The sequence below is a fragment of the Poecilia reticulata genome, linkage group LG15 (genome assembly GCF_000633615.1).
Source record: "Poecilia reticulata strain Guanapo linkage group LG15, Guppy_female_1.0+MT, whole genome shotgun sequence".
Taxonomy (NCBI): Eukaryota; Metazoa; Chordata; class Actinopteri; order Cyprinodontiformes; family Poeciliidae; genus Poecilia; species Poecilia reticulata.
Genome location: NC_024345.1, coordinates 14,263,461 through 14,329,641, shown reverse-complemented (window position 1 = coordinate 14,329,641; position 66,181 = coordinate 14,263,461). Strand labels below are relative to the sequence as shown.

General features: G+C 38.0%; 4 protein-coding genes across 4 annotated transcripts in view; 2 read left to right on the top strand and 2 right to left on the bottom strand.

Annotated features, from left to right (window-relative positions):
* Positions 1-6,773: 6,773 nt before the first annotated feature.
* Positions 6,774-33,742, top strand: pcsk2 (proprotein convertase subtilisin/kexin type 2). Its single transcript, XM_008429407.2, has 12 exons — positions 6,774-7,339; positions 8,919-9,023; positions 14,457-14,570; positions 15,014-15,122; positions 15,693-15,730; positions 21,882-21,958; positions 22,894-22,982; positions 23,483-23,658; positions 26,026-26,241; positions 27,913-28,013; positions 29,049-29,276; positions 32,639-33,742. Exons 1-12 carry the CDS (start codon positions 7,154-7,156, stop codon positions 33,126-33,128), a joined length of 1,929 nt encoding a protein of 642 aa, XP_008427629.1. The 5' UTR covers positions 6,774-7,153; the 3' UTR covers positions 33,129-33,742.
* Positions 33,743-35,066: 1,324 nt separating this feature from the next.
* bfsp1 (beaded filament structural protein 1) lies at positions 35,067-43,883 on the bottom strand. The gene is made up of 8 exons (XM_008429406.1): positions 43,342-43,883; positions 42,555-42,615; positions 42,268-42,363; positions 40,197-40,289; positions 39,019-39,132; positions 37,840-38,060; positions 36,714-36,805; positions 35,067-36,487 (listed from the first exon to the last, which is right to left on the bottom strand). Exons 1-8 carry the CDS (start codon positions 43,713-43,715, stop codon positions 35,559-35,561), a joined length of 1,980 nt encoding a protein of 659 aa, XP_008427628.1. The 5' UTR covers positions 43,716-43,883; the 3' UTR covers positions 35,067-35,558.
* A 6,289-nt stretch (positions 43,884-50,172) lies between these two features.
* prokr1b (prokineticin receptor 1b) lies at positions 50,173-52,999 on the top strand. Its single transcript, XM_008429405.2, is given in 5 exon segments — positions 50,173-50,394; positions 50,951-51,388; positions 51,390-51,706; positions 51,709-51,783; positions 51,786-52,999. Coding segments are annotated over 5 exon segments (1,362 nt in total). The 5' UTR covers positions 50,173-50,257; the 3' UTR covers positions 52,181-52,999.
* Positions 53,000-59,085: 6,086 nt separating this feature from the next.
* The window catches only part of plek (pleckstrin), an 8,804-nt gene continuing 1,708 nt past the window's right edge, over positions 59,086-66,181 (bottom strand). The window contains exons 2-9 of the mRNA XM_008429404.2: positions 65,124-65,279; positions 64,713-64,894; positions 62,433-62,524; positions 62,149-62,333; positions 61,434-61,538; positions 61,141-61,224; positions 60,986-61,055; positions 59,086-60,827 (exon numbers count right to left, since the gene is read on the bottom strand). Of these exons, the coding sequence (XP_008427626.1) occupies positions 60,688-60,827; positions 60,986-61,055; positions 61,141-61,224; positions 61,434-61,538; positions 62,149-62,333; positions 62,433-62,524; positions 64,713-64,894; positions 65,124-65,279 (1,014 nt within the window). The 3' untranslated portion in view covers positions 59,086-60,687. The remainder of the gene's footprint in view (positions 60,828-60,985; positions 61,056-61,140; positions 61,225-61,433; positions 61,539-62,148; positions 62,334-62,432; positions 62,525-64,712; positions 64,895-65,123; positions 65,280-66,181) is intronic.

Sequence of the window (66,181 nt, the reverse complement as noted above, 5' to 3'; positions counted from 1 at the left end):
ATTTTTAGTAGCACTAAGATAGTCATCAAAAACACTAAACCCCCCCTCATCCTCATACAGGGTGTCAGTGAATGTCTGCTGGACTACAGACAAGTCAGCAACCTCTCCCAAGGTTGTGTAGGTCATAATATAACATCTGTGTATTAAATGTTGAGAAAGAAAGTTAGGAGAGTAATTGTACAGTAAATACACACACACTCATTTTTTTGTGGAGGCTTAACAGGCACGTTCAAACATGTAAAATTAGCAGACTTGTTTGCATATAGACGGCTTGAAAATATGAACTTAAATAGTCTATAGTCGGCCAGTTCCTATAAACACAAATGTGTTTACAGGGCATAATAAAAAATATGATGCCCTGGATTATGAAAAGGTAAGGCAGGTGTGTCAATATCATGGAACACAAATAAACAAAAGTAATTTAATGAGCTGAAATTTAAGGCTAGATTTGATAAAATTACTCCACAAACCTCCGCCTCAAAGTAAAGTATTAAAAATGTAAGAATTGATAACACGAAACATTAAATACGTTGATGTTTTCTGGCAAACTAAATGCTGCTAATTCCTTTCAACGTCGTGGTGAGTTTGGTAATTAATTAAATCAGTGGGAATTTTTTTTTGTTTTTTTTTTTCGGTTCACTCTCCCCCAATATGATTCATCTCTAAGGCTAATTTACATGTCCTTTTGTTCCCTCCAAGGTGATGCATTAATTAGGAAGTGCTGAATACTCACCTCAAAGCAAGTAATACACAGAGGGGAATAATTATTGTGATTATTCTTAATCTGTGCTCGCTCTGTTGTTTTTCTTTCCCAATTAAACCAAATTTAAATTCAGAATAGGCTTTGAATATCAAAGCAGGTGGCTGTTCTCCCTACACCCTCGCTGCTGTTTCTGCGAGAGACGCACAAGCCTCGCTCTGCTTCAGGCTTCATTGTTTTTCAGTGTCTGGTTAAAAAGAACACCCTGCTCTTATCGTAGTGGACAGTTCCTTTCATACACATGATAAACTTTTGTAGTTTAGCAGTACATTATCGAATATGCAAGCACTTGCGGTTTCTCTAAAGGTGAAACACTTATGTTTCACATTTTTACCGCACGGTAGTGCAAACGTAAAGAACAGACTTTTTTACATCAAACACACCAAACACTCCTTTCATAATGCTGTGCACAAATTTCAACAATATCATCACTGAAAGATAGGTTTTACATGAGATAAATTGCTCAAATTTATTATCAGCACATATAATTAATTTAATCTAGAGTTTGTGACAAAATAAAAGCTTTTCAGTGTCGTTTCACACACAGGACGATCCTTTCTTTGACCTCCATCAGAACTGCAGGAACATGTAACACTTACGTGGACAGATGATAGGATGGAGCTGGAGCCTGAGAAAATGTAAACCAATATGGCAGCTGGAGAGAAGAGAGTGGTACAAAATACTGGGATGAGAGAAAGAGACACAAAGAGATGAGTTAGATTTAATCTTCCTCAGTGCTGCATTGTGCTTTATAACAAATGGAGTCTATATCTCCACAGAAGCCGGTCATGCTCTCTGCTACATCTCACACCACATTAAGCCAAACATGACCTCCCGTTGCCCCCCACCTCTCTTCCAATAACAGTGATAGGTGTACTATATCTGCAGAAATCAGTGTTTCTGAGTTTGTTGCATTTAAATGTATGTCCAGTGCATATAAAAAGTCTATGCATAAAATATGCCCCACTTTAAATTGATACTTTGTTGGTACACCTTTTGGTAGAATTTCAGCATTCAATCTTCTTTTGTTGTAATCTACCCAGGTCAGGTCATCCCACATGTTGACCATGTTGCTCACTCTACCTGGTGAAAGTTTTCTAAACTTAAGTCAACTCTTTGAATCTGACAGATTTGCTGTCAGATTTAGTTCTGAACTCTGGCTACTCCCATCCAAAAATGTCTAGTTTCTTCAGCTTTACATTTCACACACTTGCAGTTAGGCAAGCGTTGTTCCCTGGGCAACTGCCAAAACCAGACTCATCACCAGACAGAGAGGCATGTCTTGGTGTTATAGATAAAAACAGATTCAACCAGGTCGAGTATGAAGGCTTATTGACTCAGCAGGAACTTTGTGACCTCTGGTCATTGTGTGCCTCACCATCTGCCAATCTCACGCTGTCGCTTTCATTCCCAATCATGTCCAATTTGACTGGAATATTTACCAGTATGAAAATTTCAAGAGTGGATTAATCACACAAAGTACCGTCCTGTTGTTGTACCACACCGGAATTAGATGGGCACCACCAACCATTCACCATTCACTTGTGTGTTGGATTTTACAGCTAAGCCCAAAATTATTCACAACACTGGCAAATTTAGCTTCAAACTTATTCTCATTGAATGAACTGAGAAGTTTGCTTCAGCTGGAAAAAATGTGGGTAAAACTAAAAACCTATTTTAACTTCTACTTGGAAGGCACATCAATATTTTAGGCATAGTTTATTGTACAGTTCAAATTAGTGAGTAAAATGTGAGGCTTTTCATTTATGTCACATTTTCTTTATGCAAGTGACAAGTAACACAGAACCTCCAGATCCTAACAGTCTGTTCTTGTGTCTAGATGCCCACAGGGATAATGTAAAGCAAGAGACACTGTGGTAATGATATGTCATTGCATGTCAGCCCTTTGCCGTAATGAACACCGGTGTTATCGCATGGTTTGGAAATCAGACTACCTGTGAAGGTCGGCATCTTATCTCTCAGAGCCAGATGCAGGCAGCAGCTTCCTCACTTACAGGCAGCGAGCAGCACAGTGGCACAAAGAATGAGACACTAAAAAAAAAAGGAGTGAATGAAACCATCAGATGAAAAGCTGGTACATACAAAGCAATCAATATTGCTGTAAGCACAATCCTTGCGCTCAAAGAAATGTCGTCACGCAGCACTAGAGCAGTGGAGTTTAGAACTGCCTCTGAAATGTAGCTTCACTGCAGGGAAAGATGAGGAAAGACTGTCTTTTTGTGTCCTCATCTTTTTGTGACACAAACAGAATGTGTCGGAGTCTCATCTTTTGTTTTGCAGATCTCTATTTGTTATGTGCCTTCTAAGTGCACATGCTCCTGCTAATGCTCTCAAAGACGCATCTTGAAATATGACAAAGTAGGTGCCGACGAGTTATATGTCTGTCTGCAGTCATAAACTATTCATGAAAATGTAATAGTCATAACAGTCCTCTTGGCTGTTTAACTTTTTTTTATTATTATTATTATTATTATTATTATTATTATTATTATTATTATTATTATTATTATTATTATTATTATTATTATTATTATTATTATTATTCTAACAATGGAAACTCACTACAGCGGACTGGATGGGAGATCAATATACTTCTCTCTCTTGTCTAGTGGAAAGGTTCGTGGCAAGGGTTCGAAAGGCTTTGTTGTCTGTATGCTTCGTGTGTGTGTGTGTTTGTCCGTTTATTACTATCTCTTGAGTATCAGGTTGTAGCTGCAGGTGTAATCTCACACTCTGACTAAAACACTGACAAGCAGCCTGCTTCCACTCCTGCCTCAGGCAACTCTGCAAAAAAAATAAAAATAAAAATCAAGCTCTGTGTGTCTGTATTCATCCTTACCTCACAGCAGATGCATGTCCATGTAGCTGAGTAACTTCTCGGAACCTCTGCACCCTGAGACCAAAACAGTCAGGGCATTGTTTTACAATATAATGTGATCCCATACAATTTGAAGGTTTAAAATTAATAGTTGCCTAATTTATACTGATTACGGCAATCTAACTGTGATCTATTTGAAAGAGAAAATCATCAAAACGTGTTTAAACGAAAGTGGGATGCTTGGTAGTCATTTAAACACACTATTTCCCAAATGAATAAGCTAAGGCTGCTAAATATTAATAAGCTAATATGTTTTTTTTGTTTGTTTGTTTGTTTTGCAATAGAGATCCAAAGGGGAATTATTTAACAACATCTGAATAGAACCTTCTGGGCTTTATGCATTTTTAAAAATGCCAGTTTTGGGACTTAGGATATTCTGTCATCATGCTACTGTAAATGTTTATCACGTTTGTCATCACAAAATTTGAGATGTCAAGTTTTCGTTTTGTGTAATTTTTTTATTTAGGCAAAATACAGCTTCTGCAATTTAAAGTCATGTGAAATCAAGACTAATTTAGTCCCAATCGCATATTAATAACCATGTTAGCATCATTATGCAATACCAACTCTGACAAAAGTAAATATTTTCTTCTTAATCTTCCTCTACTAGTTCACCTGGGTAGTTTTCAACCTTCGACATGCACAGTCCCAGGTTTCTAGTGGCTTCTTATCTGCTCTTTGTCCTAGTTATGTTGTGCTCCCTTCATGTCAAGATGAGTTTTGTATCCTTATCCCTCTCAGCATGTCTGTTTGCATATATTTCTTTGGACACTCTGCCTTACAGGCACCTTTGGGCTGGGTTTAAATATAATCTTTTTTTTGTTCTGGCCTGCCGAATCTTGCTTGCATATGGGTACCACACTGCAACCATTCAAGTTCCCTTAATGGTTTAATGTACTTTGTCATACCTGTGAAAGAACACTAACTACTGTGCGAAATATACCCATGTTATAATTCAATAGAAAACACACCTGTCTGTCTAAAGCACAAAGCACTGCTGCTAAAACGTCTGGATCCTTACCATAACATTGGTTTGTGCAGTCCATCTTTGAGCCTGGATTTTATTACGTTTTTGTTTAATAACTAGTTATATTATATTTTCACTTCTAAACAATGATGTATGACTGTAGTTACTTTGCAAACTAAGTGATATTTCACTGCGTCAAACCAGACAGAGTCAGGGTCTCTCTGTGAAAGCGGCAGAGAAATGTGTCTTATCCTTCAGCATTTCTTTACACAGCAGGGGAGCTTTTAATGCTTCCCTGCTTCCCTCTCTGCTAAACAGTTGGTTTATGAAAAGGAAAATCTCACTGGCTCAAAGCTGTAGATATTCTTTGCATACTTTTCATACCTACCTATTCATATCATGAAGATGATGATGAATAAAACACCCAGATGTGAGTGTTGACTTGTGATATTTTTCATAAATGAGTATTGTTCTGGTAGAGAAGAGAAGAGCGCTTTTTTGGCCGGAATAATAAAAACAACAACAAAACAACATAATCCTGGGTCTGCAGAAAGGCAGGCGTGTGGGAGGGACTCTGGACAGAGTGTGGAATCCGTGATTAGAATCCGCTCAGAGAAAAATGGACCTTCTTCAAGACTATTCCATACACTATTGTGAGCACACATTTGACATAATGTTTGTGACCATTACATGATGGTAATATATTAGCATCATTTATGCATGGTCACAAAAACATCGTGGTAATGAAAGCTTTAAATACAAAGAACAAAACTTTAATATGGGGATACTTTATAAAACTTCACTGATATTATATTGTTCTCTCATTGAATATGTGAATATTATGAATTTGTTAATGAAATTTTACATGTGACGTTTGTGTGCTAAATAACTGAAATGCGGATTAATATGATGATAAAGTTGAATTCTGTTAACCTTGGTTTTAACACTGATAAAACGAGAAAAACTGACTTAGTACTCCTATTTAATAAAGATAAATAATATTTTTCTTCCATTTTAATGTCATGGTTTTTATATTCGCTTGTGTTTTTGCTGTCTTTTGTAAAAGCTATGAATAAATTTTTTTTTAAATATATTGAAATGAGATTTTACAATCATTTCTCAAACTTAATCTCATTTACAAGGATCACAATTGCTACAACCAGGGGCAGAGCTATAGGAGTGGGCTGGGGGGGCGGCTGCCCCCCTGAACCGGGCCGGATGGGGGCCCGGGTCTGGAGGTGCCAGGGAATGGTTTCAAATCGCTTAAATGGCAACAACGGCACCTCAGCCTCCAGTCTCAGGAACCTTAACTTACAAATGAAATATTAAAATGTACTTTCAACAAAGGAATATGGTTGATTGAGGAACACTGCACATCATTTTCTCCTAAGCCTAGGTAAAATACTTCTGCTCGCCGCTTTATGAGTGACTTAACACAATTAATGTGACGCCTGTAGACCATGTCCTGCACATGTGGTGCATTTATTTCAGCTCCACCTTGTGAATCTCCCAAAAAGCTAAAAAAAAAAAAAAAGGGTTTTACTAATATGTCTCCTTGAAGTTGCAATAATTTCTTTTTGTACCACTCTTTTCCTTCCATTCAATTTTCCTTTGATATGGCTGAATCTATACTCATGGAACAGTCAGCTTTTGTGCATTACCATCCCTGCATAGGGGTCAGTTATTAGCCTGTTGGACAAACTGAACAATAACATTTTTGAATCGAAAATTGTTTTTTTGTTAGTCTAATGTAATATCACTGTCTCTGATGTTCTTATGTGTTACCTTTTTCAATCAAATGTATTGAATAGATTATTTTTTTAATGTCCTGCTTCCCTTTCGAAGAGTTAAAGTCTCCTATATGTCTGCCTTCTGCTCACTTACAAATTGAGCCGATTCATGTGCATCTGGTTTTTTTAAGAGCCAGAAGAAAATTGTGTCATGATTCGGGAAAGATAATCGATTAGGACACATCAGTTCTCAATACGCCATTATCTGGACATGTTTCAAAACTCTCCCCGGCCTATTAATCAGTGGAATTCCAATTATCCCCGAGGAATTCTCCAAGGTGCCGAAAAGTAAAGGAAACAATGGTGCACACCCGTCAGAGCCCATTGGTACAACGTCACACGCGCGAGACTGCCCGAGCAAAGAAGGTAAATGAATTACTGGGGAGATAAGGAGGAGGAAGAGAGACAGAAAGCTGAGGATGCAGCCTGCCTGGATCCACAGCACACAACGCAAGAGCGGCTAGAGCGTTTCAGTGAAACACAACTTCAGCGGTCTCATCATCAGCTTCACGACGAGGAAGAGATGCGTTGATCCAACAACACTATCCCCCCAAGACTCCCCCCCCACCCCGCTCTACATTCTCGTCCTCCTCCACCTTTTTTTTTTCCTCCTCTCATCTCCAACGAGGAGCATCCCGCGCACTAATATATTTTTTTATTTTTTATTTTTTATTTTTTTTTGTACTCCAACCGACGGCCAGGCAATTTCAAGGGGAACTGACAAAAAGCCAGACACGATGCGTGGATATTCCCGCTATGGGACAGCCGTGGGATTTATGGTACTGCTGGACGCTTTGCTGATATTTGCGACGCAGGCTACAGAAGGAGTCCTGACGGACCACCTTTTGGTTCAGTTGCATGAGGACGCGCAGGATGAGGCGCACCAAGTTGCAACACAACATGGGCTCCAGAGTGCACGGAAGGTATGAGGGATACTCAGGACTAAAAAACAAAACAAACAAAAAAAAAAGTGACGCGCATGCATGTGCATTAGGTTTCGTAAATAAATAAATTATTGTGACCAAAAACGCTCAGAGAAAACATGTACATGTTCGGGACATTTAGATCCTTCCCCGTCCTCGCAATAGTTACGAGCTGTCCATTAGACAACCCACTAGGGAGCATCTTTATTTTTTATTTTTTGGTTTTTACTTCGCTCCACTTTGTAAATGTGATGACGTCATTTCCACTGAAATACAGGCTGAGGTTTGTGGTTTGCCCACTGGCCTATGGACCAAATTTATTTAGCATTAATGTCCTTTGACGGATGAGGCCGTTGAAGTATCTATGTCAATAACACAACAGATAATTCATTCTGTAACCACAAACAACCAGGTATGCTCTAAACAAGCTGAACTTACATTTCTGCTGTTGTCATTTTGCATACTCTGCTGCCTTATTTTTAGGATGGTGTTTTGTAAATGAACACAAAAACACAGTGTTATCACCTTCAATCTCACCAGAAAACTGTACATCTTTATAAATATTATGAAAAAAAAAATTGCAAGGGTTCAGGTGTAACAACAAAGGGCATGCCAAGCCTCCTCCTGCAGACCAGTGGAAATAATTCCCGAAGAGTATGTTCCTTGTCACATGTCAAAATAAACGTTTGTGTGAAATTGGCTGTAGCCTCAGTCAGTGAGGCGTAGCATTGGGCAAAGCCGTGTCTGCATGAAAATCACACTTTCTCCCCCCCGTTGTTTCTGTTCATTTCACTCATTATAATACATCATCTGTCTTGTAACTGTGCAGCATCACCACCTCTGAGCTGTTGCAGGCACTTGTTTATCTCCTGACATGTACTGACACCCAGGTTATGTAATCTGTGGCTTTGTTGGTTCTAATGGGAGTCGCACCATTAAGCAAGGTTTGTGTTTTTTGACTTATCCTCTTTCATTGCCTAATTAACTAGTTCGGGCCACCAAACTGGAAATGATCAACCCAGTCAGATCGTTAAAATTCCTAATTATGAAAAAAAAATAAGTGGAGCGTTTGCTTTGAGGTCAGTTTTTCTTATTACATTTGTTTCAGGCAATTTCCAACTAATGGCCAGTGGGAGACAAGAGTAATATTCATGCAAATGTTCATTGTATTTCAACATTGCATCTGACAGGCACATCGGAAAGCATTTATTTAGCGGATTGACCTGCTCCCTGGCTGTCACCAAAGCATAGGGAGGTCTTTAATTTGTGTACAGTGCTGGAGGGGAAACTCTGGATGATGCATCTCATTTCCCTGCCTATGTGATTTATCATGGTTGATTCCTCTTCTTCAACGCCTTAAAATAGACCCTTTGTTAAACCTAGGGAACCATTGGTCCTGCGACCCCACCGTCTTTCTCCTGCATTTTTAATGCAATGTTTTCTGAGCGTATGCGTTTACTCTTTGGAATTGCTGTACTTGATTGTTCTCATGTCTGTTTCGGTTCATGGCGTGCTTATCTCTTGCTCTCTCTCTCTCTGTATGTGTGTGTGTGTGTGTGTTGCTTTATTTTAAATGCAGCTTCCCTTTGGAGATGGCCTGTTTCACTTCTATCCTCAGGAGACTTCAAAGAGGCGAAGCAAACGCAGCACTCGTATCAAACAGAGCCTCCAAAAAGACAGAAGGGTGAGCGTTAATTATATCTAACAGTGTGACTTCTCACTTAGTCTGCGACGCTGTGTTTTTTTTGAGGGTTGTGTTTGAGATGAAACCCATTACCGAAGTTGAGAAGAAAAATCATTAAAAGTTCACGATATGGGCACAACTTCAGTGATCTCAAGGAGGTGGAGTACAGTGAGGGTAAAGTAGATAAAACTGAAATAAATGTCGAAAGGAAGCAGAAAAGCCTTTTGTTTTCTAGAAAATAAGATGAGTTCTACAATATTCCATCTTTTAAACAAACCACTTCTCAATTATTAGAGCTGCTTAAATGGCAAAATCATCTTTCATTGTCTAGTTGCGTTGCATTGTGTGTGTAATTACAGCAGTTACAGCAGAAGCTGTCACCTTATGATGAAGAAGACAAGAATTGCAATGGGAAAGGTGTACAGTAATACTTTAAGCGCATATCCTTGGTCTTTCCTGTCTTCCTTTTTTTCTGATTTCAGAAAATTTGGTGCATCTCAAAGTGGCTTGGATTGATTCTTAAATCTCTATGAATGATCAAATTTCTTCAGGAAATAAAATACTGTATTTTAGACTTGTTTCTACTACAGAAGCCTTTTTTCCAGGAAGCCTTTCTGTGGCCTTTATGTGTGCCCATATTTCCAGTGTATGCAGCTTTTCCGCTGCAACGGTGCCTGTTAAAAACCAACAACATATACCTTAGCGTTGCAACATTATCAAAACTGTGGTTGTATTGAGAAATTGTGGGAGGCATTTTGACAGAATCAGCTTTTCTGTCTTAGTAACGTGAAAATGAAAAAAATGATTTATTGTAACATCTGTAGTAACATGATGATAAATGTATCATGTACACCATTTCAGGTAAATTATTTTAAAAAGCACACAGTTCAATCAATAAATCTTTTTATTTCAGTTAAAAATATCTGAGGGGAGTTTAACAAATCAGTTTTATTTATATAATCCCACTCGTCCACATGGTGTGTACACACACAAAATGTTTTACAGAAATAAAGATCAACTTTTTAAAAAAATACCTTAGAGTAACTCTTAAAACAAAATTATATATTTATGAGTTTTCTTATGTCGGTATGTCCAATGAAATAAGTCCTCTTACAGACACAGATCCCAGTTGTTATCAAATTCAACCCTTCATAAATAAATAAACCAAAAAAATGCGACAAATGGCCTTAGTAACATCCTAATCAACAAAGATGCATATGGCAGCAGCAGGACACTGAATTCAACAGAGGTTTGACAGAAACACACATTCCTTTTTCTGCTAATTCTTGTCTTTGCAACATTATGTTTTGAACATGGAAAAGTTTAATTATAGACATAAAATATTTGTAAGACTTCTAAATATATGTATTAGATGTAGGGATAAGTTCATATCACTGGTTGCCAGTTTGTATAACTCTGGGAACCAACTTGCTGGTAACGCCTGAAATCACTCTGATGAAAAACTAAATGTGAATATTGTTAACCTCCCCATAAAAACTGAGAAACCACATATTTAACTGAAAAAAATATATAAACAAACAGAAGCCTTGATTTCTTATATTAAGAAAATCAAGAAATCAAGATTTTGGTTTTAGGTTTTTGATATCTTTGCAGCGTTTGCCACGGGTTGTGCTTGACTTCCATCTAAGCATTTTATCGTAGCATGTGTGGTGTGGCGACAGCAGGCTTTGGGTAATAACTAAATACAGTGAGCCAGAAAAGCTTTACCACATTTAGATTTTCACATTGTTCATAGCAAACTAAGTAGTAAATACTGTGCAACAATTATTCACCAGAGTTTAAATTCTGCTTAGCTCACATCTCTGCCCGAGTCTGAGTCTGTTGAAGGCACAGTCGCACAAAGCCTGTTTGAACGATGAAAGGCTGTGAATGAATCTGTTTGTTCCAGCGCAATTTGTCTTGTGTAACTCCACGTGTTTAGCTTGGTCTATTGTCGGAGGCGGTAAGAGCGTAGGTCCCGCTGCAGACAATCAACTGACCTCTCTAATTACGGTTGTGAGAGGTGCTAATGAAAATAAATGTGAGCCGCTTCACCGAGCTAATGCAGCTAATGGAAGTGAGACAACACGGACATGGACAGGTCTACGTTCCAGATGCTGAGGTTTAATCAGATGCTTGATGTGCTCACATGGATTTCTGCGAATCTCTGGACCCTATGAGGACGGACTCATCATTGGTAGTTCCTGTGACCTTATAACATTCACAGTCAGCCACGTGGGTTCAAATTTACAGTCAAAGTTGCCTTTAAATGTTAGCATTTCTGCATGTTCTTTTTTTTTTTTTTTAAATAGTTTGATTTTAAGTTATTTCTGCTGTTATAAAGAATCTACACCACGTCATGACATTTTTAAAGCTATTTGCGCAAGAACAAGTAAGCCTGCTTCCAGGGACAGTTTGATAAAGTAGCCGACATCTCTATTGTTCATGTGTAAGCGGCTAAGTATCCCCAAATGGCACTGTGACATTTTCTACCCTGATTCCAGCTTCAGATACTTGTAAGTGAAATATAACCAGCAATAGTTTCAGTTTCATATACAATCTCTTCTAAGACGCCTCCTTCTACTGTAGACGACCTTTACAGGTAAAAAAAAAATATTGTGACATCAGATAACCCCTAAAGAACAATATTACTAATGTATTTTTTCAAATAACATCTTTGTATTTGGAGAAAATTACAATTGATCACCTTAAAATTAAAATTTTACGTGATCAAAGGTAGGGAAAATTTTTTTCCTACCTTTTTTATGCCATAAGAAAATAAAAAAGTAAAAAAAAAAAAGAGTTGGTCAGGGGCCGAATGCTTTACTCCGAGTTTCAAAGTTAAAGTGCTGGAATCATATTAGTGCTGCTGACGTGTTCAGGCCTTTTAGAGTGGAAGATGGCAGACGCACATTTTATTCATTGCACTCTATATCGACCCAGATGAGACTCACTTTACGCCTCTTGTAATTCTGCAGTGATAGAAGCTTCATGAGTTATAGTGTTCATATGTATCATGCGTGGCTGGCTCGATTTGTGATTTATAGATTCCATCCATCCATCCATCCATTTTCTTACACCCTTGTCTCTTAGTGGGGTCGAGAGGGTTTACTGGTGCCTATTTCCAGCCAATGTTCCGGGCGAGAGGTGGGGTCACCCTGGACAGGTCAACAGTCTGTCGCAGATTTATAGATTCCAAGATTCAACAAAAGAGGAAGAATACAAATTAAATGTAAAAGACAATTTAGCATGAGAATAGTTAAACTATTTCAATTGCTCAAATGAAGTAGATTGGATTAACACATAAATATTCAGTACATACTTCATTTAAAATTAAGCTAGAAAAGGGGTCATATTGTTTAGTTTTCATACATTTACAGGGAATATTAAATGGCAGTCTAGCTTTAAAATATGCTGAGCAGCGACAACAAAGGCATAATATGTACACTGTGACCAGGATTCCTGCTCTTTCATTTATTAGAATATGTTTACCCACCACTTTACTCACAGGAACTTTTTTTATTCATATATCTCCTTTTCATCTTTTCTTGTGATTCCTGTCTTGTCTGCTCAATTATGCAGCTCTGTTTTTTTTTGTTTTTTTTTAAGTCATTGTTATTTTATTTGTAAATATAGAGTTGGAGACATTCACATTTAAAGCATGATCAAGATCTTTCAACACTCTATACAAGCAAAGAAACAAAGCAAAAAAAAGAAATCATGGGGAAACTAGAACAGTAAAGTATCAAAGCGCTGTATTTCAAAGTGAAATGAAGCGTTGTGAGCTGGCAGTTGGCAAGGGCGGACAGTGACAGTGGTGCATGGGCACTGTTTGATGTCGTGAGTGGGAAGTATGACATGCCGTCCAAGGGAAATACCCACTCTTCCGCTCAGTGGAGGAATAAATTGCTGCTGGATGGAGAGACGTGTTGAAAAATAAGGAAGATAGTGGTATATTTTGAAAATGTTACAATTGGCAAAAACGAAGAGAACTGAGGATTGACCTCTTTTAAAGGATTTCCCGTCAGGTTGATTTACAGCACGTATGTTTGTTCCTCCAGATTGATTATAGTGTGACTTAAATGAGACTCGCAGATGAATACGCTTTGGCCATTTGAGAAAGGCGCCTTAAGTGCTGCTCTGCCTTCTTATCTGAGGTGGTAAATACACTTGAAATTGCCTGTTTTCCGAGTCACATTATGGTGAATTTGCAAGAGTAATCATAAAAGGTACACTTATCAGTGACCCATTTTTCAATTGTGGTTTTGAAACTGTGAAAGTTATGAGAATAACTATAAAATTGACATTTCTAACCAAGCATTTATGAAACATCGATTTATGGCGTTGAAAGATTGCAGGAATGTTTCATTTTGTTTTTCAATGCAGCTGTACTCAGAAAGCATTCATAAATTGAGCAACCAACAGAAACCTTTATTATCCATTGTTAAAGACAATTAGCTATTTTTTGTGTTTTTTCTTGGCATGTGGTTGCATATGTCCTGAAATGTCACGTGCCTGAAAGCTGAGTTTGTCAAACACATTGTTCTTTTCTTCAAACTGCTAATAACAGTGTATTCCTTTAAATGTTATATATTTAAACAGTAAATAAACGTGTTCAGAAACTAAAGTTATACAGAGCAGTGGCTGAGAAATAATTAACATAATAAGGAACAAACTGTCGTAACTGCAGGCTAGCAGTTTTATCAACAAATTTGAAATATTCTGCAGACATTTGACCTCTGACTTCTCTAATTGTAATACCAACTCTTATTTTTCCCACCTCATAAATTACAAAAAAGAGCATTTCAGAGTAAAAAAGTAATACAAAGTAAATTGTCTCCTTGAAAGCAGTGATGATGGATAGGAGCTCTGTTTTTCCATTTTGAATTTAGTAACTTTCCTGTAACTTATCCACTCCTTATGTGTTAGATTCCAGTGTTGGTATGGTGATAATGTTTCTAATAATAATAAAAAATAACAATAAAAACAAAAAAAAACTAATGCAGAGCGCAGCTGTTCATCCACCTGGGTTTCTTTGATAACTCAGGAAAGCCCTGGTGTGTTTGTGAACATAACTGCGGTGGTTTCTAAGGTTGTCTGGTAAGAAAAGAAGCAGTGGCTTTGTGGCAGGTGAGTCTGGCAGCCTCGGCTATACCTGCAAAGACTCTTATTAGATGAAAAACAGTTATTTTGATTGACAAGAAGCTCTTCCTTCATGGTGAGAACAGCACAATTGAGTGTTGTGATTCTCTGTGCACAAAACAACACACAATGCAACATCTTTAGAGTTACAGGAAATTCTCTTTTTGTTTCTGCTTCAATTTCCCAGCACATTTATTTCATTCTGCTATTGTTTTGTTTTAATTTCTTTTTTTTTGGTCCCTTTGAGCTCACTGCTTTCTTCTGTGTCATTTCTCTGCTTCTTGTACCCAGGTAAAGAAAGTCTTCGAACAGGAAGGTTTCAGTCGTCAGAAGCGAGGCTACAGAAACATCAATGATATTGAAGTGAACATGAGTGACCCTCTGTTCACCAAGCAGTGGTATCTGGTGAGTAATCGGCCAACTAGCTGTGTCCGTGCTGCCTGACCTTTCTCACCAGCCCACATTCTTCCACGCTAATTACTTGGAATCCAGGCATTCTCCACTTTGCCTTCAGAATCAACATTGGTACTCATTCTTAGATTAGTTTGGCCAAAACAGAGATGTGTAATCTCTGCACTTGTGCATGCTAGTTTCCTCCTTAATGGCAAGCATGACTTTTATGCAGCAGCAAGCTTGCCTTCATTCATTTGAGGCAAAAAGAGGCACATGCTGTATCGCTGACATTAATGCCCTTTCCTGCCTTTAACCTTCATCCTCTCAGCACCGAACCAGCCATATCCAATGTTATTATCCCTTCCGGCGCATGCAAGCATCCTCTACCATAGCTAATATCCTAATGGTGGCTCACCTTGGTGCCATGACTCATGAATGTTCTCCATGTTGTCCAGATTAACACAGGGCAGGCAGATGGGACCCCCGGGTTGGATCTAAATGTGGCTGAAGCTTGGGCACTGGGGTACACAGGCAAAGGAGTCACCATCGCAATCATGGATGATGGTGAGCATTAAGCTGGTCTTTAATGAGCGGTCTGTAGCAGTCGCTAAGCTTGTGCAAATCCCTCCATTGGTTTGATAAATACAATAACTGTTTACGGCTCAGACGATATATTGCTATGATATTTTGTGGAAAATTTTGTGCAGTTGATAGAATATATAAATGAGATTTTTTTTTTTCAGAAGAATAAAACCCTTTCTCTTCAATGAAATTTTACTGTCAAAAACGTAACAATAATGGGTGATTAGTATTTTTATTTAACATTGCAGTTCTTTCAACCTTTACCTCTTCAGCCAAATTGTTTTTACTGTGTAATTAAAACAAAAATTTAAATTTAATATTTATATTTTAGGTGTTTTGTATGGAGAGCTCTTTCATTTGAAATTTATTAAATGAATGCTGTTATTTATAATATTTAAAATTAATTACTTTTGCACATTTAAGTAATAATTGTATTCACAGAACCTAGTTTACAATTTTCGTGTCAATTAAGAACAAATACAAAAAGTACACTATCATCTTTTATTTATTTACTTAGGCTCTATCGCATCACTGATTAATGTCTCATTCCAGGTATCGACTACCTGCATCCAGACCTGGCATCAAATTATGTGAGTAGCTTCGTGTCGTTGAACGTTCTTAATTTTCTTTCATTCCTTTGAAGGGCTGTTAATAAGTGAAGCAAGGGTTGAGGATTTCACGGGCCTTGTGTGACTTCTCACTGGCACTGACAGGTGCTCTCTGAGTTGCCTTCATGGCTGCCGAGTCTCCTTGTATCCCTGGAGGACGCTGAGACAGGCAGACGGCCAGCCAAGCTGTTTAATGTTAATGCATAGCACACTGTGGCAGACACAGTGGCAGGCCGATCTGTCACTGGCTGAGATAATGCCAGGGTAGTTGCTGCTGCATAATGTGATGTTTTATCTCTAGAATACTGATAAAACTTTAAAGGACAAGGATTGTGAAACAGGACACAGTGATGAAGGTTTCATTACAGTGGCTGCAGTTCTGCGCGTCCGGCTGGCGAGTTTTGTTTGTCTTGACTCGTTGTTTTTTCTTCTTTTAGTTTACAGTTCTCTCAGTTTTCTCACATAATGTTGTATTAACAACCCTGGAGGCTCTAGTTTTTCCTTCCACCTATTGGTACTTGCTGAAATACACTCTGTGCTAGATTTACGGTGCCTTGCAAAAGTATTCACACCCCATCGCTTTTTGAATGTCATTATACCAACACACTTTAATGTATATCATATGGGTTTTGTGTGAAAGACCAAGACAAAATAGTGCATAACTCTGAAGGGGAGGCAATATAACACATGGAATTAAATTTATTCACGTCTTTACCCCAATTTAATCTGACACCACAAAATATAATCTGGTGCAACCAAAATTCCTTCAGAAGTTATCAAATACAATGTAGTTTAAATAAATACAGACCAGTAGTTTGTTAAAGAAAACTAGTGAAGAAAAACGTCAAAAAAAACAAAAACCAAATAGTCAGATAGTTGTGGACATGTTTAAAGAAGGACGTAGTTCTCAAACAACATTCCAACTTTGAACATCTCATGGAGCATTTTTCAATTTATTAGTTAAAAACAGAAAGTGCAGGCCACTACTACATTCCTACCAAGACAGGGTCATCTACCAAACTTGACAAGTCTCAAAGAGAGGAGGACTTGCGGTGACTGACTCTCACTATTGACAGGACCGTGATTTGGTATGCCTTCACAAATCTGACCTTGATGGAAGAGATTCATGAAGGAAGCGTTGTTGACATGAAGCCATTAGAAATCCTGAGTGCAGCCGCAAGACATGTGGTGACACAGCAAGGTGCTTCATTCAGAATGAAATGAAACACCTTGAAATCGTATTTTTAGCCTTCATGCAAACTGCTACGTATGGCAGAACACTGAGTAAAACATTTTATATCAGCCGTAAATCTACACTGAGATATAGCAATACTTTTCTTCAGCAAGAGTAAAGAAGCTGCTATAGAGAGGCGATGGCAACATGGGTGAGACTAAATGACAGGGAAATCCTTAAAAAGAAAACTGTCAAAAAATCTGCAGAACACTTCAGATCGGAGTGGAGGTTCACCTTTCAGATTTTAGAAATATACCGTAAAACAATTTTTTTGTGTGAGGTTGTTTTCTCTGTGTGTGCATGTATCACTCATCACCGTGTTTGCCTGGCTTTGCATGCACCCGCCTGTGAACAAAGATGAGCTGTGGCCCAAAAATAACACGCAGACTCAGCCGTGGAGATGCAGGAGCATGCTTCACTAGATTGATGCATCACGCTGCTCCGTAGATGTTTTTTGTATGTGTGCGTGTGGGGGTGTGTGTGTGCGTGTGTGTGTGTGTGTGTGTGTGTGTGTGTGTTTCTTTGAGTTAGATGTTGCCCAGAAAAAAAAAAAAGAAAAGAAAAAAAAATGACACAGCATGACAGATCCGGTTTTGTTAACGTTGTCATGGTGTTTTTTAAACCTCCTACTATCAGCTGAATGAGAATTTTCATAAAATATCATTTGAGCTCATTACATCTCTTAGTTCAGTTTTAATCGAACGCATTTGGATATTTCTACATTACATTTTGCGCCTTGGTGTAACAATCATTCAGGAAATGCTCATAGGATGTATTTTGTTATGGTGAATTAAGATTGAAACTGCGCTGCTTGCAATAAGCAATTCCTAACGTGGTGGTTTTAATTTCATGGCACATTTACCAGTAGATGCCAAACAGGCAAAACACTGTGATGAGTTTTGAATAAAATAGATCTTCATGGAAATTTAGAACAAATTGATACAACTTCCAGTATGCTCATTTTCTGCTTTTGCTTGTTTTCTACTTTTATTAAGTTCAATTATTTGAATGGTGCTAAAGTTAGATATGTTTTCTGAATGTGGTTCGGTTATTTATTTATTTATTTTTTTCATTTCTCCACTTCCCACATATGATCGATACAGCTACTGGCTACAGAGGGGGATTCTCAGTACCAGTAGGATTGATAGGTGACCTTTTTCTCCCTCTGCCTGCTAAATAAAACATGTGCAAGAGGAGAAAAGGAGAAATGCGGAGTGTTGTGTCACCTAGTGGGACTCCTACTGTGCAGATGGGAAGTTACCGTTTGAACGTACAGATCAATGAAGATGACTGAATGTTAGAGGAAGTTAAAACGAGCAATGTTACTTATCCAACTCGTCAGCTTTCTCAGCTTCAAGATTAAGCTATCAATCGAATTGAATTTTTAATTGCAGTGATATAATTAAGATATTAAGGCCATTCCTGATAGGGAAATCAATCTATTAAATAGACAGATTACCATATTACCCAATTACCCTGAGTACCAGTAGATGTTCCTGTATTATAAACCCAGAATGTTATGTATAAAACCTATAGTAAGGGGTATAACTGTACACATTTAAAGAAGTTGTGTAATGCTATATGTAGATTAGATGAATATGAATCAAAAACTGAAGAAAGATAAAAACATGTATTATACTAATTGTAATAGCATTACAATTGTGTCATTACATTTCACCAGAAAAAAATAATTAATGATTTTTACCCTTTAAAAAATTATCAATTGTCAACATGGCTTTCAGTCTTTTTTTGTACATCTATTCTGTGACCCTTAATTTAATCTTACTTAACTTTTGACCCTTTTTTAATCATAATAGCTAAGGTGACCCTGAAGAGAAAAAGCTGAAAGAGAATAAGAAGAACACCACTAATCTTAGCTGTGTTATTTAGTAAAACACAGATCATTCAGAATAGGTTTTAATCATTTACAGATGACAACCTATGTGCGTTCTTTAGCTACAAGAGATGCAAACTGTCGCAGATAAAAGCATCAAGCTTAACGTAATTTGAACCAGTGTGCAAAAAGAGAGAAATCAGTTCTGCCATGTTCAGAAATAACTCTGAATGGTTTGGAGAAGTCAAATCAAAAATCCCAAATTATCTCATATGATTGGTATTAGGATTATTCTCTAACAAAAATGAAGATTACCCACTAAAGTTTAGGATTAGTCTCAATCTAAAGCCAACTCACTGGTTTCTTAGTGGTTTTGTTTATTCTTTATCCTTGCAGAGAGGTTAGGCATTACTGTCACACTCAAGATGGGTTTTGTTAGACATATGGACCACAAATCTAAATGTTTTTTTTTTATATAATTAAGTTCAGACATCCCTGGTAATATGCTGAAAGATGACAATGCATTAGTCTGCTTCAATTTGTAGTCATTAGAAACAGCTGAAACAGAAGCTTGATGACAAGACCAAGATAATCAAGATGGTTGGAGGAAAACTGTGCTCCCTTTCTTCTCTTTCAGTAATATCTATGAATTACCTTGTCGTGCCTTCTGAAGCAATGAAGAACTTTTTATGTATTTTTCTTAGATTACCATGCCTTAACCTTGAAGATGAATCTTAGTGGCAGTACCCTTGGTGTACTTATAACTGCATTTAGACATAAAAGAAGAAAATAGCAGCCTTACTATGGTGTGTCTGTGATTTTTCTTTTAGCAGCCAGGGGTTGCCAGGAACAGATGAGGTGACTCAGGCTTTAGTAGTTCAGTACCTGGCTGCACTCAAGACAGCAAGGAAAGAGAGTCTGATTGATAGCAAAAGATATGAGTTTGAGGTTTAGTAAGTGATTCATGATCCCATGTTATTTATTGCCGTGGCTCGAGACTTTTTACCCGGTTTATAGTGTGTTTTTTTTTTCCTCTTCAAAAATGTTGTTCTCCACACAATGGTAATGTTTTAAGCATTTTTCTAAGTCTTTTGTAGTTGAGCTTCTTAAATATTTTTAGTCTGCTTTTTTGTCTTAGAAAGGAAATGAATCAAAGAAAGAAAATGTTAAACAATTTAAAAAAATCAATTTAGTTGACATTTAGCTCTAATAGAAGCAACTATTGACAGAGGCTTTTTACCGTGTCCTTGTTATCCTCCTCACATTTTCATAATATGGCAATAATAAAAAAAATCACATACAAAACTAAACACAAACATTAAAAAGCATTACAAACTCCTCACAATTACACAAACACAAAAAAAATAAGAATGTATGTCAAAATAAATGTAGCAATCTAGCTATAAACATGTCAGTATAAAAATAATTAATATGTGATTCCCATTGGTTCAAACCAGAAGATTCTGCTCTCTTCCCGTTTTGCTACTGGCTGACTTGTCTTCTCTAATTATCAGCCAGTTGTCTGGCAGAAGCAGCAGTGGCAAACCAGTCTCCTAAAACGGATCTGATATGGTTAAATCTGATGCCGATGGACCGAGCTGCAGATTCTCTGTTCTCATGTAGCACTAGTACAGAACCAAACACCAAACACGGGTATGTGAGTGACAGTCTGAATGAGATTTCAAAATGTCTGATAGTTACATTCACTGGATAAATGAGCATTTAACAGATGTGCATATGTTCTGTCAAATTGTTCTTTCTGCTCCTTTGACTATCTATTGGTCATGTAAAATTAAATCCCGAGCATGTACTTCATCTCAGCTTGAAGTACATGCTGTAGCCACACATCAATGTTGCCCAGTGAAGATTTTCTTAATAAAATGTGGAATCAAGGAAGTTAATTTCTATGTTTATTAGGAAAAAAATGTTAAAACAAATGTGATCTGACAAGCAAATTGTCCTCCAATAACTCATAGTTATAATACTGGGAGCAACATGAATCAATTACAACACTTAATTTATGTTTTGGCATAAAAAAAAATCAGTGGTTAGCCTCAGGTTTCATCTAAAATCTGACATCAAAGGCACTCAATGAGGAGATGTAAAAAGAACATCAACAGTAGAAAAGAGACAATATTATAAGAGGTAATGGTTTCGCAATTTGATGCCACCTATAATAGTATTACGCTTTGTTGTATAATATTTCAGAGGGTGTAGATTAAAAATTACCTGGACCGAAAAAGAAGTGACCCAAAGAAGTTTCTTTGATCTTTAGCACAACATTAAAACATAACGCAAAATGACCATAATTGTTGATAAAATATCTGCAGAAAACACAAAATGGCCTCAAAGAATATGAAAATGAATGTTCACAGCATTTACATTATAGCTCTGTAACTGAATAAAGAACAAACTTTATTAAAAGTAAGTTCAGTATTTGTTTCTGAAGGGCAAATTCAAGGGATTCATTCTTATATTTGGTCTGACCAAAGAATAAGGAAGGATTGGAATAATAGAGGAATAAAGGAACAATCTCCAAGTAGGAAACCCAGGGACTGACCACTTCTAACCACCATAATAAATCTGTTTCCTTCAATGTCTTTCCTTCAGTCTTGTCTTAACGCTGGTGTCGGTATTGTCCGATCTTGGTCTTGAGTCAGCTTTGGGTTAATTGGACATATGGCACTAATTAAAATAAGTGTTTTGTGCATATGTTGGGACAAAACTTACAGAAGGAGATTTTGTTTTTCATGCTCTATGTGATTTACTTTGAGCTCATTTGTCTTAGTGACCTGGGTTATGGCAACTTGCTGTGCAGTTTTTACTCTGAGAGAAAACTGTTGCTTATAAAGAACTTAATATTGAAAATGACTGCCAAAAAAGAGTAACAGTTCACATTAAACAGTACTAACAACAATAATACTTTAAAAAAAATTAACTTGTACCTGTTGTTACTTCACAGTGTAATGTTTCTCGCTGCCCATCTCCTGTTCACTTATTGCTTTCTTGTTTGTTTTTGCCTCAGCATTTCTATTTTCATAAATGCATCAATTTGGTCCTTTCAGAATGCCGATGCCAGCTACGATTTTAGCAGCAACGACCCGTTCCCATTTCCACGATACACAGATGACTGGTTCAACAGGTAATGCCCGTCCAGACAGCCCTCCTGTTTATATACACATACCGAGTGTGTTTTTGCGTGCAAACGTGTACGCTCAGTCTAGAGTCTGCTCGCTCTGTCCTATTGATTTTCTCTCCACATAGTTCTGTTAAGACATAATGCAGCAAAATAAACAGCGACATTGTCCAGCAGCAAGACAAAAGAAAGCCACATTGCTTATTTTTAGTCGCACAAATGGCTGCATAGAGTATGTGAAAAAGAAAGCTCCTACATCAATTTACTCCTCAAAAGAAATTGTGTATACTAGTGACCTTCTGTTATTAAAGCCTGATCAGGCTCCTATCTTCTAGCATAAATACTTTATATATTAAAAAAACAAACATGTAGATAACATATAACAAATATTGTTTTATTTGCATATCTGCTTCCATTTCCCTTGATGTATGTGTGTCTGTACCTCTGTGTCAAATTTAGCAGGCGGTGCTTTGGTTTAATAGCAGTTGCTGACTGCAATTCTCGCTGGCTAGTCAGCTGGTTGTTATAAATAGCTGCCTGTCTGGTGCAAAGCATGCTGGGAAAGAGGGGTTGACTCTGCAGTGTCCCTGTGGGGGTGCAAAGAGATGGCAACATTACACGGTGAACACAAAACACAGATGTGCACCGGCTCTTCTGTTAGACATCAAATATTGTCGCTTGTTGCAGGACCAATGTGAGTTAAATTTCAGGATTGGAGTGTTTACGGCAACAAGATTCTTTATCTTGATCATTTAGCTATGAACAATCTTGTTAAAGTCCGACATGGAGTCTGCAGCAACCAAGGTTACAGCTGATCTGCGAAATCTTAGCTCAGACTTTTCCAAGAAGATATCATTTGCAAATGTATGCAAATTCATGCAAATCCTTACAAGTCATTTCTTTCCTCGTTTTTTTTTTCTTTTTTCTTTTCCTGTCACCAGTCATGGCACACGATGTGCTGGGGAGGTTTCTGCGGCAGCCAACAACAACATCTGTGGTGTGGGAGTCGCCTACAACTCCAAGGTGGCAGGTGTGTGTCACGTAGAAACCTGCACTTTGAAGAGAGAGGAGGGTGACCATGAAAAGATTACAACGTTAAATAATAGCTCTGATAACAGTTTGATGACAGCCTCACAGGTCTGATGCAGGTGATTTACAGAGAGAGGGAAAGCACAAAATATAGGCTGCTGTGGGGAAAATTGTGCTGAGAGGTGTTTATATGGTTCACCTCTATGCACAGAGGTGGAAATTATTCAGACTGCCATGGTGGAAAACAAAATTGATACATAAAATTGAGATATGAAATAAGCAGGTTGAAATTTGATTTGCATGTTGCCGTGATGGTGACTATGTTCTTATCTTCTGTTATTAAGGTATGCACATATCATGTTTTTTTTTTTTTTGTGTGCAAATCAAATGGTCAAAACAGAACCGGCTGTTTTCCTTAAGTCCTTATTTTATATTTCACTTCTGTCTTCTTCCGCCAGCAAAAATGACAAACTAATAAAAACAAGATTCTTGTCCTCTTAGGCATCAGGATGCTGGACCAACCTTTTATGACTGATATCATTGAAGCATCATCCATCAGCCATATGCCTCAGGATATTGACATATACAGTGCCAGCTGGGGACCGACCGATGATGGCAAGACTGTGGATGGACCGCGAGAACTTACATTGCAGGCCATGGCTGATGGTGTCAATAAGGTATAAAGGAATCAACCAGATGCTGAGTAGCAGCTTTCTTCAGGGCATGTTATTGAATATATTGAAAATATGTTGATCGGGTCTTTTTATAATACATCTGGGACCTATGGATATTGACCTGTTGGGCAATATATCAAGAAGATTTGTCTTTATTAATCCTATCTCCTGTTTGAAACACTCATACCACAGAAGTTTTCAAACTGTCTCAAAAGCTGTGGCTGCCAGGTTTTGCTGACAATCAATTAGTGTATGCCACAATATCAGGTGCAATGAAGGTGATGCTGCAACACTGAGATAAACCTTGTGTCTTTGTGCACTAATGAAACTTAATGCACCAATGCAGCTAGTAGGGCAGGTGCATATGTTTTCAGAAACTCAAAAAATAGACGGATAACCATTCTTGCAGAAGACATTTAGCGTATTATGGTACGAAATTTGAATTGAAAGATGAAGAAAATGTCACTTATTCAGATCATCTTTTTTATTTTACCGTTGAAGCTGATTTGAAGTATTAATGCACTAGCATGCTGGTGTAGAAACATTTTCACTGAACTCTGTGTTGCTTGTTAAGGCTCGGGACATTATTACAGACATTTTTCATTTAGCTGTGCTCTCATTTGTGCAGAAACACAAATGCATTGCTCTTATGACAGAAAGATTAAAATATGCACACGCTAAATACATTTTCTCTGCACATTCATCATGCTGAGAACATAGAACACCTATTTTAGATAAACGGCAGTAACAACAACAGTATTAGAGGTAGTAGAACTTGATAGTACCTTAATCTGGCCCAGTACTGCAATTTTTATAGAGACTTTACATGGACTTCCATTCATTTCTACATCCTAACCCTATGCCTTACCCTAAACCAGTAACCAGTTACCAGTAACTGCAACCTTAATTCAATTCACACCTTAATCCTAAACCTAAGCCCTAACACAAAAACAGCACCTCTCAGTCAGTCCCCACAATGTAGGATGTGTTAGGAAAATGGTCCCTACCATGTATCAAACACAAGACCGCACACACACACACACACACATGCACACACACAGTTGTAATGCTAACAGCTACACTGCCAATTACTTGCTTGATTAATCTTCATGCACCATGTGCAGGCAGGTGCAAGCTGGTCTGAAACAACTCCATCTCAGGCAGGCAGAGCGACTGAACAGAAGCACAACTCAGTGAAACAAACATCACTTATCGTGTAGGCACTCTGCAATCTGCTGCTTACAGAAGATTCTAATGATCACTTATATAAGTTTCTGTGCTGGTTGTACATGATATGCCCTGTGCAGACGAGGAAAATCAGGAAGAACATTATGTTCTAGAAGCGTCCAAGGGAGACTGTGTGGTTTTAATCAAAATAAAAAAAACTGTCCTGGGCAAAAATTAAAGCACTTTGTCAGAACTGGAGCAGAAAACAGAACAGTAAAATCCTAAAGCACAGCATTTAGCTCAGTGTTGCTCAAACCTCTCTTTTTATGCTAACAGGACACTATGGTAAGGGAGGGGAAAAGCGCTTAATCGTCAGTCTTGTTGCGAAACCATCAGCCTTTTGTAGTCACAGGTGCAGCAGAGAGAAAAAAAAGGGATACTCTCTGCCTGGAGAGACTGTTTGTTGTTTCCTTTTTTTAAGACAATGACATTGAAAAAAATAGTTACAGTTTTTTTCCTACTATAGATTATATACCCTTTTCACCTACTCAAGGACTATTAACAATTACAGTGCTTTGAAAGACGATTCCCCAATAAAGATTTCTTCTGTTTTAGCTTTTTAAAAAAATCACATTTAGAAGTTTCAGATTATCAAACTAACTGTACTGTCAAAGATTACCTGAGGATTTCTTTTGCTAAGGGTTTAAAGCTACCTGATATATATATATATATATATATATATATATATATATATATATTATTATTTGCACAAAACACACAAAATGTTAATCATTGTTTTTTTGTTTTGTTTTGTTTTCTTACTTGTTGAAAGTGAGTCACATTTTACATACAACTCTTTCGTCCTTCGTGGCGCTGCTGTGTTTTGGAGTCACTACATTTGTGACAGATCTCATTAGGTAGCTGTGTGATTAGACAGTTTGTTCCGCAGCGTTGGACCAGAGAGGCGACAAGAGAGTTTTGATTGGATTGTAGTGTATGAGTAATTTAGACACAAATGCACCAAAGAGACCAATTTTAGGCACTTTAATAAACACAAGAAGTTTAAAAATGCTGATACTGGTTGTGTAATTACAGTAAGATTAAACCCCCTTTTTCTTGGTCGTCACCTTAACTTCGAGAACCCCACGAGAAATAAGCAGTAACTCTGATGTATTTCTGCTTCTCTGGGTGATGTCGTTTCAGGGGCGTGGAGGAAAAGGCAGCATCTATGTCTGGGCGTCAGGCGATGGCGGTAGCTATGACGACTGCAACTGTGACGGCTACGCCTCCAGCATGTGGACCATCTCCATCAACTCTGCGATCAACGATGGCCGCACCGCTCTGTATGATGAAAGCTGCTCCTCCACGCTGGCGTCCACATTCAGTAACGGGCGAAAACGCAACCCGGAGGCTGGTGTTGTGAGTGCGCTCAGATTTAATTGTGGACATTTCACAAGAGTGACAATAGACAAGCCAGATTAATCAGCAGGAATTCCCGATAATACTTCTAACATTTAAAGATGATTCAGCTTTATTTCTCCGAACATCTTCACACGTCTGTCTCTAAAGATCCTCTCACATTCTCTAAAAGATGTTATTGCATTCATGGACTGAAGAGTTATTTGCACATTTTCTATGAGCACAGCATATCTGTATTCCAGACCCTTCGGGAGATTGAATGAGTCCAGGAAATTGCTAGATGACTGAGAAAAATAGTGGCGGCTTAGCTGGAGGTATGGCTCTTTCCAAGAAATAAGCCTGATATTCAGATTTCTATTTTTGTTTTGATGCTCAAAATGATGCTGGTACACAAACCTTTCGGCATTAAAACTCTCTGCTGTCCATCCTATTATTTTTTTCTCTGTTATTTTTAAGGGACACTTTTTAATGAAATTGTCTTTTTGCTTGTGTATTTTGGACATACATACCTAACAGTTTGTGAATTTTCCAAACATTGGACATTTCAAAATTGGTGCTTCTTTTTGGGTTGAAATTTATACATTTTTTTTTTGTTTTTGTTTTTTTTTCAGGCACAGAAAATAAATGTTAACTTTAATACTTCATAACATTTTTCACTCACAATGTCTACCTACCGTCTTTTACAGCTGTATTATTCGGTGAGCTCCATCGGCAAAGCACAACAACATAAGGATCTGTTCCCAATACCAGTGGAAATAAGTAGTTTGCAAAATGGTCCTTAGAAGTATATGTCAGACTTTGATCCTTCCTATTTAGATACTAATTTGTAATAATATGACACCTAAGTCCACACATTACGAAGCATTATAAACCAAAATTTGTTTACAGAGGCTGCAGTGTTTGAATAATTATGTAAATCACCTTTTGCTGCTCACAAAGTGCAATCTTCCCAAGGGGTTTTTCTCATAATTGCAGTTAATCTGTTGTCATTTTTTATTAAGTACCATATTTAGTAAATAAATAATTCTTCAGTCTGATTGTGCAATTTAGTCTACTCTCACTCATCATACTTTGAATTATGCAATTTAGCGGCCACAAACAAAATGGTCTCCAATCAACAGCTGAGGATTAGACTTTACTTCTGGTCAAAATAAAAGCTGAAGCACATAGAAATACTGTCTAATGCGTCTTGCTAATTTATTAAAATCTCTTGAAGTTTTTTTTTTTGTTTGTCCTTCTACAACTACAAACTTCATTGCATTGTAGTGTTAAGGACTGCATTTCTATTCAGCACCCTAGAAACAATCCTTGTAGAATTGTGACCAACATCAGCTTTGTACATATAAAGTGTAACATATTTGCCCAATGTATTTGCAGATTAGGTGAAAATCTGGGGGCAAGATTAATTGTCTGAGCTTCAAAGCATTCATTGATTATTGGTTATCATTTGTTGAGATGCATCTACAAAGAAATTGAGCTCCAATATTTAGAAAATATTAAACTCATAGCCTCAGATTATAACTATGTTAACACAAAAATCCAATTATTCTTTGCACTTTCATAAAGTAAGCTTCTTAAACTTTTAACAAATAGCTTTGCAAGTCACTACCTGCGTAACAGTTTTAAAATTGACTTTCATTTATTTCTGTTACTGCGATTTGATTATTTCAGGCTACTACAGATCTGTATGGAAACTGCACTCTGCGCCACTCTGGAACATCAGCAGCAGCACCGGAGGCAGCAGGCGTCTTTGCTCTGGCTCTTGAAGCTAAGTATGTGCTCCACGCTCCCTTTTCACATGCCTATCATAATTGCGCATATTGATTTAGATGGACTGTCTGCATGAAAGAGCATTAAGTTGCCTCATTGAATGATGCTTAGGTTGAGAAGGTGGCAGCAGGAAGGCACAATCTCTGTATATGACATTCGGTCATGTTTTCCTTTATCAGCATCACCCTTCATCTTCACGTTCTATATCCCTGAGTGACTGAACTCTTTAATGGTTCAAGATATCTCTCCTTTTTTTTTACCAGTTGTACATCACTTTTTACAGAATTTCTTATTTTTCACAATAGCAACCTATATAAACCTTCTGTGATAGAGTACAGACTCAATGGAAACTAATAACCCTTGAATCAGTTAACTGATCACAGTAAAAAAAGGACTTCCATGGTTGAAGAAGAGAGACTTTGTCTCATTATGTCACAGACAATAGCGATTCATCACAATCCGCATATGGTAAAAATGTTATCCAAGAGCTAACAGTGATACCAAACGCAAGGACAATGGAGATTTGTTATTTGATGTCAATTCTATAATCTGCACATTCACAGGATTTTAAATCCTGAGAGAGACCCAGTCATTCTTCCCTCTCTCTTCTCTCTCAGGACTTTGCTTCTCGCATTAAAGGCTGACACGATTCTCTGGGCATTAACTAACACCAGCTGATGGAGCTGTGTAAAGACGCACTGTTTGCTCAGCACACACAATAATGATGTTGCTGTCTGGAGACCGGATGCCCAGCTGCAAATAGCTCACAAGCCTTTTTACTGCCCAAACACACTTGAACCGTAGAACAACACGAGTCTGCCAGAGTAAAGCTGTCACTAAAAACAGCCGCAAAAATTTACAAGAGATACAGACAAAGGCAACCATCCGAGCCCAAAACACAAATACTGACGCTGAATGCTTTTAGCTATTCTATTTTTATGTTCAAAATGTTTTTTTCTTTTTTTTTTGTTCCTGGAGGAATCTCTCTGTAGGAACACGCTGCCCTAAATCGTCCTCCATGTTTGTTTTTGTCTTAGCCCTAACCTGACATGGAGAGACATGCAGCACCTGTCGGTCCTGACGTCGAAGCGAAACCAGCTCCATGACGAAGTCCACCAGTGGAGAAGGAACGGCGTGGGTTTGGAGTTCAACCACCTGTTTGGGTATGGCGTCCTGGACGCTGGGGGGATGGTGAAAATGGCCAACGAATGGAAAACGGTGCCGGAGCGTTTCCACTGTGTAGCTGGATCCATCCAGGAAGCCCAGTAAGTTACTTCTTTTAAATTAATATTTAGATGACAGGTTATCATAAAATGCTATTTCGTTCTGCACATCTGCAGCTTGCAACCAACCTCCCAAGATTTTAGAGAGGAAAACCCCACAGACTGCAGGAGAGACACTCTCATCTAATTACTGGGTAATCCCCAGTATGACCTAATTCAATAAAACATTCATAATCAGAGTATCCACTTAATAACCCTGTAATACTTGTATCAGCTGCTCAGCCTGTTTTGTCCTGTAAACAGAGAAATTTAGAAATTCTACATTTGTTTGTCAAGATAAAGTATTTTAGATCTTGGAAATATTCAATGAAATCTGGTACATTTATTTTTTAATCACACTCAGTCATATTCAGATAACACTGCAGCCCCAAAAACATTCAGTTGTCCAGAATAAATTTTATGTCCTAATTTTAGGAATTTTTTAAAATAAAGGTAATGCCGATCACAAACTGATTCGAATCAAAGCACTTTTATGCTGATTTGATTTATTTTTTCCATCTCCAATGCACATGTACAGTGTGGTCACAATGCATGAATAGAAAGCTGATTTTTAGTGTAGACATGCTGATTGCCAAGGTAGAAAAATTGCCCACTTCCAATCTCTGCCTGATTTACTGGCGAGTCCCCAAATTAAAGGATCTGTATTTTATTAAGGACAATCCAGTCCAGATTTTATAAAGTATCACAGATTGAATGATTCAACATTTTCTGTAAGAGACTGTTAGTTAGCCCTTTAACTCTTTGCTGTTTGGAAGCAAACATCAGCGTTGTAATTGGCAGATCCATTAGATGGGATGTAACATCAAGAGCGGGAATTTTATTTATTTATTTTGGTGTTTCTAACGTCCTTTTTAAAGCACTAACAGTAACCAATGGGTGTAAAATCTGGGCTTTATGGTATGGTTGTTTATGTGCAACATAAACAACAGAAAGATGGGGAAAAAAATCCAATTTTGATTGTTTTTGTCAGCATGCATGAATCTGCTTAAAAATCTGAGCTCTTTTATTTTTCAGTTTGTGCCTCTCCACAATGTGTTTATTAAAAAAAAAAAAAGGCAAATTAATGTTCCGCAATAAACTAGTACACAATATTTCTCCCTGATCAAATTCTGAATTATAAATAAAAGTATCGTTTCAGTTCTACGTTTGACATAGCGCTCAAGAGAATGTTGATCTGAACATTTGAGGTTCCTGTTTCTAAGATACTTACCATCCTTTGATAATGGTGGAGAGGACTTACATTTTTGAACTCAAACATTATTTAAGAGACAAGAATATCTATAAAAAAGTTATTTACACTGCAAAGTTTATTGGAAAGGAATACCAGAAATGACAACTCTCGTTTTAATCCTTTCAATTGTGTCTTAAAAGCTGATTCACTTTCACTGTCATTTTTCTTTTTCTTTTTTTTATCAGTTATGTTTCCACAGCAGCACTGCAGGGCTTCTACTGCCTGTATTGTGGTGGAGCTATAATTACAACAATCCCACCTCTGTTGATAGCATATTATCAGAGAAGAGCAATAAACGCTGGTGTAGCCAGGCTCACAAACGCTGCTCAGCAGTGATCTGATGGCTTCCCTGGCTGTTTATGGCTTACTTAGTTGGAGGAAAACTTCTCATTATCAGCTGAGCTGGCACACGGAGCACCGCAGAGCAGCGTGGCCGTTTTTAATCTGGAAAGATTCAGCCCTTCAGCTGCACCTCTGTCTTCACTCTGTGGCTTTGCAATTACTCTTGCACATTGCCCAATGGTACATGTGAAAATGCTCATCTAAAATGTATTCACACGTAATTTTACTATTAAAGTAAAAGCATATATTTGAATGACATTTTTATGAAAATAAATCACAAGACAGAAAAAGCGATTTTGGCAAATTGAAGGTTAGTAAAACAGATTTACGTCAGGTTCAATTTAAATACAGTTACCTGTTTAAACACCAAAATAAACATCGTCATTTTCACTCTCCACCACAAGAATTGGTTTGAGGGTAATTCAAAAAATATATATCAATAAAATGTTTTCTTAGTCTTTACACTGTGAGCTGTCAATAAAATATGTATTGAGAACAGACTTGTTAGTTTTCATAGATATTCTCTTTTTCTGTCAGCTCAACTCAGTTTTGTGCTCAGTTAATTATTTTTTCTTTGTGGTTTCCAACACTCCTCCTTAACTTTCCTTTTCCTGACACTTTTGTCTGCTTCTCACTACCTGGGATGAGGCCTCAGCCTCTAATAATGGTATTAAGCCTCTTCACAGCCTTTAGCCACCATCTGCCCTGCTGTGCTCTCACCCTGTCTTTCCTTCACCCAAAGAGATGGGAAAGTTTTCTTAATCAAAATCACGGACACAAGGTGAAAGTAGGATCCATTTTATCCTGTGATTGTAGTTTCTGTTCTGAACAGATCTATAATTGAGAAATAAAAACTAGAAATTATTTTGAATTCTGGTTTGTGGCATACAACGTTTCTTGTGTGACTTCTTCTAAAAGCATTACATTTCCTTATTCAATATTTGGAGACATGTCCTTTTGGTTTTGTCTCATTGGATAAATTAATAATTGAAGTAATGGGCCTAGATGACCACTGTTGCATTAAGGAGAAAAAGTAGGAAGCTTGCAGACATGAAAACATAATCCCAAATGTGAAGTATGGAGATGGCGGAAGCATCTTGTGCACTAAGGAAATGTATAAAAACTTAGGAATTTTTAAGAAAAAACCCCTCAAAAATAATCATCCTCTTATTTTTCTGTAATTTTGTTAACCCTAAAGCAACAAATGTTAGAGAAAAATTATTTTTATGTTAGAGCATTGAAATATCTGGTTTCAATGGTTCTCACCCAAACCTTTCTGTTCACATCATCAATTCCATTCAGACCTTCATAAAAACATGTTACAAATTCAAAGTTTGTATTTATTGAGATGGGAGTTCATATATTTTTGGCCGCTGGAGCTCATTTTAAAATTTCTGCTTCCATTTTTTTTTTTCTCCATGCCAAACATTTTATTGCTGGATTTGGTTTAATCGTATTAAAAACTATCAGATTGATATCACAAGTTGTGATGGAATAAAATTGACCTTGTTTCACCAAGAGACAAAACATGTCTGTTTTAATCAATGTAAGGAATTTTAAAAAGCTTACAAACTCTTTGTTTGACTATATTACAAATTACATTAGGTTGACTGAAATTTTTTTGAAAGAAGGGCGATATATATTAGATATATAGTCTTAGCTATATGAATTTAGCCCATTATCTGTCTTGCTTCTTTTGGCTCTGTTTACTTTCTGAATGTCTTTCTCAAAAATCGCCTTTAACCATTTATTTCTGTTTCTTGTTTCTAAGTAAATTCCAGTCTGGCAATAAGCTGGTACTAGCCATTACCACTGAGGCCTGTCAGGGGAAGGACAACTTTGTCCGCTACCTGGAGCACGTCCAGGCCGTGGTCACCGTCAACGCCACCCGCCGTGGAGACCTCAACATCAACATGACCTCACCGATGGGCACAAAGTCCATACTGTTGAGTCGACGGCCCCGAGATGACGACTCCAAGGTCGGCTTTGACAAGTGGCCCTTCATGACCACCCACACCTGGGGGGAGGACCCCCGTGGCACCTGGGTCCTGGAGGTGGGTTTTCGGGGCGACCAGCCTCAGCGGGGGGTCCTCAAGGAGTGGACTCTCATGCTGCACGGAACACAAAGTGCCCCTTACATAGACCAGATTGTGCGCGATTATCAGTCCAAACTTGCCATGTCCAAAAAGGAGGAGCTGGAGGAGGAGCTAGATGAGGCCGTAGAGAGAAGTCTGAAGAGCTTGATGAGTAAAAACAACTGAAATCAAAGTGTCACCTGCATGTTGCCAATCGCTTCACTTTTTCCTGTATTTTCAGTCTCGCTCTCTGCCCACAGTATCACTACACCACTTTGTTTTGTTCAGTGTTTCCTCTCTTGTGTCTCCTGCTCTGCCTCTCTCCTTTCTGCTTGTTTTTTTGTTATCAAGAGTTTCCCTCAGACACCTTTGATGAATGTTTCTCCTAACAATCATGACAAAAGTATATCCCTCGATTAACTGTTGTAGAGAAGGCAGAACTATATCGGCAGAATTTTTACATTGTAATGAATTGTACATATACCAAATAGACGCCAGCGTTTCATGCTATCGCTTTCATGCCCTGCACCTTTCTTCTGCCAAATGTTGTACAGTTTTCTTGCTTTTTTTTTCTGTGACTGTAAATGATTTTGTGTCTCATTCTACTTAAACTTTAATTTCATCGCAAACAGAGCAGTGATACTTCTTTCCGTCTGTATTTTTGTGAAATTTTTGTAATCAAGGAAAGGAATGTGTAATTTATTTTGCAGTGTGGTCATGAGTTCATATTTCATAACCTTTGACGTATATGCTATAATAAACCTATTCAGCTATTTATTAAAGTATTTGAGTGATTTGGAGCACATCACCCAACATTTTTTTCTCCTAAATAAAGACTTCTACTCTATCAATTCAGTACCCCAAACTGCACAAATAAATACATAAATCAAATGATGAATGCCAAAAAAGAAAAAGAGAAAAAAAACATGGAAAAATGTTGAAAACAATTCTCATTCAAAATTACGTATGTTGCCTTTCAAACATTTCCAGTTTTCTTTGATTCTTTAGCATATTGAACCTAAAAGGTACTATGCATTTTATTTTAATTCTACAACACAAAGTAGCGCACAACTCTTAAGGGAAAATGTCACGTTTTCAAAATTTTCCACAATTCCCCCATAGATATTTTGTCCCCTTCTTCCCCAATAACCATAAAATATAAATAAATACAAGTTCTTAAAAACCATCTAATTAGAAAACAGTCTTCAATTGTATTTTTTTGTTATTTTAGTATAAATGCAGTACTATTTGAACTGTATAAAAGCAGCAGGTCTGTTAAATAAGAGTTTGAATTAAAGGGACACTTTATCACAACTTGGCACTTATTGCCTGTGGGTAAAGAGCTCTAATTAAGGCTCTTAAGCTGCAGTACAGAGAATAGCAACAAATAACCATGTGTCTATTTGTGGAATAGTGAGACAGAAGTAGAACGGTAAATGTTTTGCTCTACATAGGTCTTTCTGGAGTCATCCTTGCCTTTTTCTATACCTTTTCCATTTTCCACATTTTTACATTTTTGAAGGACATTATTTGTAAAATTGCACACAAGATTGTGAGCTATATAAGTATATCAAAATTAAAATTTTGTAAAATTGAAACATTTTTCTTTGCAAAAAAACTAATTGCCCCTAAACCTAATAATTGTCTATACCACCTTCGGTGGCAACAACCATCATTAAATATTGCTTTGCCTATGTAAGATCACAACACAACATCTGAACTGTTTTTTTTTTTTTTTACCATTCAGATGTGGGCTTGCTAGCGTGCTTCTGATCATTTACCTGCTGCACAACCCAACTATGACTGAGCTTTTAGTCGTGAACTGATGTTCTACGTTTGCTGAACTTGTAATGACTCTTGCAGTCAATCACTGGACTCCCAAACTTAGAAATGGTTTGGTGGGTTCGGTAATGATGCACACACCGTATGGTGGCTTGAGTCATCGAGGTGGTTGTCACAGGTTCGAGTCCCGGCCCGTTGACCCTTTCTGCATGTCTTCCCCCTCTGTCACAACAAGCTTTTCCTGTCAGATCACTATCAAATAAAGCTCACTAGTTTAAAAACCTTTAAAGAAAAAAAGATGGTTTTGGTAACTGTTTCATCTTGAGATGAACAAAGCAAAACTTTAGTTGTTTGAGTCTTTTATTATTCAATATATCAAGTCCAATTGATACACAGCAAAATAGTGCTGAGGGCAGAAAGTGGAATCCAATTAAACAATTAAGCTGAGAGGGGAAAGCCGAAGTTCTAAAAGAGAACATCAAATGGGTGGCACAACTTCTTACTCTTTTTGAGAGAATTTTTTTATTCCTTTTGTTAGGTGGCATAGAGCTTTTAATCTTGTCCCAAGTTTTCAGACAGTAAAGGACTTATTGCATGGGTGCTGGCTGAACACAACTGAAATGCAATCAGGACTGAGGAGCAGAGACATCAAGCAAATAGATGCAAGCAAGAGGAATATCAGGGTTTAGTCGGTGTTCAAGCAGGATGCGTGTCCCAAAGAGACTGAAACACAGGTGTTAGTCATTTTTGCATTTAGTTTTCCTGATACTAATAGCAACACTGCGTTCTCATTTAAGGGGCTGGACCACATTGCAGCCGACAGTCGATGTGGTTTCAGTGTTTCTTCTTGCTCGACTTTTCAATCATGGTCTCCACCACCATGGAGGTTTCCTCGTAACCTTTGACTTTGCGATCGTTGGAGAACTTTTCCACTGATTCCACCACCTCCACCTTTTCGTAGCTCATGGTGTCTGGGCTGAAGCTACTCGAGCTGGTGGTGCTGGTGCTGGAACCGGTACTAGAACTGCTGCCACCACGGGCTGCAGGTTTTTTCTTGGGCCTGTCGTTCCCAGGCACGGGATCTTGGGAGTTTGAGTCCGATGGTGGCGACAAGGGATTTGGATCTTTTGAGAAAGGCTCTCCATTATTAGATTTACCTCTTCCTCCGCTGTCTTTGGCCTTTCCACCAATGTTATCTTCTCCTGCTCTGGGAGGCAGTGTGGGACTAAGAGGCCTAGGGTCCACCATGGGCTGAAGGGGTGGAGGAGAGGGCGTGCCAGGTCCATGAGGCTCATAAGGATACATCATTCCATCTCTTATTGTGACAAAGATGCGACCAGCTGATGGAGTGGAAGTGTAGAAGCAGGGATCCAAGTAGCTGCCGTCACCGGTAACAAGGACATAGCGACCTTTGGTGTAGAAATCAGCAATTGGCTCAGGCCTCTGGTACTTTCTCATTCTGTCTCTGACAATGTTGCAAAGAGTGTCGAAGGCTTTGCTAATCTGTGCTCCATCAGGGACATCCTGTCGAGAAACTCCAGTGAGAACAGCCCCTTGATCTTCTTGTTTTACGCTTTTAGCCTGCACCTCCCCAGATGAGACCGCATTAGATTCTTCGTCGTCACCCTCTCCTGAATTTCTTTCCTCCTGGCCGCTGTCTATGACGTCTTTTGGGGTCAGTTCTTTCTTCTTCAAGACCTTTTTAGCCAGTATCTTCTGTCTGGGCTTCATGCTTGTGATATCTTGGATAGCTTGGGTGATATCTGGGCATAAATAAAGACAAGTCAAGTGACCAAACCTCATGAACTGATAAATATTTAAAATGACTTAAGTGGCAGCTACTGATTTTTTCTCATGCCCATAAGGGCATTACTTTAACTTTGTAAATTTCAATAGTATTTACTACAATCTAATATGATGGTAACTGATGATACCCTTCAGGGTGACTTTAAAAACAAACCAACTGTGATTTGCACATCATGTCCTTACCTCTCCCCCTGCTTGATGCACTGGGTGTGTGAGTGTAGCGGTAATTAGTGGTAAACAGGGTAATGGGAGTGCCAATTATGGCAGAATTCAACCTGCAGGTTAAGAAAAGAGAGGGAGATAATAAAAAAATGTCGCCCAGGCAACAGCGATGTGCTCAAAAGCTTTTACAACCTGGAAAACACACAGTTGAAATTTCTTTCTGTAAGTGAGAAAAGGAAGAAACCGCAATGTGGACGAGGTAAAGATCTGTTAGGTCACAGAGCCACCTACTGGTGGATGCAATGTAATCCAATGACTTGTGAAGTTATCTTCTACAAAAAAAATTGCTTTACTAAAAATTTACTTTACTTACTATTCACTTAGGTGATTTACAGTAAGAGATATGCTGTACCGGTAAATCACCAAAATGATCTGGGGATATCAGCAGCCAGAATGTTGTTTTTAAACTATGAAAATAAGAGCAATGCTTTTATTGGGAGAAAAAAAAATGTACAACAAGTACTTCATTATGCCAGAAAGTTTGACATTTTTTAAATAGAAATAAAATTTTGTTAATATACCTTAACAGAAAATAAATAAAAACAACACTTCCTCCTAATTATAACGGTGCTACAAAACACTTAACTCTGTTAAATCACTTTGGATGATTTTGAGATCATTCTTGCTTGCATGATTATTTTAATTTGATTTCCATATTGAAGACTTTCACATTTCAGAATAAATTGTCAATCATATTTAAATTGACTACTCCAAAGCCCTCATTACAAATCTATAACTATTTCAAAGTGCAATGCTCTGGACACTAATTCAAAGTATCGCTGTAAAACCCAATTATTTAGAACTTCAGGTTGTGAACAGAACAGAATTTTGGTTTGAGAGGAGAATCTGCGTTTCTATCAGCTACGGTAATTTATTCAGTTAATGAAGCAGCAAAACAACCCCACACCATTTTACTTCCACCACCATATTTGACTGCTGGTGTGATTAAAACTAATATAATCTGTTACAAAAATAAAAAACAGAATAAAATCTTTCTTACACCACTGCAGTTTCTTTAGGGAAGGTTATAACATATGTTTGATAAACTGTATTTCTGTGGTCCAGAAATCATAAGAAAGAAGTTTACCTGTTATCTTCATTCTCAATTATCCTCTTGTACCGCTCCAGCTCGTTCTCAAGGGATGTCTGATACATGGCCAGGTGGCGACAGTCACCGATATATTTTTCCAACGATTTCTCAGCTTCCTCAATCTCCTTCCGTAAAGATTCGATTTTCTCATTGTACAGCTGGATCTCATTGTCATAATTCTCTTGTGTGCTTTTGATGGTTTGCTCCAACATTGCAGTCTGAGAGAATACAATATCAGCATTGTTCAAGAAAATACGATGTACAATGTTGATAATAATTATTAAGAAGTGATTTTTTTTTTATCCATATCATTGTAATTATTATTTTACATAATGTAGTTAGTAAAATAATGATTAAAATTATAATTAAGACTATTAAATTAAACATAACATTGGAGGCAGTAAAAATAGACGACACCTGTATTTATACAAAGATTATTTCCACAAATATATGGTACATCTCAAATACAAAATTAAAATATGGAGCATGTTACAAAAGTCACACTCTAGTGAAATAAAGTGATTCTTGCGCACATCTACTAGCTAAAGGTTTTAACAGTAGAAAATATTACATGTGGCATCTTACACTTTAGCACCATATCTGCCATAAACACATTATTTTTAGATTTCAACACCCATATTAACTACTTATCCCCTTCATCCCTCAACTGATCTAATTAGCATAAAATACATTTAGAAACATTCAACCCTTAAGCAAAGGTTGAGGTAAACATTGATCTAATATTTTGATCTTGTGTTTTAATATTCCAAATGTTTTATATCTTTGGAGAAATATAATTCAAAATAAAAACAGCTGCCTGATTTACATTATTATAAAATTATGTTCTTTAATTGTATGCATGGCATAAACTGTGGAGCTGGAATTTTGACTAAACAAAGCAATTGTTTTTAAAATGGGATGATAAATTTAGGGGCATTCCAGCATTTTAAAAAACATGACACACATTCTATTATTAAAGGGCATAAAAGCAATTACTACAAGACTTTATTAATTAAAAACGGAAAAAAAGAGAAGCCAGCTATACAAAAGGGACGATTTTTTTTTCTTTCTTGCTTCTTATGGATTTTTTAAAATTATTTTGTAGGGAAGTCCTCAGAAATCCCTCTTTGGGTACCTGCAAGTGACGCAAAATGTCACATTGCCATGGCAACTCACCTCACTCTGCAAGCGTTGCTTCTGAATCTGCAGCTGACAGAGGGCGCTCTTGTACTCTTCCAGCTGAGTCTGCAGCCCTGGTATTTTCTTTTGGGCCAGCAACTTCTCCTGCTCCTTCACACATGTAGCACAAATCAGTAGCAGCTCAACAACACTGGTTGCATATTCTTGCAGTGTGGTGCTAACTCCTCCCTGACATGAACTGATTACTTATTTGAGTTGACAAGTGTGTGATACATTCTGATCCATGTGTTTGTCGTCTCCTGAAAAATTCTGATAAATTTCAAAATTAAAGCCTCTGTGACGTTTGAATTTATAGAAAAACTAATGAGCTTTAATATGGAACTTCATTCATTTTGGAAAGAAAAAAAGAGGATCTACCATGACGGTTTGAGAGCCATCAGGGTTCTAAATTTATTTAAGATAAATTTTGGAGAGTGGCCAGAAAGAATTGATTTAAACAAGTTCAAGTACATTTCCTTCTCAACCAGCATTTTTCATATTTTTATTTATTTTTTTGATTGTTTAGAACAAAGATATCAATTCGCAAGCAATTCTGTGGAAAATGATTCTGCTTCTAAATTAATTTGTGGCCTTCAAAGCCTTTCTACTCAGTGTGGTCTCAATAAAGACTTTAACTTCTATATTACTAATTAATATAATTTTTTTATTTATTTATTTATTTTTTTTAATGAATCCCTGATCTGGAGCGCAGCATTTGAACAATAGTCATGAAACCTGCTAGTGTTGTATGAAAACAGAATCAATTAAACCATTAGGAAGCAGCACTGCTTCTAAGACACATTTAAACAAATAAATCCCCAATCTACTAGATTCAAACAGCGGCCACGGTGGCACAGTTACTCAAAAATTAGAATGCACTGCCATTCCCCTCTGTATTTACCTAATTATGTGTCCTGACACTTTTAAAATTGCTCATCTTTACAGGAGTCTTGATGAAAGGTTCAGTTCATGTCCATCCCAACAAAACATGCACAAGGACACACTAATCAGACAAATGGACAGACAAGGAGCCAATTGGTCAGAGGAACCAGGGACCGCATCAGCTGTTTACACGTGGCAGGGCTGACACACATGCTAACACCAGCCTCTTCCTCCGGGGAGACTTGAACACACACACGCACGCACACACACGATGACAGCATTGGTGACCTTACCTCGGAGATGCCAGCTGACACATTGGGAGCAAAGGGAAGTGTCTGGTTTATTTGCTGCAAAATGTTTACGTAGGTTTCAATCTCTACAAGGTCCTGTTATAAAATAAGTTAAAGAAAGAGAAAAGATGTATATAAGTGAGAAAGAGAAAATGCATCTGATCATCTTCTAAAAGTTGACAACAAATCTACTTCAATCTTACTGGGGATTTGAGGAGTTAAAATTAAATTAGTTTAAGACTTTCATTTAGCCCAGCTATATGACTCAATATTTCTGCAGACAAAGGGGATTTTCTACCTACAAGGATTCATACTGTCGTGATCTAAGAGCATGATAAAGAGTGGCTTATATTTCTTCACTCCAGAGGAATACCTCCAACCTGAGCAGCATAAGCCTCGTACTCACATGCAATGACTCTCCCTATTCTATTCTACATAATGCAAAAAGAGCAGTGCCCTTTGATATGCTGCGTAAACCCTGTAGAGTTGTGGAATAATTCATCATCAAGCTGCCTCAATTGAAACAAAAATTAGAATGAAATTGTGAAAGCAGGAAAGTCTTTTGAATTCACACATGATGCATGTAACATTTTAGTCTTTATGTGCCTCAGCTTTTTGGGTTTTTTTTGCCTTTGTTTTGGAGCTTCCAGATTTTACTGCAACACAAAGGCAATTTTTCTTTTTTTTCTGTGTACAGGTTTCTCTGTGAGTGCCTGTGATGGCCACTCCATTTTCTCTTCTTTTTTTTCTTCAGCTGTCTTTTCTCACCTATATCACACAAAAAAATAGAAAGAAAAAAGGTTGCTAAAGCCCCAGGAAATTTATAACACATGCCGTGGCATCTGTTGGGGTGTTTAGTACAAGACTCATTTAGTTAGTAACTTGAGATAAAATGTGTTTCCGACAGACACAATATCAAATCTACAGTTATTTAAATGAATAGTATTTGACTAGATGTACATTTTTGGACAGACTATGAGTTAAACCAATGCATTTCTGCTGAGATAATAGGTTTGAACAACAAACAAATTAAGATAATGATAACGATTGTGATGCATTTGGCTTATTTCACTTTCACTAAATGCTTTCACTTCAAGTCATTTGTACAATGTGTATAACTATAAAGGCCCCTAATCACCTTACACTTGATAGTGTTCCTTCAGTATCAATTCTGGGTGATATTTCCTTTACGACAGAAGATGTTAAGTATAAGTGAATCTACTTTGAATAGATAATCATATGTTGTGAGCGGTAACTTTTAAGAAACTTGTTTGCAATTCAGTTAAATTTCCTATTCCTGGTGGTTTAGTTTCCACTTGTTGCCAAGAAGAATCTAAATTTGAACTGATCGCCTAAAACCCTGTATGTTTATAACAACGACCCCAAAATGGTTAGGCTACAACTGCCTAAAAATAAAGAAATGTTGGCTTCTGAGAAGGACTAAAAAAATTGAAATACTATAAGGTTTAAGAAATAATCAGCGATCAAGTTTAGCCTCATATAATAGGTAATAAGATAATAATGCATGATAATCTATTGTTTCCAACCCTCTAAAGAAAAATGACCCCTTATCATCAAATACACATCTGAGGTCATGGTGTGAGCTTCTGCTGTTGTGCGACTCTGTCCAACTGGCTAAATGTAACATCGGCATTTACAATGCAAGTTCTGAACACGTGGAGCTTATTAGCAATTATTTTTACTTCAAACAGTCCCATGGAGTATAAATGTTACACACGGTCGCAATATATTTGTGTTATATCGTGCAAACTTGCTGGACATAATGACATTTTTTCTATCCCATTTTTTATGATTGTCTGACTCTGGGGTGATAAAACGTCCTTGTTCTATACACATGTGCAAAGAGCCTTGGTCTGCTCCACACTGGTCCAAAATGATTAGCTAAATTAATATTAAAATAGGTCAGACTGTACTCCTATGGAGACACCTCAAGCATTCAACATGTGAGCCGCACAGCATGTGACAAACTTGTGCTACTTCATGGACATTGTGCGTCATTTGAACAGCATTTGCCTAAACTCCAAAGCAGTGGTAAGCAGTCAGTCAGTCTGACCTTCTTATTTCTATCTCTGGTGGAATTGATGTCATCCTGCAGGAACTGAGACTGGATCTGATACTCCAGATTCTTCAGCAGAGCACTGTCAGCTTCCTGCAGGGAGAAAAGAAAACAAAAAGAAAGAAATGTGAGAAAAATAGAACATCTATTTAACATTTACACAGTGCAACAAAATAAGACTCTCCTATTAACAGTCTTAGTTTTTTTTTCTTTCACATTGCAGTTGCAAAAATTGTTTGTTTTCATATTTTCTGTACACAAGCATAGGTTCTTCATTGCAGTACCTTGTTTAAATGCTCCAGAGTGCCCCGCAGCTGCTCTTCGTAATCACATTCACTTTTGTATCTGAAAAAAAAGTTTTAACAAATACATTAAAAAAACATATTCTTCATACAAGTTACGTACTGCACCTTTAACTGAGCCACTGCAAAAATATTAACATCAATTCCTGATAGAAAAAAAAGGTGGTACATTTAAATATTCCTTTAAACCTAAATCTGCCAGATAATCTGAGTAATTTTCAGCTTTACTGTAATACTAAGTTGCTGTCAAACAGCAGTATATTTATTTTCTTCCCAGCAGTATTTACAACTTAATATCAGGCTAATATGTTTTTAGTTTATTGGTCAGATTTTTTGTTATTTCTTTAGACAATCAATGAACAGAAGCCTAACATGTTTAAAGAGCGGTCCATTAAAACACAGAATGTTTTGTAGCAGCCAATAACAGTTTGTAAAAAATATGGTGCTTTCATGTTGACTGATCACATATAAAGAAAGATGCAACTTTTCTCAAGACTGACTTAAACAGTAAATATTTAAACAATTTTGCATGATTTGAAACAAAAGCAGTCAGCTAGAATAATGGCATGATCACTATCCAAATTTTGTGATGAAGAGTTTTTGAACTTTAGGTTTCTTATATTTTCTGACAAGCAAAAAGAAAAAAAAACAATTACCCAGCAGCCTCTTCTGTTGATCACTCTCTATAAATTCTGATATGATTTACTTAATTATGCTCCATCTTTGACCTTTGACCAACAGATAAACAAATGTCTGTCATCGTCCTTACTTGTTGGTATAGTCATCCAGCATGCGACAAGCTTCCCTCAGCTCCCGCTCCAGCTTGCCGTGCTCGGAGCTCAGCTCTCTGATTCGCTGCCTGTTGACTTCAATCTGCTCTGTGAAGGCCTCCTCGAGGCCACTGGCCTCCTCCATCCGCTGCAGCGTCTCCAGCTGCTTGCGGAACACGGCGTTCCGCTGCTCCAGCACTCGAGCCCGGTTGATGTACCGGGCGAAGCGGCTGTTGAGCTCCTGAAGGCTCTCCCAGCCCTGGATGGCTGAGATGCCTGCAGGGGTTTCAGAGTCCTCGGTTTCTTCATCAAAGACATCGGAGCGCTCGTACTTCTCCTTGCGCACCTCGCGCTGGAAGCTGGTCTTGAACATATTGGCCTGGTTCCTCTGGGCTGATGGTAACCCTGGAGTGCTTCAGCACCTTTAATGTGAGAAAACTTAGGTGCTCACCCTTAGCAGTCTCATGCTAGACTGAACAGTGTAAAGCAATGACTGTAGTCGAAATGGCTGTCCCCTCCCCGGGCCCCCTCGCCCTGCCTATCATATCAGCCTGGGGCCTTCCAGAATTTATTGTTGCTTTTGTGGCACAGATGTGAAAAGCGTTGCTCTTGATGACGAAGCAGAAACACAAAAGCAAACAATTGGCCTTCCAGTAAAAGAACTAGGTCGTCCCTTGCTATTATTTTGGTTCTTAGTCAGCTGCTTTCCGCATCCCTGTTTGGACCTCTGGATGTTGGCCCACTGTGGCACAGAGGGGAATTTTAATGCAGGACAATGCATCAGAGTGACAAAAACATTTCCAGGCAAAAAGGTCTATTAGGGTAAAGTCTAGTCAGATTGTGGTTGATTTTGAGTGTTTTCACACCTGGTAGTCCAGTCGACTTGGATTTTATTGATGACCAAAGTTGCAATATTTGTTACATTTTCAGTTGGTGTGGTCTGCTTTCCCACTGCACTGAATAATGAACCAAACCCTATGAAAAACTGTTTACTGTTTACACTCTCTGTCGTGGTGGTGTGACACCAAAGACTACTAAAGGAAGCAGCACAAAAATCTCTAAGCATAAAAAAAGAGAGTCATAAACTCTATGTTAGTCTGCTCAGGAACACAGGATAACCAAATGTGGAACTTCCTGGAGTTGGTTACTTGGTCCGTCACTTCTGGCAAAGGTCAAAAGATGTTGGTGGTTTCCAATCTAAGGTATTAAAAAAGTTTATTATGTTGACTGTGTAAAAAGACACAGCCCATAATGAGTTGGGCTTATCGGAACCCCAAAATAATACCAAAATACAGCATGGAACGATTAACAATCTTTATTAAAAAGGAATACTGAAGTTCTGGACAGACATAAAAACTGTCTGTAGATCTTTCTGGACTTATTCCAGATATGAAAAAGAAAACCCAGGAGCAACATGGGGAAAGAAACTGCCAAGGTCTACTACACGGGGTCCACTGTTTGAAAGTGTAAGGTACCAGACGTAAACAAGGACAAAGGTTGTTCAAAATAAAAAAAAATATATAATAATTTAATAATTCCAAAGAATAGTTAGCAAAACATCACATTTCAATGCAAATTAAGTCAAATGATAAATGACAGATTTGGGCTCATCTCAACTGAGGTGAACTGAACACAAACAAAACTGACAAAGAACAGAAAGCTGCTTAAATAGAGATGGAGTGACCAAAGCTTGCCACATGAGGGAGGCACAACATAACACAGGAACCAAAAATGACTAAAGTAGCTAAAGCAACATATGAAACAAAATAAAGTAAAACTAACTTGAACTTGGTACAAATAATAAGCGAATATTACAGCAACAAAATTAAATAACTAAAACCAACTTTAAGAAATAAAGTTCCCCCTTTGGGCTCTTGTAAAAAAAATAAATGGTACCACCACCACAACTTGTACCTTGTGGTGGTAGAAGCAGCCACCATGGTTATAACATCTGGCAGGTAGAGAGGACTCAGTTAAGAAGCGAGTAACCAAAAACTCAAATCTGTGACAATAACCATGCACATTATTATGACAATATAGACAAGAGCAGCAGGGGTTAATAATGCTTTAACATTCTTACTTGCTCTCTTACATAAAATTATTTCTAACAAGGTTTAATCTTCAACTCCCTATTTCCTTCTCCTTTGTCGCCTTTAATTTCCATGATTACTTGTTACTGCGACCTTTACCAGAAATGAGAGACAGGATGATGGAAGAGCGAGAGCCAAAACAGCTCATTTCATAGCTTCGTCTCCAGGCTATAAAACAAGGTGAGCAAAGTGTCTCAACCAGTCACTCCAGCTTTGTGGAACGTAGCTGAATGAAAAAAGCTTTGCAGAAAAAGAACGACAGGTGCTTATGTTGTGTGGGAAGCTGTTCACCAGGACATTTGGTTCCCTTTTTATTAATTTGTTCTGCTTTTTTACAGATACGGACAACTTCATTTTTTTGTTTTGTTTTCTATGAATATTTTAGCAGCTGACTGCAGTTATGTTCATTTCTTGTGTACAGTCCTTTGCTTAGTGACTCTAGTTTCTGTTATACAGTTATTTTGTTACATAAATGTCCTTACTTATAGAATTTACAACAATAATTAATATCCAAAGCTATCTTGTCTTTGTATACAGTTATATTTTTGTTCTACTTGGTAGCAGCTAACAGCGCAATTTCCAAAGTGTGGATGCGCTCCTTCACAGCAACATAAAAAAAGGTTACACCATCTATTGCTCACAAAACACAGCAAATGACCTTTACTGCCTGGGTCAGAGGCAATCGTTGACAGTTCCTTTCACCACTGCGTGGGTTCCACTTTAGCTGTTATACCTCTGACCTGAAGTGTGTTTAGCCCCCAGGGTTTTCTTTAGAGATGTGCTGAATGAGTCCTCAGACATGGGACTGAACGCCTGAGGAGTCCAGTCTTCCTGCTCTGGTGCCGATTGTGTCGTCTAACAAGACCTTAAAACCATCTGCTCTGAGTTGCTTTTGCATAAGTTTCTTTTTTTTTTTTTTTTGAAGCCCCAACTATCCCCCATGTTTGTCTGCCTGTGTGTTACAAATCTCAAAATGCTGAATTGAAAGTCATTTTCCTTACCTCCTTTAACTTTAGTCAATGTGCAAATTAAACATGTACAGTATATCTGGATCCTAATGGAACTGACTTGATATTTTTCTTCAAAGGTAACAGATTTCTTCTGGGATTAGCAAGTAAAGTTCATACGCAGTTGTAATTAATTATACATGCAGAGTTTTAAGTCGTGGCTGAAAAAAAATACACATTTGTAATAGCAGAAAATGTCAGCTGTCGTTCATGGTCACCTTATTACAAGAACACACGAACAAATGAGTCTCCGAGGATGGCTTAGTTTGTTTCTTGTATTAAAAGGAGATTTTGCATTTTATGAATGACCACCAATTGTATTCCTTTGATAATTAGTCATCTTTACTGGTTTAACCTTAAATTATGAATAAATAAAGTATTCTTTCACACTAATATAATAATCAATCTCCTAGAACAAGATTTTTGAAATGCCATACCTTATAAATCTCTCCTAGCTCTTTTTGGTTGGGATGGTCCAATAAATATAAGTACAATATATTATCTTTGAAAATTGTGTTCACACAAAATCAACTCTCTTATACTGTGCTAAACATTATTTATTGTTACTGTTGCACATATAACGAAGCATGGACATGTAAAATCCTAACAAGCAGAAGGACATGGAACATTTCCAAAAATACAGTTCAGATATGTTTTATTTTGGTTTTGATGCCAACAGCTGTGTGCGTAGCATCAACTTATGTGTCATGTGGTTACTCAGTTCTAACAAGTGCAGTACGACAGGAGGACCATACACATTAGCTTAATCATATTGTTGGTTTTGTAAAAACACGTTAAAATATTGTAAGATAATTATCAAATGTTTACGTAATAATTTAGGTGTATGGACAAACAGTCCAGATGTTATACCCAGCCTGCAACTACTGTTGAAGAAGATTTTAAGTTATAGTATATTTTTGGGAAATCTCTGGCTCTATCTTCCTCTTACGGATCCCAGGTTTTCCCGGCGGACCGCGCGTAGCCACACAGAAAACGACAATGAATGTTGACGTCACAGAATTACAGAGTTTAATCCAATAGAAGACAACGTACAAAATTACAAAAGAAACTGCAGAACAAGAGACATACATTTATTTACCTGAGACAAATGTGAAAGAAAGAAAGAAAGAAAGAAAGAAAGAAAGAAAGAAAGAAAGAAAGAAAGAAAGAAAGAAAGAAAGAAAGAAAGGCAAAGACGTCTTTGGAGAATTGCAAGAGCAAAATCTAATGTGTTACTCGTGTGTAGAAAGTTTTATAGTAAAAGCGTATTCTTGTCTTTAATTTATTCAAATAAGGCGCATCTTTGCTCATCCAACCAGGAGCTGTCTCTGACCCTCTCTAAAGTTAGAAACTCCATGTAATTTGTTTCCAAGATCTAAGGCCATTTGCCCCCTTTATCTAAACAAAGTGGAAACAGAGCTTCTCCTGAACTCCTGCTGTTTTACGGCTTTTCACAGATCAGTGTGAACAACTGGAACTTCTCCTGATTGTTTTCCCACACACACAAAAGGCACTTTCAAAAAGGTCTTAGCAAACAATCTGCTGTAATTACAGGCAAAATTAGGTCAATAGGGCAGAATAAGTTATTAATCTGAAAACTATAATTAGACTATCTTAATCAAGACATGTTAAGTTTTAAAACTTATTTATTTTCTTAACACTATACAGATTTTGAGGTGCACTACATACTTTTTTCATTACAGACTTGAGGATTAACCCAGAAACCAGGCCAATCTGGCAACACTGCAGCGCCTCCTATTGGTCGCGCATATCTACTACACCATTTTCTGTGGTGCGGCATCTTGTTGTGTGGAAGCACTTAATTCTTAATCGTTTACAAAATAAACGACTGCGTTCACCGCGCTGACCTTAGCTTCAGCTCGGTGGACTCCGACATTTTTAAAAGGGCAGTGTCATGTCAAATCAACTTTTTTGAGCTTAACATCATGTTATGATGTTATTCCTACATCAAAAACTTACCTGGAGTGTTGCCTTGATTCTTTAATTCGTGTTTGAGAAATCCTTTAAACTCCCGCCATTCAGCTGCTTTCGGAAGTGCAGCTCCTCCTCTGAGCACAAAGCCTCTGAGCTTCCGCCTCACAGATCATCCCTCCCCCTGTTACACCTCCACGCAGCTCCGCAAACTAGCGACAGCAGCAATTAGCAAACACCTGGTGTGCTGGTTACCCTCTGACAGTCTGGCAAGCAACAAAGCAATGTCTTTGTATGTCAGCTCAAACTGAGAAAAAAAAAAAAAAAAGCTGAATTATATCACATATTTTAATTTCAGTAAAGTTTATTTTACTTCAAAGTCTCTTTAGGGGTTCTGTAAAAATCACATGTAACAAGACTTTAAAACCAAAGCAAATAAAGGACCGTGACTTTTGTGTACCATTACACCCCTGTTAAATACCTTTTGTGTACCTTGGTGCTAAACAAGGCCACACATAGAAACTACTAAACAACTGCTGAAAAATATAGAGAAATTCTCCTTTTTGACTTAGGAGGGAGAAACAAAATTGAGTATAAACTCATTGTGGCATTGTGGCAAAAGGCATCTTGCTGCTATTGACAGATGATTGTTGGAGGTAATGCACAAAACAACAGTGCTCTGTCTTCATCACAATGAGAAATTTATCCTATCAAAGTCATTGTTGACGCTCTCTGTTTGTTGGTTTCTGCTGTTCAGGACGGCTGACCATGGAGAGATGGTGCTAAAAGTTTTTCGCTGTTGTGTTAAGATAAAACAACAGGATAAAAAAATGGATCCATTTCAAAGTCTTGTTAATTTAAGAAACACAGGAGCTGCCAGTTGTTTGTCATACGCTCACCCAGTTTCTGTCATGCATCAAGTGCCACTAATTATGTAGAGTAGGGTAAAATTACATGAGCTATATCAACAAGGCAATATGACATTGATTTAAAAAAAATCACATTAAGACACTTTGTTTTTTTCTTACAGAAAATCATTTTTATGGTAATATTTTTTGAACAATTGACTAATAATTTCTTACAAACTAAGAAAAAAAACATCTTTCACTTACACTACGACTTTGTTTAGTATACATCACAGCTATACTGTAAATTGAACACCAGCAACAAACTGTGTCAAATGCACTGAGACCAAGTCATATCAAGAAATATCACTGTTTGGATGCATATCATTCAAGTCACCAAACGCCTTCATGACCATGGCATCCACACATTTATTACATTTTGAGTGTTATTGTCTTTATTCCTAATAAATAAATAAAATAAAGCTCATGAGAGTTTATGTTTGAAATAACAAAGGCTGACATAGTGGATACTGTTCTGTAGAGACAATGTGTCAGATTACATAACTAGAATAATTTTACATCCCAGATGGTCAGTGGAAACCCTGACTTGTTAGGCCCTGGTATTTATCCAATTTCTCATGCTCCTTTTTCCTGATGTTGTAATCACTTGGTATTGCTACATCCACCACAACGGCTTTCCTCTGTTCTTTATCCACCACCACAATGTCCGGTTGGTTCGCCATTACCATCTTGTTNATATATAATTATTTTTTTATTCACAGTGTAAATAAATAAATAGCGTATTTATGACCAAATTGCCTTATGCCACGGTGCTCTAAATAGTCAGCTATTTCCAGCACGTCCCTTCTTGACACATCTTGAAAGATGATTTGCGGTCTCGGCAGCTTCCCTTTTCATCTTATGTATCACTTTAGGCAGTGGAGAGACAAGCGCAACTTTTCTCTTTGGAAAAAAGAAAAAGAAAATTAAAACAGCGTAACAGTGGAGTGGAGCGCTCTGACAGCAGATGCGGTCAGGCTGATGGAGAGACTGTGTCTCCACTCGTTCAGTCACTCATTTGCGGAAGATTTAAAGAGCCTTTTAACTTATAGATGCATTTTTTTTTTTATCGGACTGACGAGGCTCAGAAATGGTTGGAATCCAATTTCAGCGTACAGGTAATTTCTAATGAATACTTAACAGTTGAAAATCCATTTTATATCTTCTAGTGTTCTTACATGTGTATCAGATGTCATTTAAACCAGCTATCAGACTTTGTTGCTCATAGGAAATATCTTTATTTCTTTGATTTTATGCCTAAATTGAAGAGTGTGTTTATCATCATGCTTGTCACTGAAGTGTCATTTCTCATGCACTGACTTCACTCTCTATATGAGACTGAGCCACTGGCATACTATAAAAAGACAATGAGCAGAAGCATCTCCAAGAAGTAATCACTACACCCTCAATTAGGCTTCATTAGGAATAAGTGACACATTCCACCTGCTACCATAATGACTTGTTTACTCCAATAACTGGCTATTTATGACTGAAATTGCGACTCTCTGTTCGAGGTGGAAATGTGTCTCTGCTTCCAAAGAAGATTGGTTGATTGAGATTTTCAAAATTTTCATTTTCACACATGCAAATTATTTGAAGGACGGTAAAAACTGGACGCACGTACCACCAAGTGCAACGTAAATTGTTGGGCCAAATCTGTTTAATTTCCTCCAGAATAAGAATGTGTGTTGCAAGACATGGGAGACTCAAACAACAGCCACTTGATAGCATCTTCTGCAGATATCCAGGATGGCAACGTGGAGGCAACGTGGATCAGTATATGGATTCCTATGACCTGGACTACGGCATCCCTCCTGATGAGATTCCAGACATAACAAAGGGCCAGACCTTCTTTGTGGTCACCGTTATCCTTGGTATTGTCCAAGTGTGTATCGTGCTCGTGTGTGGTCTCGGAAACTTCATATTCATTGCCACCCTGACACGCTACAAAAAACTCCATAATGTCACCAACCTGCTCATTGCTATTCTGGCTATCTCAGACTTTATTATGGCAGTTGTTTGCTGTCCCTTTCCGGTGGACTACTATGTGGTAAAACAGCTTTTGTGGGACCATGGACTGGTGTTGTGTGCCTCTGTAAACTACCTCCATACTGTCGCTATACGTGGCCACAAACGCGCTGCTGGCTATTGTATTTGCCAGGTATGATGATGCTTTAAATTTTCTGCTTCTCTATTCTTACAGGTATATGGCCATAGTGCATCCTTTGAGACCTTGCTTGAAGTTTCAGACAGCCTATTTACTAATAATTGGAGTCTAGATAGTTCCCGTTTTGATATCAATTCCTTCTGCCTATTTCACGTCTGTGACAACGTAGCCTCATGGTGATACCTCCTCAACCACTCACAAAGTCTTCTGTGCCCAGATATGGCCTGTGGACTATCAGACCTACTATTGATCCTACTTTCTGTTTGTTTTGCTGTGGAGTTTGTTGGCTCTGTTGTTGTCATGTTGATGTGTTATGCTCGCATTTCCCGTGAAGTGTTCAAAATGTCCCAGGGTTTCAGACTGAACAGATAAGGAAGAGATTATGTTGTCGTCGCAAAACAGTTACGGTCCTCATAGGAATCTTAGCTGCGTACATCCTGTGCTGGACATGGTACTATGGCTTCACCATCCTATGAGACTTCCATCCAACATTCATCTCTCGTCAGAGACACTCCCTGGTGGCTTTCTACATTGTTGAGTGTATTGCGATGAGCAACAGTATGGTTAACACATTCTGCTTTGTCAGCGTCAAGAATAACACTGTGAAGTATCTAAAGAAAATTGTCCTGTTGCGGTGGAGGTCAACGTACGTCTCTGATAAAAGTGCAGAAGAAATGTATATAAGAGCCTCCTCCATGCCAGTGACTGAAGAGATTGAATGCATTCACCTGAGGTGATTATAATAAACTTTGATGATACAGTTAAGCCTTCGATGGCTTTTATACAAATTTAGTGACATTGCAGGTCATTATTTTGATTCTGAGTTTGCTCCTCATATTTCAGAAAAAGCTAAGTTCTTCTTCAAATTTAGTTTAAATTCAAAAATACTTTATTGATCTCAAAGAGAAATAATTAAATTAAATGTGGGTATAGAACAACTTCAAAACAGTCATTTGGAGCAGCAGTGACTCAGAAAATGGTAATTTGTCAATATAAAAATGCTTTCAACTTGAAAACATTTTTCTGGGTAGGTGATGATCTGCATTGTAGTGTGTATATAGTGTCAAGATGTTTTTAGTGGTCAGCAAGTATATAAAAAGGGACAAATAACTACGTCGTGCAACGGAATTGGTATGTATGCAAAATATAGATCAATAAATTGTGTACAAAGAGTGTGGAAAAGTTAAATGTGGGTTGTGCTGTGAAGAGCTTTAAGTAATGACAAGACAGTTAGATAAGTGCAGTTCATGTCTTTGGTTAGCATGGATTGTCAGCAAGTCAAAATTGTATCTAACAGTGAAATTGTTTTAATCATTCTGTGGCTATACATTTAGCACTTTAAAATATTATTGTGTCTGTTTGTTACTGATCCTTCTATATCCCTAATCTTGTACCTGCTTTGTTTGTAACGTTATTATGCAATATGTCCGGTTTTAAATGGAAATGGTTTTGTATGGTTTGTTCTAAATATTGATAACAAAGTAAACCCACCAAAAATACTTTCTATTGTTTTTTGTTTAGTACAGTTAAAAATAAAACTGTCCCTCATTATTTATTCTTATTATACTACATGGCTTCTTAAAAAAAAAAAGTTGGTTTGCATTATTAAATATTTACAGACTAAAAACAAATGTTTTTTTTCTGGTTGTGCTTTTTTAACGTTTAAATGTAAATCATGAATCTTAAAATCTGCAATACATCGTACTTTTTAAGTTAATTATTTTTTTCTTATTTTTAGGTGGCTCTGCTTGTTTCAGATTAAAATAAAAATAAGCACCTTGATTATCTGCAGCCTTTTAAATAAACTTTTTGTTTGCTTTTGTAAACATTTCATACGAGCAGTGGGTGTTACAAGAAATTCTTGAAATGGCATTAACACCTGCAGATTGAGGGGGGAAAATTTAAAGCTCTGATTTAAAGCCTGTCTTATCTTCTGGACACATGCAATGGAGTGACACTGATCTAAAATGTACATAGTGTATTTTGATAGTTTTGATTGACACATAGCTCATCATTTACATGTCACATGTTCAACAGAGAAGTAAACTGGTTGCTCATACACCTCAGAGAGTAAAATGACAGACATAGCAAAAACATTTGTTACAAAGCTGACTAATTGTATTGTTAGCACAATCCTGCTCAGGAAATTCCTTTTGACATTTATAAGATGCTACTGCTCATCTTTGTTCTACTCTTTGCTAAATGTTCTTTGATTGCTCTGGAGAAATTGTCTCATACTGTGAAGCACAATATAGTCTTCTTTTCCTTAAATGGAAATGTTTATTGAACAATTCATTCTGTACTTCTCACTGTGTATCCTTGTCACCATAATCCCCAGCTTCCACCTCCAAGTCCAAGAAAATCATTATTATAACGTCTAACACTCACAAAAAAAGCAGGGGGGCAAAATATACATTTGCTTTCTGTGTTAACAGCATCTGCTGGTTGCTTTCTGTGACCAAAAGCTTCCAGTTTCTTGTCTCACGTATTCAGTCAGCCTTTTCTATAATTCTAATCAATATAATACCACATTTTTTATGTATTTATTTTTTATCCAGCCACTTTGACAGGATGTCACCCTGACTCATAGATTTTTTTTATTGTTGCAAACCTCAAAGGATTATCTAAAGATAAATGTTTTCTTTGATCAGCCTTTTGATAACAGCCTCTGAAGCACCTGTATGTTTTGCAGTAAGAGCTGGCATTGTTTAAACACCAATAGGAATACAGAAATTGTCTTTAACTATTACACAGCTACTACATAGGTTATGGCATAATGAACTATGTGGGATAAATGGTGCCTGCTGCAACCTCCTTTCACAACCAATTTTATTAACTACAGTGGATGGAAGAAAACTGGACCAAACATTGTTGTGGGTCTTACTGGACTACTCTTTTGACTTCTGTGACCCAGTTTGCAACACTTTATAGAATGAGTCATATCTTGAAAAGCGGAACGATTATGACATGCATCACTGTCTGACCATAAAAAGTTTGAAAGCGAGACTGAGCACAGCAATAAAAGCAAGAACCTTTTTTTTAATGATTTTTTTTTTACAGGGTATGAGTGAAGAGAGTACAACACTACAAAACATTCAACTATTTAGATCAAAAGTTATACTAAAAGTGCACAGCATTTTCTGAAATGGACAAAAAACCCTTTTTAAGTGAGGACAAGTTATACAACTTGTCATTATTTCAATTGTATTCTTTGAAACTTGATAACTGACACCACAAAAGCCTTCATTCAAGTGCTACATCTTGATCCAGTTAAAAGTTGAATGTGAAAACAGCCTGAACTTTTCAGAGACATCAAGTAGAATCACCATGTCAAAACTGGCTGCTTTTAAATTCTGTTTGCACTGAGCACCCCTGCAGGCTTAGAGCAAGAAAGAGCTTGCCATTTCATATCTGTGTATATTAAGTTATTGTTATGGACACTGTAAATTATTTCATTTAAAAAATAAAGGTTTAGCCATGTAGCAAGTAAGCCTAACCACTACCAACGTTGTAATATTGTGAATATTATGCTAAAAGTGAACACACATTTTTTGTAACACTGAAGGTTCTAAGTCTTTTGTTTCTTAGAAAAGCTAAATTATTTGTATTGTTAATGTATATAGCATTATCAATTTAAAGTCTTTGCAACAACTTAATTGGTTCAGTGTTTGAGTAAGATCTAGTTTGATATTCTGGGATAATTTAAAGCAATGTCTGTGTATTTCCTTGCCCTCACTTTTCCTACAGACTTGCAAGAGGGAAGCAACAGTGACAGAAAATCATGAATAATGATTCTGATTTTAGAGTCAGATTGTGCCGTAATCTTCTCCAGAGAAGTATTTGATCCATAATGTTCATGTTTAAATAAAGTCTCACAAATGGCATATTAGAGTTGCAGGTAAGGAGATTCTATAGCATATGTGTATATGTGTGTATACACCTGTGAGGAGGAAATGTTTGACATATAAAAATCAATGCCAGCTTGGCTTCTTCATTAATCAAACTGAGCATCAAAATGCTTAGCAAGATAATTTAAGAGCATTACTTACTCATGGTGGTATGTCTTGCTAAGGCAAATGAAATAGAAGGCAGATATGCAACAGTGTGCCAAGGGTGTTGGAAATATTGTGTTAATATTTACACTGTAGTTTTACACATGGACAGTTCACCTCCTGTAAGTACTTAGGTGTTCATATTCATACTAGCTATCTTTGCTGACGCACACATATAGCAAGTGTTTGAGCAGAGGTCCACCAACCTTTTTATTTTCTTAGACACCTCTGAGTGTTTGGCGTTTCTAAAACTATCATGATAATTTTTTACAGGTCCATTTTCATGTATGGTATAATTGAGTTGATTTGGAAACTTCACAATTTAGTCTGGTATTGATGGCAGGCAAGATTATTATTACTCCTGACCTACTCTCCCAGCAACATATTGAGCAGACAACCATCAGGCAAGCTGAGAACATTTTGTCTAACTCAACACGTGTTTGCATCAGTTCTTAGAAACTCAGGGAGTAGGTTAATAGTATCTTCCTGATGAGATTTCTTTGTAAATACAAGGGAATTTTTATTATCCTTCAGGTCAGTACACGGTGAAAACACACCAGAACTGCTATGTAAGATGTTTACCTCTTATTTGAACACTATATAGCACTGTGTTACAGTTTCTGTGCACCGTTTTGCCAATAGTGACCAGTTTTATCTGGCAGTATGTCACCCCGCGCTGGGAAAGTCGTGAGAAAATGTGAGATATCTTACTGAGTCCGGGTTTTAGGAGTTTTATTTTGCCTTTTTTTATTTATAATATTCAATGCAAATTACTTGTTGACTCATAAAGTAGTTCAGAGCATGAAAGTAAAGTGAGTCCAGAAAAAGGTAAAGGTAGAGAAACTATTCTTTGTTGATAAAGTGTGGGAATTGAGGTTAAAGTTGAGACAATGCGAAGTTAAAATCTGTATTTGTTTTGTAAATCTTGTAATTCTATTTTTGATTGGTATCCAGGTAAAATCAGGGTACATTTTGATGCTTATGTCAGTTAATATACAGCTATATGCAGTAGAGCTTTGAAACAATTGATTTGACCTGATGACAACCTATACCTTGGTTGTCATCATCGAAGTGAAGGATGGAAATATGGAAAGGGTAATGTGTAAAGTTATTTATTACTTGTGAGAAAAGTAAACCAGGTTTATAAGACAATGATAATGTAAAACATTAATACTGTACACTGTAAAATATTTGTTTGTTAACAAATAAAGAAAAACACAACCTGGATGCTAAAGGCAGCGCTTCGGTCGTCATTACTGACTTCTATTTGATTATCCTTCAGATCGTCCTCATCACTGTTATAGCAGCCCTGACACTCTGGACCTGTAGCACTAAGACACTCCTCGTTTGTCTGACAGGTTTCTGTATTTCTGTAGGACTTCAGGAAGAGGGTTAAAAGGAGCTTGAGTTTTTTTCACATAATATCTCTCTCATATACTGTCACGGCATAGTGACAGTTTTAATACATATGATAAAGATATTTATATCTAAGTTACGTGGTACAGCTTTAACCTGGTGCTTTGTAATATATTTATTTACTTTTTTCATATATATTTCTGCATTGACTTTCATATGTTTTTCTTTAGGATACAAATACACCATAAACTTTTGTGTAAATTGCTGGAAACAAAACAGGTTAAACAGAGGCTTTCCATGAAACAATTAAACAATAAAACAAAGAAACAAGGAACAAAATAAAGAACCTTTTAACTACTTTGAGTAATCATCATGGGGTGATACTGCCATCTGCTGACAGTTTTGGTGAAGTCTTCTTTGTGTTGTAGGCTGACTGGTTAATAAGTGACCCGTTTTCATGTACAGTCCTGTCTCCTGCTAATAGATATTACACAAACATGCATACCTGGCTAATAAAACAATTTTTAACCAGTTTTCTGCACCAAATAGTTAAGAAATAAATATGTTTTAGGATCCATAATAATCCTATTATGGATTGTTGAAACTGTACAAATGTGCAATTTTAAACTGACTTTTGTTATAACTGTGACGATAACTGTTTAAAAAGGGGGACCGGAGGGTGTGCTCCAATTACAGGGGGATCACACTCTTAAGCCTCCCTGGTAAGGTCTATTGAGGGGTCCTGGAGAGGAGGGTCCGTCGGATAGTCGAACCTTGGATTCAGGAAGAGCAGTGTGGTTTTCGTCCTGGTCGTGGAACACTGGACCAGCTCTACACCCTCAGCAGGGTCCTGGAGGGTGCATGGGAGTTCGCCCAACCAGTCTACATGTGTTTTGTGGACTTGGAGAAGGCGTTCGACCATGTCCCCAGGGGGGATTTGTGGGGGGTACTCCGGGCGTATGGGGTACCGGGCCCTTTGATATGGGCTGTCAGGTCCCTGTATGACCGGTGTCAGAGTCTGGTCCGCATTGCCGGCAGTAAGTCGGGCTCRTTTCCGGTGAGAGTTGGACTCCGCCAAGGCTGCCCTTTGTCACCGATTMTGTTCATTACTTTCATGGACAGAATTTCTAGGTGCAGCCGAGGTGTTGAGGGGATCCGTTTTGGTGGCCTTAGGATCGCATCTCTGCTTTTTGCGGATGATGTGGTCCTGTTGGCTTCATCAGATCGTGATCTGCAGCTCTCACTGGAGTGGTTCGCAGCCGAGTGTGAAGCGGCCGGGATGAGGCTCAGTGCCTCCAAATCCGAGGCCATGGTCTTGAGCCTGAAAAGAGTAGAGTGCCTTCTCCGGGCCAGGGGGGTCATCCTGCCTCAAGTGGAGGAGTTTAAGTATCTGGGGATCTTGTTCACGAATGAGGGAAGAAGGGAGCGGGAGATCGACAGGCGGATTGGGGCAGTGTCTGCCGTGAAGCGGGCGCTGTACCGGTCCGTCGTGGTGAAGAGAGAGCTGAGTCAAAAGGCGAAGCTCTCGATTTACCGGTCGATCTACGTTCCCACCTTCATCTATGGTCATGAGCTTTGGGTCAGAACAAGATCACGGATGCAAGCGGCCGAAATGGGTTTCCTCCCCAGGGTGGCTGGGCTCTCCCTTAGAGATAGAGTGAGAAGCTCGGTCATCCGGGAGGGACTCAGAGTAGAGCTACTCCTCCACGTCGAGAGGAGCCAGTTGAGGTGGCTCGGGCATCTGGTCAGGATGCCTCCTGGACGCCTCCCTGGTGAGGTGTTCTGGGCATGTCCCACCGGGAGGAGGCCTCGGGGAAGACCCAGGACACGCTGGAGGGACTATGTCTCTCGGCTGGCCTGGGAACGCCTTGGGGTTCCCCCGGAGGAGCTGGAAGAAGTGGCTGGGGAGAGGGAAGTCTGGGCCTCCCTTCTGAACACTGCCCCCGCGACCCGACCCCGGATAAGCGGAAGAAAATGGATGGATGTGACGCCATTGTACCCATTGTAAGCATTAGATTTAAAAATCCTCTGTAAGTTACCGTAGTGCATTTGCAGTAAGAGCAACACAACTGTGGAATGATTTACTGCCTGAAATAAAACATTACTGGATTCAAAGTTTTCAAAATAATATAAAACTTATACAAGCGCGTGAGCATCATTATTGTACTCATTTGTTTCTATTGTGTTAAAAAACAGTCAATAAAAGTGTAAAATAATGATGTGCACAGTTTTCCTTAGTTTGGTTTATTTTAGTAATTTTCACACAGAAAGTAATAAATTTGAATGAGCAATAAAATCAACAGCGTTGGTGGTCGTCATTGCATCCTCCAAGATGTTCACAGAGATGCATTGCTTTTGTTTTCGTTTTGTTTTGTACAGCCAAATGTTGCAAAAGTCTCTGCAAACCACTCAATCCCAGGGTTCCAATTATGATATATCAGACTTCTGTATTGTTATTTGCTTACTGTCAGCGGTGTGATACACAGCCTGCACTGTGTGCTTTAGCAGTCTGTAATCAAGACTATTTTAACACAAAGCTGAAACCATTATCTGAGAAAGTCAGTGGGTGTTAGGTGTCAGTGAGTCTGGCTGCATAGACGTGACGATGTTATTCAAGACATTTGACATGCCTCCATGAACGACAATGAATTCTTTACAAAAGATGTTGTGGTTAAAACTAATGCCAGCAACAGAAATCGGTCACCTCTTACAGAAATCCTATGTGGATTTAATTTAAATAAATATCGCCACTTTATCACTTATTCAAAGCATTTAGTCACTTGCTTCAAACAGAAAAGCACAAAAAAGCAAACAGTTGTACTTTAAACTAAGTTACACCCCTGATGTTGGATTACTGTTATAAAAAATAGGCTTTAGACTTCATAGCTAAATTTAGAAAGGTCACACAATCAATAATGCACTCAATATGTTTAAATCTTACAGGACAGGCAACAGATATGTACTGCTTATTTTTCATATTCTATACTTACATTTAAAGCAAACCTTAAGTCAAACAAGTAGTATTGTCTGAAGCTACTGCTTTGCAAACAAACAACTTTGAGCTGCCCTTAAACCTTCTGTTGAAATATGTGGACATCTCTGCTGTGGGTTTTTTTTTCCATCTAGTCATGCCCCAGCTCAAACTAGTCATTTTTGTCGCTGATAAACTGTCACACAAATGCAGCAGGCATACACTATGCTACACAGTGGCTGTGCAACAGTGAAGACAGAATGCAACTCAGACTTTGTTCACACCCAGAAGCCAAGCATTTGTGTGCTAACAGCAACTATCTCACACTTTTTGAAACTGAACAAAGAGGAAGGGAAACTACTGTGAATTAATAATAGGTATAAATAGGTTAAAACAGTTTGTTGTTCCAAGGAAGTACGTTTTACTGCCGCTGCATGTAAATTTTAATTGAGGCAATTATTCTGTAGGCGTGAAACTGGTTTAGAAAAAAAGACAAAAACCTGTTGCTTCAATGGTCCACAAACCAGCTTATTTAAATATTTCATATAAAGGACAGAGATATGCATCTCCACAAACAAAAGCATGTGTCCATTTAACTTGCAAGTCTAAGTTATGCAAATACATAAGAGTGCTTTTTAAAAGTATTCATCTGGTATTAACAGATAGTACTTCTTCAGGATTCTTTTTTTCCTCCTATAAAAATTGTCATTAATTTAGCATAAAGAAGCATAAATATAACGTGTGTATAAAAGTGAAATTCACTACTTGCTTCACAATGAAAGACAAGAGCATAAAAGTTTTATAGTACATCAGTTTCGGTACAGCTGTGGTTGACAGATATTCCCCTGTTGCTTCACTGCTTTCATTACTTTCCACTTTTTGACACCGTCTGTATTGCTTTGATCCACTCCTTTCTTTCTTCAGATGTTGCAGCTTGCAGGAAATAGTGAGTCTCATCTGAAGTGATAATCTCAAAGAGGTTGCCGTCAACGTCGTACTTCTTGGCTGAAACCAGGAAACGATAGAAACAAAAGAGGAGTTAAAATAGATAACTAAAACATATATATACTATACTGACAGCACACTTGAGTTCTGTTTTTTTGTTTTTTTTGTCTCAGTTGAAAAGCTATATTTACATCCTAACACTAAAATACATCACCCACCATCAGGCACGTACTCCACAGCTGTAACCACAGCTCCTCGGAGATGTATTGAGCCTAAAGGGTCATCGCCCTGACAATAAGGAAGGAAAAAAAATCTAGTTTCATGCTGTGAAAAATTTGAGTCCACGCAGCATAGATTGAACCAAGCCATTTACCTTTGAAGGATCATAATAGTGCATATAAGCGGGGTCATCTCGAAGTATGAACTTTCGTACCTTCCAGTTTTTTCTTCTGTGTCCCTATGATGAAATAAGTAGTGATCAGACAATTAAGTTTATAATGCATATCAAAATGCTAAATTTAACCCTGGGAAATTTGAATGCCAAACTGAGTTCCTCTTTCAGTAACTGGAATTGATTTTATGTGTGTGAGATGTTTATGGAAGGTGTTTTTCCACCAAGGGAACATTGAACAGTGGCAGTCGGGTTTTGTTGTGCCAACAGTTCACCTGTTTGAGCAAGCAGCCTTGTTTTATGATGTTTCCCCTGAATTCGTCCTTCAGCAGAACATCTTCGTCACTGGAGTAGCCTTCACAGAAGAACCCACTGTCTGTCTGAAAGGACAAAGAGGCTCGTAAATATAACCCATGATGTGAGCAGTCCCTGGCAAAGGTATTCACACCGCTTTAATTTCATTCATTTATTTTTTTCACATTTTTTTAAAGTTATTACCAAACTATCACTCTCTTTGCCAGGCTAAATGCAGTTGTTCCACATTCTTTCCATTTTTGGAAGATGGATTGGACACCATAAGACGTGTGAAAGCTTTGGATATTATTTTATGACACAACCCTGCTTTGAACTTTTGCACAATTAATTTTTTTTTTCATATATAGTGTGTCCCTTAGTTGTCCTGTCTGGACTGGGTGGGGACTTTCAAAATAAAAGGTGCTGAATACAAGCGCATGCTACGATTTTTGGATAATTTTCTGCAAATAAATTTTGAAAACCATGCATCATTTTCTTCCTATTTCAATGTCATGCTATACAGTATGTTGTGTTTATCTGTCACACACACACGCACACGCACACACACACACACACACACACACACACACACACACACACACACACACACACACACACACACACACAAATCATAGAATCCATACATTGTTTAAATAAAGATGCTTTTGTTAGTACGTTTGCAGGAGCTGAACTCACAAAGTAGTAGAGAGCTTTTGTCTGTTCTAAGAAGGTTGTTTGCTCTCCGCCTTCTGCCCCCTCCTTTGACAGGTCATCTGCAGGCTGGAGGAAGCCCTCAGTCAGAAGCCCCGTTGCTAGCATGAGTGCCTCTGGCCTATTTCTTGCCTTCCCTTTCGAAATCAGCCACTCTATTACCGTCGCACCTTTGCCAAAAATAAGGAAGCGGTGAAAAAGGGTCAAAGAACAGAAATAAACCTTCCTGCCCACCTATGGTAACGTCAAAATAACTTAGAATTCAATACCACTGAAGCAGTGGTTGAAAATTTGATTATCTTGCTCAAGTTTTAACTCCTTCACTCCGTCGTCCTGGTCTTTCATCAGCGCATACAGCTCACTGGGAAAACACAACCAGGATTATTATTACATTTTCTGTCACTACCCACAAGCACTTAACAGCTCAGTAAGCTTGATCTTCAATTCTCAGAATCTAAAACATTTAAGCATCAAATGATTAAGCAGTGAAACTAAGGAAGACGGGCCACAAGCATTATTATATTTGCATGATACTTTAAGAGAGCCTATATTGTTCTAACAGTGCCTTGAAAAGTGATTTAATCCTCATTGAACTTTTCTAAAACTTCTTATGTTTCAGCTGCAAACTTAGATATTTCATGTATTAGATCAACACAATGTAGAGCATAATTGTACAGTGAGAGAAAAGGGAAAGAGTATTTTTACATTCATATTTTTACAAATGTTTGCTTCTTTTGCACAAACTAGCTCAAAGGATATTTGATTGAGTGGAGAGTGTTTTGAATCGCCTCGAAGCCTTTGTCACCGATTCTGTTCATTACTTTTATGGACAGAATTTCTAGGCGCAGCCGAGGTGTTGAGGGGATCCGTTTTGGTGGCCTTAGGATCGCATCTCTGCTTTTTGCGGATGATGTGGTCCTGTTGGCTTCATCGGAACGTGATCTGCAGCTCTCACTGGAGCGGTTCGCAGCCGAGTGTGAAGCGGCCGGGATGAGGCTCAGTGCCTCCAAATCCGAGGCCATGGTCTTGAGCCGGAAAAGGGTAGAGTGCCTTCTCCGGGTCAGGGGGGTCGTCCTGCCTCAAGTGGAGGAGTTTAAGTATCTGGGGATCTTGTTCACGAATGAGGGAAGAAGGGAACGGGAGATCGATAGGCGGATTGGGGCAGCGTCTACTGTGAAGCGGGCGCTGTACCGGTCCGTCGTGGTGAAGAGAGAGCTGAGCCAAAAAGCGAAGCTCTCGATTTACCGGTCGATCTACGTTCCCACCCTCATCTATGGTCATGAGCTTTGGGTCATGACCGAAAGAACGAGATCACGGGTACAAGCGGCCGAAATGGGTTTCCTCCGCAGGGTGGCTGGGCTCTCCCTTAGAGATAGGGTGAGAAGCTCGGTCATCCGGGAGGGACTCAGAGTAGAGCCGCTGCTCCTCCACGTCGAGAGGAGCCAGTTGAGGTGGCTCGGGCATCTGGTAAGGATGCCTCCTGGACGCCTCCCTGGTGAGGTGTTCCGGGCACGTCCCACCGGGAGGAGGCCTCGGGGAAGACCCAGGACACGCTGGAGGGATTACGTCTCTCGGCTGGCCTGGGAACGCCTTGGGATTCCCCCAGAGGAGCTGGAAGAAGTGGCTGGGGAGAGGGAAGTCTGGGCCTCCCTTCTGAAGCTGCTGCCCCCGCGACCCGACCCCGGATAAGCGGAAGAAAATGGATGGATGGATGGATGGATGAGAGTGTTTTGATATTTGTTTTAGTACAAACAATTCCACTGTGACTTATAATGAACGTTGAAGTGGATTTTTCTGCTAGAAAGTGAATTTATTTCCTAGTCTCATTTTTTTTGTTTGTTTTTGTTTTTTTTCAGTCTGTAAATGATATTCTCCCCAGGTTACATTATGCAGTGAAACCAGAAACAAAAGTAGGCCTCTTTCCTTATTTCTTGACGACCTTTCACCTCTCTTCCAAAAGACTTCTTCACTTTTAAACATGGGTTAAAGGTATAAGGCTATATTTCTATAACCTTATGAATTTATAGGCTATTATAGACACTAATGGGGCGGGTCTTTGGTTCTGCCCTTCATTCGGTTTGATGTCATTTCATTTTGCGACTTTCTTTCAAAAATGTCTTTTTTTTTACCACTCTCTTAGAAAGGCACAACTAATAACTATTGTTCTCCCTCCTGAGCTGTTCTGATCTTTGCAGGTCTTTCAGAGTTACAATCGACCCGTTCTTTTAACTAAGACAGGCTGAATACAAATGTAACTCTTATATCTATTTGTAGAAATCTTTAAAAAAATAGCCTTCACATTGATGCTCTACTTTCTTTTGCCCTACCACATGAAATCCAAAATAAATACAATAAAGCTCGTGGTTACAACAACTAAAGCGTTCAAGCAATACGAATACTTATTCAAGGCACAGTATCAAATTAGCAGCGTAGTGACATCAAGTGCTTCGACTGCAGTAAATATCTCGTATTTTCCCAAAATAACTACCACTCATTTTGTCATTCTGATGAATTATTCTGGAAAAAAAACTAGATTTGATTTAACTTACGCAAGGTTGACTGTCTCTGGCAGGCGAATGGAGCGTCTGGTGGACTTTCTAGCAAACTTTTTCCCATTGTTCAGGCAGGATAAGATTCTCCTAATGTCCTTCACCCAAAGTTCTCTCTCCTCCACGTGTGAGGCTTGAAAGAAGTGATCTTGTTTCCTCTCTGTAGTGATCTTGAAGACCAGCTAAATCAAGCAAGTTCCGTTAGCTGCACTTTTCAAGTTTCAGGATTCTCTCGATTGAACATTTTATTCTACACAAAGAGAAATAATCAACTAATGCAAGCAGTGGTTCAGAAGAAAATTACTAAACGTCTCACATCATTTTCACAATGATAATGATTATTCTCGCAGGTGTAATCCTGCAGCCCTCGTTTTACATTGTTGCTGATGATATTATCTGACGCTTTCTTACCGTTCTCTTGTTAAAATCTTGACAGGGACTGATGAGTGTTGCTCCTTTCAGTGGGATCATCCCTTTCGGTGAGTGATCTGTTTTCTTTTTATAGTAATCCAAGCCATCTTCTGACAACACCACCCACACTGCACTCCAGGAGTTCAGCACTGTACCCTGAGGATTGTTTAATACAACAGGAAGCCTTGAGCAAAAAGTGCAAAAGCACTGACAACGGATGGAGCTGTTCGTGAGGTGTGTTGTGTTTGAAGTAAACGCTTTAATGTCTGTTTTAGCACAACTTTGTTGGCATGCGTCTTGCTTCCTATTCTGCCCGTCAACTCACAAAAGTTTGTGGATCATACTTTTTGCTTTTGACAGAGTTCTTTAGTTTTTCAATATAGTGCATAGATTTACAGGTTCAGATAAAGTGTGCAGGGAGAGATTTGGAATGATAGCGTTTATAAATGTTATGATGATTTTTTTTTTCAGTTTGATTTTAGTCTAATAATTTCAGGTTTGCAGCTTTCTCTTCTCTAATAGAACAAAAATGTTTTTTCAGGCAGATTTTTCTTTTTCTCGAAAGCATATTGCTTAGAAAATACTTAAACAATAGTAGTATTTAACACATGTTAAAGTAGATCCTTCGCCGTGACAATGATACACGGAAGCATTCCTGTACTTCCATGAAAAGTTGTACTTCTGTTAATTTAAACCTGATATCTGAAATCAAGTACACAGGAACACGTGGCCAGTTTTGCATTCTGGACAGACGGCACTCTTATCATTTATCGACTGTATTAATCATTCTCTTGATAAAAAAAATTTAAAAAACTCTAGACAACAAAGAAGAGAAAAGAGAGAGAGGAAATATTTGATAAAGTTTGCAATATCTTTAGCCTGTTCAGGACATTTGTGTACTAAATTGGATTGTCAGTTGAGGATGTAAGACTCTTTGCACAGACTGTTCATATATCAGGCAAGACTTATCAGTCTTCCTCCTGACACTTTGATACTAATTCAAAGTGCTGCTGAACAACACTTTGCACTGCTGCCTTGCAGCAAAGTAGACCTTGAGT

What these genes read in the sequence shown, in the direction of transcription:
- pcsk2 (XM_008429407.2), top strand. Translation starts at nt 7,154, where the DNA reads ATGCGTGGATATTCCCGCTATGGGACAGCCGTGGGATTTATGGTACTG. An exon ending in CATCGCAATCATGGATGATG is followed by an intron (nt 15,123 to 15,692) that starts GTGAGCATTAAG and finishes GTCTCATTCCAG; the next exon opens with GTATCGACTACCTGCATCCA. An exon ending in GCAACCCGGAGGCTGGTGTT is followed by an intron (nt 26,242 to 27,912) that starts GTGAGTGCGCTC and finishes TGATTATTTCAG; the next exon opens with GCTACTACAGATCTGTATGG.
- bfsp1 (XM_008429406.1), bottom strand. Translation starts at nt 43,715, where the DNA reads ATGTTCAAGACCAGCTTCCAGCGCGAGGTGCGCAAGGAGAAGTACGAG. An exon ending in ATTGAGAATGAAGATAACAG is followed by an intron (nt 36,806 to 37,839) that starts GTAAACTTCTTT and finishes CTTAACCTGCAG; the next exon opens with GTTGAATTCTGCCATAATTG. An exon ending in TGCATCAAGCAGGGGGAGAG is followed by an intron (nt 36,488 to 36,713) that starts GTAAGGACATGA and finishes ATTTATGCCCAG; the next exon opens with ATATCACCCAAGCTATCCAA.